The 71,238-nt window shown below is 41.2% G+C and overlaps 3 protein-coding genes and 1 long non-coding RNA gene across 7 annotated transcripts in view; 1 reads left to right on the top strand and 3 right to left on the bottom strand.

The window, feature by feature from the left end:
• fmr1 (fragile X messenger ribonucleoprotein 1) overlaps positions 1 to 16,591 on the bottom strand; it is a 20,370-nt gene extending 3,779 nt beyond the window's left edge. Inside the window, exons 1-15 of one of the 2 annotated variants that reach the window (XM_080901502.1) lie at positions 16,194 to 16,591; positions 13,250 to 13,302; positions 13,067 to 13,160; positions 12,657 to 12,728; positions 11,933 to 12,081; positions 10,614 to 10,707; positions 10,326 to 10,442; positions 9,986 to 10,156; positions 9,755 to 9,833; positions 9,512 to 9,639; positions 9,305 to 9,391; positions 8,737 to 8,968; positions 7,305 to 7,541; positions 6,673 to 6,752; positions 1 to 3,977 (exon numbers count right to left, since the gene is read on the bottom strand). The exon at positions 1 to 3,977 is cut by the window's left edge and continues 3,779 nt beyond it. In XM_080901502.1, the coding sequence (XP_080757628.1) occupies positions 3,783 to 3,977; positions 6,673 to 6,752; positions 7,305 to 7,541; positions 8,737 to 8,968; positions 9,305 to 9,391; positions 9,512 to 9,639; positions 9,755 to 9,833; positions 9,986 to 10,156; positions 10,326 to 10,442; positions 10,614 to 10,707; positions 11,933 to 12,081; positions 12,657 to 12,728; positions 13,067 to 13,160; positions 13,250 to 13,302; positions 16,194 to 16,244 (1,839 nt within the window). In that variant the 5' untranslated portion in view covers positions 16,245 to 16,591 and the 3' untranslated portion in view covers positions 1 to 3,782. The remainder of the gene's footprint in view (positions 3,978 to 6,672; positions 6,753 to 7,304; positions 7,542 to 8,736; positions 8,969 to 9,304; positions 9,392 to 9,511; positions 9,640 to 9,754; positions 9,834 to 9,985; positions 10,157 to 10,325; positions 10,443 to 10,613; positions 10,708 to 11,932; positions 12,082 to 12,656; positions 12,729 to 13,066; positions 13,161 to 13,249; positions 13,303 to 16,193) is intronic. The other variant, XM_080901503.1, reaches the window with a different exon arrangement.
• Positions 16,592 to 21,824: 5,233 nt separating this feature from the next.
• rab33a (RAB33A, member RAS oncogene family) lies at positions 21,825 to 32,055 on the bottom strand. Its single transcript, XM_080900492.1, has 4 exons — positions 31,616 to 32,055; positions 27,632 to 27,772; positions 25,269 to 25,349; positions 21,825 to 25,183 (listed from the first exon to the last, which is right to left on the bottom strand). The coding sequence occupies exons 1-4, from the start codon at positions 31,994 to 31,996 to the stop codon at positions 24,959 to 24,961; spliced, it is 828 nt and encodes a 275-aa protein (XP_080756618.1). The 5' UTR covers positions 31,997 to 32,055; the 3' UTR covers positions 21,825 to 24,958.
• A 5,482-nt stretch (positions 32,056 to 37,537) lies between these two features.
• On the bottom strand, positions 37,538 to 67,067 carry LOC308408169 (matrix-remodeling-associated protein 5). Of its 3 annotated transcripts, none has more exons than XM_080900306.1 (17): positions 66,590 to 67,067; positions 59,831 to 59,956; positions 59,603 to 59,739; positions 51,808 to 51,937; positions 50,923 to 51,161; positions 49,315 to 49,466; positions 46,041 to 49,097; positions 45,679 to 45,917; positions 44,643 to 44,931; positions 44,289 to 44,483; positions 43,647 to 44,165; positions 43,327 to 43,498; positions 42,730 to 42,996; positions 42,476 to 42,602; positions 42,082 to 42,162; positions 39,622 to 40,768; positions 37,538 to 38,869 (listed from the first exon to the last, which is right to left on the bottom strand). In XM_080900306.1, exons 2-17 carry the CDS (start codon positions 59,915 to 59,917, stop codon positions 38,316 to 38,318), a joined length of 7,392 nt encoding a protein of 2,463 aa, XP_080756432.1. In that variant the 5' UTR covers positions 59,918 to 59,956; positions 66,590 to 67,067; the 3' UTR covers positions 37,538 to 38,315. The 3 variants fall into 3 exon arrangements, with proteins under 3 accessions (XP_080756432.1, XP_080756433.1, XP_080756431.1); XM_080900307.1 differs by having other exon boundaries at positions 44,661 to 44,931; XM_080900305.1 differs by having other exon boundaries at positions 44,289 to 44,486; positions 66,590 to 67,066.
• Positions 67,068 to 70,126: 3,059 nt separating this feature from the next.
• Positions 70,127 to 70,640, top strand: LOC308409156. Its single transcript, XR_013973956.1, has 3 exons — positions 70,127 to 70,262; positions 70,340 to 70,488; positions 70,570 to 70,640. It is a non-coding gene; the product is annotated as an uncharacterized lncRNA (long non-coding RNA).
• The last annotated feature ends 598 nt before the right edge of the window (positions 70,641 to 71,238 follow it).

Raw genomic sequence — 71,238 nt, 5'->3', positions numbered from 1 at the left:
CTGGGTCGTCTTTACTGAAAACCCTTTAAAAGGTGTGAGTACAGAGAACATGCCTCTCTTTGGCATGAAAGTAGCCGCTCAGAGTTGATCTCTGCATGTTCCCACAGAAGTAACCGAATCCATTTCAGAAACAAGTCGAACCAGGTCCCGAGCTACAGGCTTACGTTTGTCAACTGCACAAGGTTACAACACCTTCAGTGTGTCCAGACCAGGTGGTTAAACAAGGCAGTTTCCTGAAGTGCCAAAAATCACCCATCTCATAAACGGCCCTTAGACTTTTAGAGGAAGCTCGAGATGCTCAGCATTGTCAGTGACGACCAAAGAGGATTTGCGCTACAGGAGCTGCCGTCTTTATTCATCTGGTCTGTTAGTAACATCTCATCATCCCTGATTTACAAGTCTACGCTGTGATGCTAGCCACAATTAAAGGCACATGTTACACAAAATATAGTTAAGGTTTCCCTGAGCATTCACAGCATTCACATGGATTTGCTCGCCATGACTTTTAACCTCTGGTCATCCCCCAGGTTATTGGTGACAAATGTAGGGTTAGGAACAGGATTCAAAATGTAACCGAGAACGGGTTACCAGTGAGCTGGTGATTACCAAGAGGAGAGAGCTCTTGTTTCTGACAGTCTGGAATTTAATTGAACATACTGTAAATTTATTTTCTGCAGTGCTTATTGATGGTGCTCTTAATAAAAGCAGTCTGTTGGGCAATACCATTACTGCTTTTCTCACCAATAAATCCAGGTCAGTACACCTTAATTCACAGTAAAGTTTCAATCGAAACAAGGCAAAAATGAGTTTAACAAAATCAGAAAAAGAAAGCCTAAATGAATGTAACTGGTTTGCTGGTCCTCCGACCGGCATTCGGAGGTGCTGGTCACCAGGTTTGGTTAGCTTTGGCTAACTGTTTAGAGCCCCTGCTAATCTAAATACGCAATGGCTCAAACGTCATTGTTTAGTAGAGATTGGCACCAATTTTCTTACTGAAATTTTCTCAGACCTTGGACAATTTGATTGCCAATACTTGTGGAACAATTTTTTAAAGGAACAAAAAAAGATTAGGGTATCGTGATCACCCATGATGACGTGGTTTCTTTTAACGCTGTGTGATCTAACTTTATATCCAGTGGATTCTTCCTGGGAAAGTCCTATGCTACTGTAACAACCAGTGGAATAATGTAACCTGGATAACCCACAGCGAACCTGCTACTCCAGATTCAGTGCTAGAAACTAGTGGCGAGATGTTCCAGTGAAATGTGCCTACAAATGCACAGAGAAACCTTAAGAACAGCTTTTTGTTGCTTGTCTTTTACACTGACCGTCACTTTATTCGAACTAATGAGTATTATTTTCATCATAATCACCCACAGGTCCACAGGTACTCTCTACACTAGCCTGTATACAGCACAGCAGTCGCTTTGACTTTAGGACAACTTGACGATGTCAATGACCAACAGCCTCGCTGCAGCCTACATTTGACTCTCGCTATTTAGATGTTTACGGTGAACCTAAGGATCCTTCTATTCAACATATTTACGAAGTCAGTGATCAACTGGGGTGTCAACCGAACAGCAGGTTGGAACACCTCAAGAGCTTGAAGCGATGTCCTGCTTAGTCTTGCTCCTTTGTTGTCTGAAAGCCTGCACTGGTAACACAAAGTTACTGAGCTGTTTGAAGACGAACCGTCTGCTGCTCCGGTTGTTTACGTCAGCGCCTCGAAGAGCTCTGACTCAAAGCAGAAAAGTATCGAGCAAGGTCAGAAAACTGGTCTCACCCTAGAATAAAATACCTCAGCAGGCTACACCGCTGTGCCTCCTCAAAACAATGGAAACCAATGTAAACAGGGTCACACAACCACTCACTCTACAAAACATCCATCTGCAGTATGTTTTAAATGAGGGGTGTAGCGCTGGGTTTGAACAGGCAGGATGAAAAGTTCTAATCTGTTCAGGCCAAATTCAGAGAAATGGAGGAGCATAAATCAAAGGCACAGAGATAAAGACTTTTCACACACTTCAGTGGGTGTGGATGGAAAAGGCTCTGTGATGGACCTCTGCCTCTCAAAGTCAGCTGGGATCAGCCCTAGTCCCCAAGACCCTGAATCAGAAAATCGATGGATCGAAAAATCGATGGATGGAAAATCAATGGATGGAGCATGACTGCTATCACACTGCTCTACTGTTCAAAAACAAGAAGAAAAAAAAACTAAAAGAAAACATATGTGAACTGAACGGGTCAGGAATAAGATCACCAAAAAGAATAAAACTTAGGCCAAATTTTTATTTTGTCAAGGAAAAACTCAACAGTCTGTCATGTCCTCTACAGTTACACTTCAAATAAGTTTGTCATGGCAAAGTTAAATACAAAGAGTTTCATAAATTAAGAAAAACAAAGTGGTGCGACAGGAGTTAGCTGCTCTAAACGCATCCTGCTTGTCTGAAAGCAAAAGAAATGACTTTAACGGGCATCAAGCCAGGTTTACGTGGACCTAACCAAAATACGCCTAGCTTCAGTCTGCACCCTTCACTGAAGAGGATGAAGAGTCTGGTATAGGATGGTGATTCCTGCTGACAGCTCTTTACAGATGAGATGAATGAGTTCAGGGAGCGTAGTCCCTCACTGTGGACTAACACCACTGCACACATGTGGAGTGTTTATGGTAGACTAATTGTAAACACGCAGGAATAATGCATTTCTGGTCATTGTACAGGAGTGTAACCTTCCTTTGGAAAGGAGAACAGTTCATAACAATATGTACCCTGACACAAACTCATGGGAGTCGCTGTGTTTAAGCAGTTTATGTGCATCAGTGTGCCTCAGATTTATGTCTCTCCATTTGTACATTTCGATAAGTTTTACTGAATCTGAATATCAAGGCAACGGGAAACAAAACACAGGTGACTTCAGAGCTCATGCCTCCCCGTTTGCATTTCATTCTGAAACATGGATGCTTTTAAATGTTGAAAAAAAAAGAAAAAGAAGAAAGAAACAATAACTACGTTAGAAAGAAAGAAAGAAAGAAAGAAAGTCCATAAAGTGCCCTCTACAAACATCATCTTCCAGTCTGAATCCCCATAGGATTGCATGTCATTTAGGTGACACCGAAACGTTTCTGCCCCTTATTGAAAAGATGTGTTTAAATTGATAGTTAACCTCAAAAGTCTCTGTGGAATAATAGAGCTGATTTCCCACAGAGACTCGCTTCTCTGGACAAAACAGTTCCATTATAAAGGATGTGTTGGAGATTTCACAAAACCAAAAATAAAATTTAGACCTGCTGAAAAAACTGAAGCCACCTCCTAAAAGTGTGCTTTTCAGGGAGCGAGGGCACATATTCCATCCTGCTTTCTCCAGTGGCTGCAAATCTTTGATTCCCAACGGCCAATGATTTCTTTTGCCTCATTTTTTTCTCTCACATTAGCAAGTCCAAATGGAGCATCAGTAAACAAACTATGTTGGTTTAGTGGGGCACGAGTATGTTTGGTGTTAATGGTTGTTTGTGAGATGAGCTTTAGTCTAATTCCTCCTCTTCTTTCATCCAGAGAATGCGCAGGAGATACAACACCAGTCAAGAACAGACCAGACCAGCAGATACAAGATCACCTCCAGCCTAAGACTTCACTACTGTAAACACTTCCATGCTGATGGAAATATGTGTATTCTTGTGTTAGACAGAGACAGAAAAGAAAAAGCAGAGACTGAGACTCTACGATGTTCTGTGATGAGTTGCCTGTGTGTGTGTGTCTAAGTGAGAAGGTCCTCCAGTGGGGTATCTACGACACTCCGTTCACCAGCGCGGGAGCGTCCTGTTTCTCCTTCTTCATCCCTCTGTCTCTAGTAGGTCTCTGATGATGATGGCGGGGCTGTCCCTCGCCGCTGCCACTGAGACTGCCCTGGGACAAGGACGGACCGCCTCGGCCACCTGAGGAGTGCTGCACGCTACGCTCGTTGTTCCCGTCCACACGAATCTGCGGGTAGAAAAATAAAGAAATCCATAAGAGTCTGGCCCCACACTACACAGCTAACTTTCCCTTTACCCTCGGTGCAGCCTGCTGCGTGCTTTTCATATGGCACCAAATAGCAACAGCAGTCACCTCAAGGTGCTTTATATTGTAACAGTATTATGAGAGAGAACCCCAACAATCCTATGAGCAAGCAGTAGAAACAGTGGGAAAGAAAAACTCCCTTTTAACAGGAAAAACCCATCAGCAGGACCAGACTTAGGGAGGGGCAGCACCTGCACCTGCCTCAGTCCTCCCTGCACCAGGTTATTTATCCGTTTGGTTTCAGCCTGGTTATTTTAGGTTTTTGTATGGCAATTCTGTTTTTTGTTTTATTTGGTTAATAAACTGTAGAAATGCATCGTTCACAAAAAGGTTATTATAAAATAAAAGTAATAGAAATTATATTTTGCCTGTCCTGTAAAATATTTTGCATCTCAGTAAATCCACTACTAGAAGCAGAGGAGGAGCATTCAGGAGGGTCAGACTAAAGAAAACGAGTTCTTCTCTGAGACAAAGCTGAGAAACGAACAGTGGTTTATACTCTGTTACTGTGTATGAGTCAATGCTAGCTGACCAGCTGTCAACACGAACTGTGTGATAGAGGGCGGACTTCCACCTGTCTCTGCATACACTGATCATTCACACAGATGTCAGTGCTTATCTGAAGCATTTGGTACAGTCCGTTCACAGCTGTACTGAAAATCTGACTTTAATTAGCAGGAACAATGCTATACGCCACAATTTCAGTACCTCTTTCAGCTGACGTGAAAAACAATGATCACCTTGTTATGATGCACAAATCTGCTAAAAGAGCTTTGGTCCTTGTGTTCATGCAGCTGTTATTTAACATGCACCACCCACCTAAAAACTGCTGCAGAACGGGCAAACCCTTATATAGCAGTAGCACCTGAAGGGCTGTAGTGTCCCAAACAGCACAGTATGGTGATGTCCACCATAGTGCAAAAACACTTGATGTAAACAACACAGCCTTCAAGTGTTTCATATCACAATTCATTATAGAACAAGTTTCCTCCAAAAAAAGACCACAAGTGTCCACTGCCAATGTTCCTTAGATCACCTCAGAGGTCCTGTGGGGCAAAAGGGACCACCAACGGCCACCTTAAAATCCCCAGTTAAGCTAACCCACATGTATTTGGACTTTGGGAAGAAGCTGGTGTTTCCGGAGAGAACCCACACAGACATGAGCAAGACATGCAAACACAGAAAGGCCCCAGGTGGATCAAATCCAGGAGATTCTTGCTGTAAGGCAGTGGTACTAACCATCACCCCACCGTGCTGTGCACCTTTACATATGTCAAACCTGCTGCAATCACGAATCAAGCAGAAAGTTAAGTTAGGACTAAATATAGCCCCATCTTAGAAAGTGTCCTACAGTGATGTTCAGTGAGAACAGGCAGGACTTTGAGTGTGTGACAACACAGAGAGTGTCTTGTTGACAGTTGAGGTTTGGAGTGTTAAACAGAGGGAACATTTGATATGCAGAAAATAGCACTGTTGACTGTGACAGTGGTGTAAGGGTAAACAATATTTGCAGAAGAAATGATTCAAAAATTAGTAGCAGTCTCATAATATTTGCCAGTATGCTGAAGTAGCTGGATTGTTTTTGCAAAGCACTGAGAATTCATTAAATAAGCATGGCTTAAAATAGAAACGTAAATAGTTACAGTCAGCCTCAAATATTATTCAGCTGTATTATCTTATCATCGTAAGTGATCTACATCATCTCACTGTAAACAATCATCACCTCCTTTAAATGTCTTGCTTGAAACAGAATTTCCAAACTTTGTAGCTGCAAAATAAAATTAGTGGTCAAAAACTGCAGTTCCTGTAATGGCCACTTGAGGGTGGCTCTAAAAGGGAGCCATGAAGAGTAGAAGGGTGTTTGCACACCTGCGGCGTGTTGTCAGTTCTAACTCTGTTCGTTTCCCCACATTTTGTGTGGTTTGTTTGTGCAGGTATGAACACAACATGAATCAGCTAACAGGAGTACGTTACAAGTTTGAGCTACAAAACATCCCATAACTATGTACGCTGATCTCGGGAAGGCACTATAGATGCGCAAAGGTCTGTTCAGCAGCTAGCTGTGAAATGAACGTAAACGCTCTGCGTTCTCCAGTAGTCCAGAGCAAAGCACCTTCTTCCTGTATTTACATTTTTTTATGCACCCGCTCCAGACACATCTGACCAATGAGACGACTGAATGGTCACATGGTTTGTAGTGACGCATTTTATTTCACTTTTTTCTGTGTGAAAACAAACCAAACATCTGATTTGAACCGGAGTAAACAAACTATAGGTGTAAAACTATAAAGACAGATGTAGTTTTTTTCCTTTTAATGACCACCAGGGGTGACAGATGTGCCTACAAAAAACCCTGGTCCTACAGATGACTGAAAAATATCCTTGAACACTTTCCTGATGCTTTAATGGATTTAGTCACTCATTTCAGGTCATACTGAATTTAGAATACTTGAATTTTTTCTGCATTTTGGCCATTTTTTTAATGCCAGAAAGAAGGATCAATCAGGGCATGCTCACTGAAAAGCATGTTTACAGAATTTTGAGGAGCGTTTCAAAGATATTAGACTTTAAACAATGACATGAAAATAACTTGGCAGCAGCTGTTTGTGACTGTTACCTGCAGAGTGTCTTCTTGGCCTCTTGTCTTTGAGTCTCTGATGTGACGAGTTCTCGGCTCGTTCCACTGCATGTCTTCACCTAAACCAACATTAAAAACAACAAGTTAGCAATCAAAGTTAGCCACAGTCATGTAAACAATCTTCGCATGGCTCAGTAGACTCAGTCTTAGGTGACCTACCTTTTGCCAGGTAAAAATAGGGTGAAATTTGTGTACATCCTAATTAGATTAAAGTTGGGAGAAATAGTTTCTTTCAATATAAATATGGATCGTTTTGAAAAGAAAACTCATAATGAGAATTTATTTGCACAGGAGGTCTGCAGAGATCTCATGATGTGATTTATTTCCGTTCTTTAGGCCATAATTTGATGAAAAGCATCTCAAAATGTTATTTCTTTTGAGTCATTACACACCAACTTTTTTCTCTTTAATCGTTTTCATATTTTCATTTTTTCAAATGAAAATAAATTCCATTCATTATTATCTGATTAATAGAAACATTTAGCAAGCTTTTGCATTGATCATTTTTTAGACAAAGTGTAAATGCTCCAAAAATGGGCTGAGAAAAATCATGGAATGAGATAAGAGTCCTGTGAAAAGATCAAAGACCGCCAATGATAATTAACACTCACCTTTATATCCTCCCCCTCCTCTTCCTCTCCCTCCTCGTCCCCTCAGCCCACCGCCGCCTCCTCTCTTCCTCCCATCTGTCCGTCTGGGCAGGGTCCCACCTCCTGTCATTAGCTCCTCCGTGGGGGCCAGCGACCAATCGCTGAGCTCGTCTCTGTGGTCTGACTCTGTCTCTGAAGCGTTGGATGCCTCAGAGTTGGTGCCTGGGGGACCGAGGACAAAGTCCAACCTCATTTCGGCTGCCTCGGAAAGACAACACAGACTCAACCTTTGATTAATTGCCGTTTCATAATCAGATCATCGCCTGGGGAAACGTTTTTACTGAAATATCAGATGTCCAAACACTTTACTTCAATATGAAATGAAATCACAAGAACATAAATCTATGGCCGAGAATCTGCTCGTTTGCTTTGTCATTGTGCCTTTTACATCTAAACCAAACAATCACAGGAGACTTTCTCCTATACGTACTTCTGTTAAAAAAAAAAATCTGGTAAAAGGTGAAAAACTGATTACAATTTTTTATTTTAAAAAAGTAGAAGCTCTGACACTTTTATAAAAGTAAGTAGCTCTTTGGAGGATACTGTTACCAGCTGATGGGTGACTTTACCTCCATACCTAAACAGAAGAATTAGTGTAGTCAGCGGCTCAAGTGGGATTTGTCTGGTGAGGAAACCTAAGGTTGGTTGTAGTGGTGCAGCGTAGGGAGAAGAATCACTTAGAAATAAGTAACAATAGTCTTTGTTCAGAGCTCCAGTACATTTTCTTTGTGTGCAGGCTGCTCAGAGTCGATTTAAACAACTGAATTCATCAAGATATAAGCTGATGCTTGATTTAAATGTCCTGTCTATCAAATGGCAATGAGAAGTCCTCACCTTTAAATATAACCTCTGTTCATCTTCCTCTCCTGTCTTTCTCATCTTTCTCTGAGTGAAGTTAACTGTAATTCTTTTATCTACCTGTGAAATACAGCAGCTGGACCTGTAGCTAGCAACACACTGTGTGACAAACTGCATATAAACAGTTTATGCATTAGCTGATTGAAACGTTGCATCTGAAATCAGCTGCCACTTAAAAAAACATTACTCCTTTTAATGCAGACTATGTTTTATTGTTCCCTCCATTTAGGTTCAGATTGGTTGAATGTTTAAAGGTGCTCAGCAACATAAAGTAATTACTTCCCTCAAATGTGTTAGACCTAAAGTAATGAGCCAGTTTTCCAAATTCAAGGAGCAGAAAGTACAGATATTTATGCTAACATGTAGGGAGTAAAAAGTTGTGATAAAAATAAATACCCAAGTACAGATACCTGAAAATACTAAGTGCAGTAACAACGTAACAAATTTTACATGAAACATCTGCAGCTGACTGACTTGAGAGTACATCAGCTCTTGTAGTTTACCCGCAGTAATATAGATGCAGTAACTATCAAACCTGAGGCAAAAGCAGCTCCTCCTCCTCTCCGCCCTCGTCCACCTCTTCCCCCTCCTCCATAGGGCTTTCCTCCTCCCCCTCCTCGGCCCATCCCGAGCCCCATTCCATTATCGAACACGTAGGTTTTGTCTTTAGGGTTTCGGGGCCCTGTCCCCCCCCCTCCGCCTCCACCGCCTATCTGTCTCAGCTGCTCATCGATCTGTAGACGCTCCAGTCGCAACTGGTCCACCTCCTGTGGACATGAACGAAAACGTCACAGAAGGTCAACAATGAAAAGAAAGAAAGTATACTTTATTGATCCCTGTGGGGAAATTCCTCTCTGCATTTAACCCATTCACTCAGTGAAGCAGTGGGCAGCCATTGGGCACCCGGGGAGCAGCGTGTAGGGACGGTACCTTGCTCAGGGGTACCCCAGGGTAGCCGTTCAGTGGATTCGAACCACCGACTTTCCGGTCATGGGGCCACCACCCTACCTACTGGGGCCACCACTCTATCCCTGCCTGACCACATCCTTTAGCTCCGTTTTGATGTTTGGTTGGTAGAAGATGACATCACTGAGGACACAAACCTTAAGGTAGTTGAGGTGATAGTCTAGTAGTACTGTTGCATTGGAGATGCTTTCCTTGGTTCCCACAAACACAAATGGCACCATTCCCTGTGACAGAGGAGGACCAGGAGAGTTTGAATCCTCTTAGTGATTGAGCTCTAACACTGCTGTATTTACTGTGATGATTTTTAATGCAGCAACACGACGCAACTTTCTCTCCCTACTGACCTCATCAGCAGCTGCTGCCGCTGCCGCTGATGGTTTTTTGTCGTTCTCAGGCTCAATACGAACCCGAACCACACCGGACTTGTCAACCACCTCCTGAATCAGCTTGCCGTTCTTGCCAATCACCTTCCCTGCATGAGAAAAAACATCAGTCTCACTCTGGCTGAACTTGAAACTGGATTAAATCAAGTAAAATAAAGGTACCCGATGATTCATTTCTTTGTCTCGGTTGAGCGACTTTCTCACCTACTAAGTTCCGGGGAACTTTGATGATATCTTCAGAAAACTCCAGGAAACTTCTGGCTATACGGACAGCATCCTGGTCCTTCCATGAAATACAAAACAGGCATACTTACTTTTGTTTGTGTTTTTTTACCCCATGCTGGTCTGTTAAATTTGTACCCACTTAACATTAATGAGGGCAAGCTCTACATATCTATGTCTCAGCTCATTTGTGTACAAGTAAAGCCCTCCTACCTCTCCGTATATGTGGAAGGTGCAGGTCTCTTCGTCCAGGTCTATGTTAGTGACTCCAGGAACTTTACGCGCCTGCTGAATGTTGGCCCCGTGAGTCCCAATGGCGAGACCCATTAAATCGTCCCGAACAGCAAACTGTTCATGAAACCGAGATGCCAGCTGTCTGGAGCTCTGAAGAAATGCACATCAAAAAAATTCATTAATTAACATTTAATAAATTCCACAAAAGAGCAAAGAGGGTGTGTAAGTTTACTGAAAAGAAACCCTTTAAAAACTCTCCATCCCAGGCTGCAAAATGATCCAAACAGTCACATACAGGCTGGAGCTGTGCGTAACCTACCTCCAGCTGTCGGCTGGCCTCTTCGTTCCTCAGCATTAGAGACAGCTTGGTGCGGAGGCTCCTGAAGTGCATGTCGCTCATCATATTGGCCCGCTTTGTTGTGACCTCATTCACCGACTGTAACAATCAAACATTACGCTCATTAATATCATACACGAGTGAGGTTCTGATGTTTTAAGTCACCTATGGATGCACTTCACTTCAAGGTGATGCTATGCAAGGGTCAATAGAGGATATGATTGTGTGAAAATGTAGCACATTAAGAAGAAAAACAACAGTTTGACCAACCAAAATGACCAGCTGCTTTTTCTCTGAGTCGTAGGTGACACTGAACCCTCCCACAGCCTTTTTGAAGTCTTTGTGTGCTGATTCCTTGGAGCACCTGGGAACACAAGAACACGTATACTTTATCATAGTGAAACCAGCAAACAAGTTGCTTAATAAATGAATTTGTCCTCAGTGATAACAGCTTATGGATACATGTACACATACAAACTCTTCTGGGAGTACAGGCTCATATACAAGCTGGAGTAAGTCAAGTTTTGACCGTACAGTTGTGGTCAAGAATGTAACAGTAATCTTAAGCTTTTAATTATTTCTTTGAACGATTAATATTCTAGAATGAAAAGATTGTGCAGCATACAACTTTAATGGCAAATGTGAAATTATTTTGGATTTTCTCTCATGCACACAGGGTCAAAAATATGTATATAGGATTAAATATACAGATGCACCCAGACGAATAGTCGGTTAATTGTCTCAATTCAAGTTGCAACTAAATGTTCGTTTGTCTTATCCATCCCAGAACTAGTTTTGATGTGTTTGGGGTCATTATCCTGTAGGAACACCCAACTATGTCTTTTGAAGTTGAAGAATTTCAGGTATTCCAGCTCTGTAAAACCGCCCTACAGCATGATGACACCACCATGTCTGACAGCTGGTACAGGTCTTAGCCCTGAAAGCCTGATCTTTACTTCTCCAAATATACCTTGTCATTATGACCAAATAGCTCAGTCTTTGTCTCTTCTGACAATAAAACTTTAAAACAAAAGTTTAAAGAAGGCATCTGACTTGTCTACCTGCACAGGTGCAAATTTCCATCATGCTTGAAGGCGTCAATTATAGAGTAGGGGCTTCTTTCTTGGTGATGTAAAACTAGTTTCTCTGCTGATGTTCCAGCAGTCTCAATCTCAGGGCACAGCTGAGCCTTGGCTGTTTCTGAACAATGTAACCAAATTCCTCTCATCTGAGGGTGACGGTTGGGGTCTTCTCCTAGACCTCGTCAAAGTGGTAACATTAAATTGATGCTTCTGGAATTTTTAGTTATTTAGAAATGGCTCTGGAATGGACTTCCTAAACTTTACCAACAAATCAACCAATTTAAATGAACTTGACCAATTCTGCCAAGATGAGCAGTCCAGCTATAATTATGCTAGGAGCTTGGTGATGGCTACCAAAAGCTTCTGGTTGAGGCGCACCTTGCTAAGGGACATTTAAGCACAAGTTAGTGGGTAGTGTATGCATGCTTTTGGCCCCATGTGGATTACAGAAAATCCAAATAATTTCAAACTTGTGCACCAGTCTTTATTCATGCAAGTCAAACTCACATTTGCCGTAGATCTTCGGGTACATCCAGTCGGATCTTAATGAAGGTGTTTTTGGTGGCTGGTTTATTCGGGTTGACCGGCCGTAACCTCTCCAGCGTCACTATCTCATTTAATGTGGCTTCACATGCGGCGTACTCTATTACATAAAACTGGAAACAAAGACAGATCAAGTATGAGCGATCCAATAGAAAAACATCACTTTTTTTCAAAAGTTTAAATAAGTCCCATACAGGCTGGAGCTGTGCGTAAATATTATTAAAAATTTATTTTGAAGAAAGTACATCTGATGGTGGTAAGACAACAGGAGGACAAACAGAGGAAGAGCTTACGTGCACAAAAAATCCAGAGGAAAATGGAAATACAAGGATATAAAGAACATCTGGGGCATATAGTCTGAATTCAATCAGTCATTGAGTTAATGTGTTGTTCAGGATTGTAAAACTCAACCACACACTGACATCTGTCACCAGAGAAATGATGTTACACTGAAGTTAAATATCTGCAGTGAGCTTGATAAAAAGGATTTTTATGAGTACATAACATTTCATGAGTGTAAAATGTTGTTAGTAAACATGGCTGTATTTAGTATTACTAAAGGAAGTTGTGATATTAAAGCATTTAGGATGGAGCAAGTGTCTGGGCTGCGTTTTAGGCAAATTTATCAGAGCCATGTTGTTTCAGTGCTGCTTGGTGAGCCTTACAGATGAACTGGAGCATCTCTTACCTCCCCTTTGACCATGCGAACCTTGGCTAGCCACCATCCACATGGCTCTTTGTCATTCGCCCTAGAATACACCTGGCAGACACACACACACAGTTCATTTCAGAAATAATTCCCACCTTTAAACAAAGCTGATAAGAGTAAACTGGCACAGAAACAACTGGACACACTGATACAGGAAATCATTGTGAATAATATTATTAATAAAAATAACAAGTCAGACTAATTTACCAATGATAGAACAGAAAATCTAAGACTATCTAAGGAGCATCACCCTCTTTTTTTAAAATCTTATTTTACACTGAAAATTCAACTCTACTCACTCCGCTCCATGCTATTCCAAACTGCTCCCCAGCTATACCAACTTTGCTTTCCAAACCCACCATGTCTGATGGCAACAATCACTTTCTCACCTCGACCTCATCGCTCTCACTGATCTCCTTGCAGAACCCTGTTGGAGGAGGAAAGCGCACATCCTGGAATGGGATCTGCCGCTCCGGCTGCCAGCTGGGACAGAGGAACAAACACAAAAAGTTCATTTTATTGTTTGGCAAAGAAATGACATATTACACAATGTTATATTTTACTTTACTCACTTGTTTTCAAATGCTACCATGACAGATCCTTCGTGAACATCCTTTACAAAGCCCTGCAAGAGTCACAGAAGTAAATTCAGTTTTGAAATATCTTTAAAATAGTCAGTGTGCAAGTCAAACTGGCATCGACCATGTAAACAGGAACCAGTTCTACTGCTTAAGCCGGACCTTATCCTAATGCTCCTAGCAATGAAACAACCTAAATAATTTCCTTTTCTGGAGTTTGAGCTTTGGGCTCGAGCCAGGTTTGGCTCAGTCTCTCTCTCTCTCGCTGCTTCTACACACAGCTGATGTGTGTGTCATGTGTGTCAAACACTGCAAGTAGGCCATGCGATGCCTAGAAGGAAAAGAGAGCGCTAGAGAGCCTTGCCAATGGGTTGCATTAACCTGGCAAGCTAGCAGTCAGTGGTGGATGAAATGAAGCAAGAAGGAGAGATTCTCAAAACTCCCAAGGTTAAAAAAAAACAAATAAACCAATTTTGACAGGACCTCACTGACCTGTGAGCATGTTTAGGATTGTGACTGACTGAACTGTCTCGCTCAGAAACGAAGTTCAGACTTTAGCAAGAACATTAATCTTGTTAAAACTGGAAAAATACCAAAACACAAAATATGAGGGCAACACAGAGGGTGCATTAGGAGATAATGTAGTTTAGTCTACTGGCAGTAAACTGCAATTGTTGTACTGCTGTTGAGATTACAATAAAAAAGAGGAATGACTTCTATGCTGCATAAGGTGCAATTTAAAAACCGCAAAATTAAGTTTCTCACTCAAGTGATTTATGGCAGAACCATTTTCTACAATTATTTCTTTAGTATTATTCTTACTTGGCAGATGAATGCACTCATTATTTCTCTTGGCTGTTCATTTCAGCCAAGAGCATATTTTAAGTTTTGCTATAATACCAGAGACAAGGGTGTCATTTTTCAGTTCAACTATCACCAAAAACATTATAAAAATTATTTGCCAACTACACATTTAGTTAATCAACATCCTCACAACAACTAACTAAAATGATTACGTTCAAAACTCTTGATTCATTAACCAAAATTTGAATGCTTATTAACATTGAAATCATGCAAGTGATCTGCAGTAAGATGCAACTCCCTGTGTTGGAGTTATGCTGCCATCTAGCAAAGGTAACTGCTCCGTAAATAAGTCTCCTTTAAAGTGGACCTATTACACTATTCCTTTTACTCGATTACAGTCTACTACACTAGCTTTGCATGATTCACAATTGAAAATAATCCACATTTATCTCTTGCTGGTGCAGCTCAATTCATCTTTAAACCATTTTAGCTCTACTCCTATTAGGCCAACTGTCTGCCAGTCAACCCCTGGCAAACAGAAGGTGTGAACAGCAGGTGGGTGGGGTTTCAGTCAGAACTGTGTACCTAAGATGACAATATTAGGGATATTTGCTCTCAGTGACATCATACTGGGCCAAGAGAAGAACAAACTGCCTAAGTTTTAAGCACTATGAATAAGCCTCTGTGAACACACTGGGCATTTTCTGATGAACAGAAAGACATTTGCCAAAGTCACCCTCTTGTTGTGTATCTGCTTATACTTGTAAGCAGTCACACCTACATCATCTTATTAGATTGATCTACATAAGGTAAAATACATTAAATATAATGGTGGTATACATGTAGGTTATGATAGATATACGGCTAATGAACGTATTCTTAAGAGTTACCTGGTGGGACTGGATTTTTTCAAACCAGACTACTATCTAACAAAAATTAGCCTAACTTTTCTCATAGCTGTTTGACAGTAAAACTTATCATTCAAGCTATGGCACCAGTCAAATGTTCGGACACACCCACCCATTCATATGGTTCTGTACTTGCTAACAATATGATTGCAACTATTAAAAGAAAGGCTTCTGTTTAGTGCCACACCTAGCTAAAAGCCAAAGTACAGCTGACAGTGCCAACTTCAACTTTCCTACATTCAAAGGAAAAGCCTCTTGATTTGGGAAAGCATACAAGTTTTGAGCACAGCATGAAAGTCTATGGTTTACATGGCAACTGCTGAGCTTAATGAGAGTATGTGACCTGAATCAAGATTAATTCCAATTACTATTTACCCTGATTATACAGCATACTCACAGCATTCATGTACCTCGCATTAATGTGGCCACAACAAAACTATTAGCTTTAAAAAGACATCTGTCAGAACTTTACTTGAGATATATGTCATCCTATATTTACACTACAACAAACCTGACAGCTAAAATAAATAAATAATAAATGTATCATTTTATTTAGATTCTTCACCATTCATTGTATTCTTGTGTCCTTGAATTAAACAATATTCAAATGTAAGTAATTATTGCTAATTAGCGTGTTATCCCATTGTACTGCTTATGTTATCTCCCCCACCCCACCCCAGTGATACACGCAGGTCACGGGATCGGATTTATGATCTACTTGTTGCCTGACTGACCCCAAAATCTCTGCAGTCTTGACAAAACAAGAAAACACCTGGCAGCTACGGGCACAATAAAGGTTAGCCAAACCATCGCCCCTGTGTGCTGCTCTGAATTAACTTATTTGACAAAAGCAAAAAACAAAAAACAGCCAACCCATGATTGATTCTGATGTTTGTGAGTCTGCAACCAACCCTTGCACATCACTTTAGGGGTACCATCGTACAGCAGTCACATCAGCGTTACCGATACCGCTAAAACAGCTACCCTGGTTAAGCGTCATTATCACCAATAGTTCACCAATTTATCCACTACCGCTGATGTTAGAGCCCCACCGCAGCGTTAGCTTTGTTTACAGGTTTCAGGTCCCGGTAGACGTTGAGCAGAAGCACCGAGGCCCACATATAACACTGAGCTAGCCCCGTGACACAATTTCATGTTAGTTAGGCTTACTTGGTACATAGTGTGTGAACGGTGGTCACTAAACTCGACAAAAGTCAATAACTTACCTTATAAAAAGCCCCACTTGTCCCTCTTACTTCCACGACTAGTTCCTCCATGACGTAAGTTACTACAGCTCGCTAGCTAGCTAACTACCGATAGCGATGTTAGTAGCTAGCTAGCTAGCTGGCTAGCCTGACGCTAGCCAAGGCAGAGTCGCTAGCTAGCCTAAATACCCTGCCTACTGGATGCAAGAAGAGGCCACGGTAGCTGTGTGTGACCGTAATATTGTTTTCCGTTTTGCACCGTCTATGAATTTTGTTTCTTGCAAATTTGCAAATCCGACTGCATGAAGAAGACGAAACAATTAGCTAGCCAGGTTAGCTTTTAGTAGCTAGTTATGTTAATGTTGTGTGATTAGTGGTGTAGCAGCTACTGCTGTTGTATCTCCCCATGTGACGTCTCCGCTTTCTTCCTCTACTGAAAACTGAGGCTGCTTACTGTCATCCGAGCCTGTTGCTGCTCTCCACGGGTAATAAATAGGAATGCACTTTGATATAACAGGAAATATATCAAAATAAAAATGACCGCTGTGTTTATCCTATGGTGTACCATATTTGAGCTCTAAGAAAAAATGAAAAAATATATTATCCCAACAGCACGGCCCGCCAGTCCCTCCGGGAAAACAGCAAATTTATCCCTCTCCATATTTATCAAGCCACATTTCAACTATTCCACCTTGCTCTTTTTCCTCACTTGGTTTTACAATGTGCATTCACAAACATAATACTGACTATCTTTAACTAACTACTGGAATCTGTTGCAAAGAAGATAAGATAAGAGATAGGATAAGACTTTATTGATCCCACAACGGGGAAATTTTTGCGTCACCTCAGCTCAGGTACAGATATCAGAAGGAAATACAAAAATACAATAAGTACAATCAATGAAAAAAAGTAAGATAATACACCATATACAATGGTAGCATACACAGTATGTGATTATGGATATGGCTGGAAATATGGAAGACATAAACTATATAGCTTGATATAGCTATTGTACCACTACTATTCCTGTTTATAGACATGTACACACACACACGTACACACTAAATATACATATGTATACATATACATACATATATACCTGCACATGTCTATACATATGGAAGGTCCATTATGCATGAAGTGGTGACAGTGGATGTTCACAGTGTCCAGTGACTTATGACATTGTGATTGAGGAGTTATAGAGTCTAACTGCTGTTGGGATGAATGATCTGCGAAAGCGCTCCTTCCTGTAGCGAGGGTGTTTCAGTCTCTGACTAAAGGAGCTGCTCAGCCCACTCACATACTCATGCAGTGGGTGATGTGGGTTGTTCATGATGGATGTCACCTTTACTAACATCCTTCCCTCACCAACCACCTCCACAGACTCCAGGGGACATCCCAGCACGGAGCTAGACCTCCGCACCAGTTTGTCAATCCTGCTCCTGTCCCTGTCCATGCATCCACTCCCCCAGCAGGCCACTGCATAGAAAAGGGCAGATGCTACCACAGTGTCATAGAATGTCCTTAACAGAGTCCTGCAGACTCCGAAGGACCTCAGTCTCCTCAGCAGGTGGAGTCGGCTCTGGCCCTTCTTATACAGGACGTCTGTATTTGTAGTCCAGTCCAGTTTATTGTTGAGGTGAACACCCAGGTACTCATAAGAGTCCACTATCTCAATGTCTTTCCCTTGGATGTTCACCGGTGTTGCAGGGGGTGACTTCCTCCTGAAGTCTATGATCATCTCCTTTGTCTTGCCGCCGTTGATTTGGAGTACGTTGGTCCCACACCAGCCAGCAAAGTCACTGATGACCCCCCTGTATTCCTGATCATTCCCGTCTGATATGCATCCAATGATGGCTGTATCATCTGAGAACTTCTGTATATGGCAATCGTCCGAATTATAACAGAAGTCTGAAGTGTAAAGGCTGAACAGGAAAGGTGAGAGAACCGTGCCCTGTGGTGCCCCCGTGCTGCAGATTACCACCTCGGACACACAGTCATGGAGCCTCACATACTGTGGTCTGTTGGTAAGGTAGTTGATGGTCCATGCAGTCAGCTGTTTGCCTACTCCGGCTCCCTCCAGCTTCCCTCTCAGTAGTGCAGGTTGGATGGTGTTGAAAGCACTGGAGAAGTCAAAAAACATGATCCTCACAGTGCTCCCCGCCGGCTCTAAGTGAGAGAGGGATCGGTGTACCAGGTAGATGACAGCGTCATCCACCCCAATTCCAGAACGGTAGGCAAAGAACTTTGGCTCCTCATGTGTTGTTTATTTGATGTTTATTGTACACTGTACTATTTTTATTCTTTATCACACTGTTGTAACAATAATTTCCCCCATGAGGTCAATAAAGTATCTATATATCTATCTAATATAATAAGAAATTAAAATGAGAGATTTCAAAACCTAGGACAGCAACCAAGGCGTTCTCATTAAATGTTCCATTAATATCCAATGAATCTAATCTAATGTAATATACAATATATATTTAGACTCAGACTTACTCATTACTGCTGGTTGTTTCTGAGGACTGTCTCTTGAAAGCTGACATGCCAAACCACATCATCCACTCCAAAATAGTTTTGCCTGGAAACCGAAAACATAACTATAATAACTATGTTATAAAGTCAGGGCACATGCCTTTTTATGCTTAAATACGTTTGTTACATTTAACTGCAAGGCATGGCATGAATAAATGTACAGATTTAGCCTCTTAAATATTTTAATGTTCCTTCAAACAGAGGCCTGCAGATTCAGTATTAAGGATCAGTGAAAACCTCATGTTTTTCCTCTATAAACCTCTCATTCTCTCAACACTCAGCAGCACTCATCTGCTACATCTATTTATGGACATGTGACCTTCTTGAGAATTATACTTTGTAGGCAAAAACAAGGAACTGCAACAGGCCACATGTTAAGAGAGGGAGAGAAAAAGAAGGGAAAGATGCAGACAGACTACACACAGAGGTAAATGAAGAAGTGCTGACAGTGACATATGAGTGGACCATAGAGTGACTTACAGGGATAATCTATAGCGAGATTAAGACAGAAATAGAATGAGAGTGCAGCAGAAACAGGGTCACACATGAAGGGTGAAATAGGATACAGGACAGAGAGCAAGAGAACGGATAAACAGATGTGAAATTCTGAGTTCTGCGTGTGAGGGAAACACTGAAAACTGAAGACACCATGCTGTTGGCACGGGCACATAAGTTAAAATCTACAAAGTAATAGGACGACAGCTTCCTTGCAAAGGAAACAGACTGGCAGCACTTTGCAATCAGTCGGAGTCAGTTTGGACTGATGAGTGTAAACTGTCTGCGATGCAGCTCAGCTAACGTAGTTGTATTCTGGTTATATCTGTGTGCAAAAGCATGGTTGCCAAGCACTCCTGTCATTTTGCATTTAAATATCTGTTTTGCAGCAACTACCTCACTTTTTGCAGATTAATTTTTGAAATTAGGTCTCAAAAATGAAGGTCTGACTGGACTCTGAATGTAAGTAATTAATGTGAATTAATGCCTAATGTGAATTTTTGCTGAGAGTTCATCAACATATTAGCAAAAATAGACTGATAAGAGACTGACTGTATCTTATTGCCTTTTCATCATGGTCTTGATGCATCAAAGTCACCAAAGGTTGCAGCTGACTGCGAGTGTTTGCATATCTGATCACTGTTTTTAAAGCAACCAATTCAAGGGCAGTGATACGAAAAAGGTTCAGAGTCAAGCGATGCTTCTTCAGCAGTTTTATCGTAAGTTTCTTGGTGAGATTGTAACAATACAGTGTTACATATGAAACATATGAACAGAAGAGGAGAATCACACACAGTCCAAAAAGCAGAGTTAACTGACAGGCAAAAACAAAAGTCACCACAGATTTACAGGATCTAACAAAATTACAATACCATAAAATCAGCCAACATGACTCTTCAGGCAGGCTTTTTCAAAAAGAGCGATTCATTATTCTCGGTTTTAGTCTGACGTTTTTGTAGTATTGATTAAATGGGGTGCATTGCATTCGAATCCCTGTCAGCAACATCCATCTGAAGAGTCATCAAACAAGGAACGCTGACTTCTATTAACTTACACTGAGCTCCAGTGGGTGTAAAGAAATTGAATTAGCCCTGTCCAGGGTGTACCTCTCCTCTTGCCCTGTTGCAACTGGGATAGGCTTTAGCCTCCACACTATGTAGAATGACAGAAGAACAGATGGAAGAAACATGGATTTGAGTCCCCAGGTCTGATTTGACCTTGTGTCAGTCAAAGATGCTGTAGATCAGCAGTTCCCATCCCCCGGGTCACGGACCGGAGTTGTTTGTTACCCGGCAGCAGGAGTTGAGGCTCAGGTGTGAAATTTATGGTTTTCAGGGTTTTTATCGTTTATTATTGTTAACTCAGTTTCCCTGGGCCTTTTTGCGTGTGTTTTTGGTACCGGTGTTGTGCCAAAAAGTGATTGTCTGTTAAAAACTGATTTCTGGTATTTGCCAAAAACTGATTGCTTGTATTTAAACTGCTATAAATAACTTGTTGGTCTATAATATGTGAAACATATGTCAAATGTATCCCTCATAAATGATATCACATCATCTTGAGCAACAAACAACATTCCTGTAGCAAGGTAGAAGCCGCAATCAGTTTTTGGCAGTGGCCTTTATGTATGCTTTATTTATGCAGTTAAAAAAATTATTGTTGACTTTAAAATATTCTCTTTTAAGCGTAATCTGGCCAAGAGGACAGCTGAAATTGCAACAAAGGCAAAAATAGTTCTGTAAAGATATTTTAAGTGGACAAAAGGGAGCTGATTGATTATAATGTAAGTACAATAACACAGTTACAAAGATACTTGAGAAACAGGTAATTTTTAAATTTTATATACAACCCATTTGTAATACCCATTCACCAAAGTCTATTTAGCAACATACATAACGATATTACACATAAAAAACACACGGAAACATTGGAAATCAGTTTTTGGCAGGCAATCACTTTTTGGCACAACACCGGCACTGGTTTTATTTTGTTGTATTTATCCGTGACACCTTAAAGACCAGTCCGTGAAAATATTGTCGGACACAAACCGTCCATGGCCCAAAAAAGGTTGGGGACCACTGCTGTAGATAGTAGATAGTACCAAAGACAAATGCTGTTTTAGATAATAAAGCGAAATAACAATTTGTATTATTGTATAAAACCAGAGAAATCCTAAATATTAAAAAATCATTAAAATATTCTTTAAATTAGTGAGAGTTTAGCTAATAATGAGCTGGCTAGCTAGCAAATAAGCTAGCGCTTTGATTTAAGCTACCACAGGCTAAGTTGTGTTAGCACTGCAAGTAGGTAATGTATAAAACCAATATCCTGATACTCTGTAGGACTGCAGCTAACTTTACTTTAGTTCTTAAGCGAAGAAAGACCACATTCATTTGACCATGATGCTAAAGCTAATACAGCTTCTTAAGGATTTAAAAGATAACAAAAACATGTTTTCTAAAAAAAAAAGAAAAAAAAAGAACCTAATTCACTTAAAACAGTAAATCAAATAATGAACTGTGATGATAAACTAACTTGTTTAATTTTGGCTTGTTCAAGCTGTCCATCGATGTTTGTGTGTTCTTATGGATATATATGAATGATATATGCTTCAAAGTGAATTCGATATTTATTATTTTCCACATACAGACGTTTTGCAGATAAACAATAATACCAGACTAAATATCAAAATGCAAAGGCAACCCTTCAAGAGCAAACATGGGTTATTACAAATGACACAAATCAACTGCAAAAAAGTACAAATATATTAGAAAACACACTGGAGATATAGAGAAAAGGGAACGCAAGCATATATTTGCAACTCTTCGACCTGGAAAAATGCACATTTTGCAGTTTTAAATGGTTAAATCTGCACGTTTGTTAAGCGATGTTACATTTTCTAGTAAATGACATAAACTGCTGAATAATTTCATAAACAGTGATATATATGTTTGGTTGATGACAGTGAAAACAACCTAACTATAGCTTCATTTCCTTTTCTATTCATTTGAAACCATGTTAGTAAATCTGCTAACAGAAATGCAGACACATTTTTCTTTTTTCCACAATGTGTTTTTCTGCTCATTAGTCTAGTTCAGTCAATCCAATTGACAGTCAAACCCACTGATGGACAAAGCTGTCGATGTTAATGTATTAAAATTTAAAGGGTGAACAATTCCTTTTACATTTTATGTCCTGGGATACCGCTCCATCAATCCTGAACGTAGTGGTTTCCCCAGCTGTGGCTGAGGCGCACCTGTGGATGCCATTTATGGAGATTAAAAACAAATAAACAAACAAACAAAAGAAGTCACAGATTAGCCCATATAAGGAGAATGAACAGAGCTCTTCCTGATGTTTTACAGTAATGTCATTTGATTCACTTGTGACAGCTGTTCGATCCTGCTGTTAGAACTGTGCAAAAGTCTTGAGCCGGCCCTCATTTTTTTATATTTTGGTAGGAATATGGGTGTAGCAATTTCTTGAAAGGTGCACACATACACGGAAATACATTAACTAAGATGATCCCACACTGCTTCAGGAATGTTGAAGTCTGGGCTCTGGGGAGGCCAATCCACGACTGTGTGTTTTTCTAATCATTTCTAATTTTATGGCATTGACAGTGTGTTTGGATCATTGTCATGCTCAAACATGAAAAGGTCAGTTGCCAAGCAGCGTTTTCCAGATGGTCTTGCACGGTGGGCCCATTTCTCCTGGCCTCCGCTGTGCCTGCTGACAGAAATGTTACATTTGGATTCATTGGTCAATAAGACCTGTCTCTACTGATTTTTATTACAGCTTTTGTGTAATTTGGCACATTTTAGTCCCTGTTTCCTTTCTTTAGGAAGCTTCTTGACAGCTGCCTTTCCACTGAAACCATTTCTGATGAGGCTTTGGCAAACAGTCAGTGGATCAACTGAAAATCCTGTGTTGGGTCTTTGGTCGATTTTGCCTATTTCTTAAGCAAATGACTTTCAGATATCTGCTGTAGAGCTTTTAAGGCCTGCCACTTCTCCTGTCCTCTATTCATCCATTTGCCTCATATTTTTTAAGGGCAGACTGCACACCATGCTGAAATAGCACTTTATTTTATTGCTATGAAATGACTAGGACTATTTTATAACTATTTGTGGCTGAAGACTTTTGCACCGTTCGTAAAATCTGTATGAAAGATCACCAAAACATGGCACACCTCAGGCAGAAGCTCTCTGGATTTGCACAGTGTTCAGATTCAGTCTGTGAATAATTTAATCAGGACATCAGACTGGCAGCTTGGAGGGAACGCCGCTCTTAAATGCTCACTGATCTGATTTTTCTACATATGGCATCCAGATACATTAATAGAATCACACAAGAGTAGGCTACAGTGGTAAAATATGCTAAGTGTGCTACTATATCAAACTGACATACATCACAGTTGGGATGTTGGATGGTTTCTTGTGACACAGAGGCTTCATTGCTTAAACACTGATTTATGTACAGTGTGTTCCTTCACCCACAGCCTACATGGGAGCTTCCTCGGTGCAAAGCAAGCTGCCTCTCTGTGTGCAGGAAATATTAAATATGGCTTTCTACAGTGTCTCACGCTGCCAGTTTCACCAGTGACTCGAATAATCCAGGCTTAAGGGTTCAGCAGCACAAAGGCCTCTCCATCACCTACACAGGGTTCACAGTTTTCTCTCCTGCATTTTCAGAGACTGGAGGCAGTGAAGCTTCATCTAAGGCAGCTAGAAGGCCTCTAGCTTGAAAAATACCTATTAGAGCATTGATGCTGCATAACAGGAGAGAGCCGGGCAGCTATTTTAAAGACTTGATGTTTTTGAATTTACATCCAGTGGCAAAGCTGGCTTAGGCCACTGGGACAACATGGAGAAGATACATTTACATGAGGAGTGGATGAGAAACAAGAGTCTTGCCTCCCCTTTGTAGGAGAGTGCCTTTCACCTGCATAAGGGTAAAAGGATCTCACAGCTTCTAAATCAATAGCTGACATGCTCTCTGGCAACCTATAAATGGCCCATTTGCAGGAAACCTTCTCGTCAGGTCTTCCTCTGTAGATCCTGCAATCTGTCATCTTCTCCATTCATTTAAATCTCACAATGATTTTAAGTCCTTCATTTGAGGGCTTTTGATATCAGGCAACATAAATGTAAGGAGGGGGGAGACGATAAAAGTCTAATATTTCTCAACAAAAGAAGAATCTGTTGAATGCTTTTTCAAATCCTTGAAACATCTTTGCTGTTTTTGCCTCGGGTCATTAAAACTAATTTAGAGCCAGCTGTTTAGCTTTTAAGGCGGTAGAATTGGTGCAATCACAACAAGGGTGAAATGTGACAAATATGAAGCTCTGACAGCAAAAAACCGCCAGTAAAATAAGCTGCTGCGGTTAATAATGACCTTGGAAAACACCGAGCTAGGGCTGGTTTCAGATTACTCAGATTGTGTATATATGTGCAAATAAGTGGAAGAATTTCTAAACTATACTGTAGTTGAAAAGGCAGCTTCATCTTATTTCTGAATTGTTAACAGATGCATCACTCCCAGGATGTTGGTGATTTTTCAGTCCTTTGCACAAGCTTTAAGCCCCTCTACCGTCCACCTCGTAGTGTCAGCTTTAACACCCCCATCCTTCTCCTAAACTACAAATTTAAACGACTCTTGTCTTTCGCCCTATCATCCCTTTTCCTCTTCCTTCTTCAAATGTAGAGAAACTCTTCTCTCCTCCCTTCCATTATTCCTCCCGCTCCTCCTTTTCCTCAACAAGGACAAGTACTCTTTGTCTCAGTCTCTTGTGTGAGTCGCACTCGCCCATCCTCTCTCTCCACGTCTCTGTAGAGCAGAGACTTCTGAGCCTTCAGACGGCAGGCCAAGGACATAAAGATCGAGTTGACGTTCTGACTTTCTCTCGGGTCCTTTGCCGACGTCTCGAATAGCAGCATGTTGTGGGCGTCGGCGAACTTCAGCGCCATGTTGGAGGGCACCTGGGAAAGCACAAGTGATCGGTTGTTAAGTGGATGATGAATAAACCCTGAAGTCACGCTGCGATCCTCGGCGGTGCACACAAACCTGTATTTGGTCCACAAGGTCGCACTTGTTCCCCACCAGGACTCGAGGTACTGATGCCGACACCCGATGACCATTGCACTCCTGGAAAGTGAAAAGCATATCGCTTTATAAACTTTGGCTGTGTGTCTGTAAAACCATGTAGAGTACAACATAGACATTTGGTCTCTTGGCTGTGAAAACAAAAGAAGGACTTTTTCACATTTAAAATACATCCATGTCATCGCACTGGTGCCAGGATGTGCGAGAAGTCCCCGTTCCCACCATTCAGTGTAAATAAATGACACTATAGAATAATATATAAATAATCACGTGTAATTAAAAAACCTTATATATTAAATTATATTGAATAAGATATTAAATTATATATAATTTACAAATTATTTTACTGCTGCTAAAAATTACCCACAGTATATCTACTGATAATACTTAGAATATCAGGACTTCACAGTGAGCTGTACTGAAGGGATAACAACAAGCTGGAAAGCATCTGTTATGCAAAACCACTGATATAAATATCGTGTATAAAAAAAAAAACCACAATTTTTTTTCTAGCAAATGCTGACAGAACTACACTAAATTAAAAAGGGAGTGTTGGCTATAAATTATTTACATTTTAGACATTCCAACAAATTGCTGTGGCAGGAAAACAGGTTACTGCACATTAACCATGACTCACTTTCACTGAGAGGAGACCCTGGAAGCTGTGCCAGTGAGACACAGAGCTAAACAGAGCTTGTATTAACACTTAGAAATGTCTTTGTCTTTACAACATCCCACAAAATTACTCTACTTGTGTGAATTTTACACTTGCAGTGCCGCCATGCCACTGCCACATTAGTCTTTAAAGGGCTGCAAATGCTAGTCAAAATGAGCTTAAACAGGAGCTTAGGTTCATTTTACTGTCCTTGTTCGGGGGTAGTAGGGGCCACATTGTCAGTAGTGCAAATAATGAACATTATTATAGCAGTGTCAGTTTGCTGTTACACATTGAAAGGATTTTGGCCAGTGTGTATAACAACAGCAGTTGTAACATTGTCACACATGTAAACATAGAGCTGTATTGTCACTGTTACTACTGTTTCAGATCTCCCCAGACTATAAGGCAAAAAGAAAGTGCAGCTTTATGGTTTCACACAGCAAAATCTCCAGTGTTAAATTAACACTGGAGAGTGTCTATATGAGTCCACACCTCTGAGTATTAAATACAACACTGTTGAGTGTTAAATTAACACTTTTGACAGTGTTATATGTTTAAAAGTAACTTAGTCAGGTTTGAAGATTAACAATGGCTAACACTGAGCAGTGCTGATTTTCTAACACTGGAATATTTCTAACATTTTGAGTTATTTTCCAGTGTTAGAAAATCAGCACTGCTCAGTGTTAGCCATTGTTAATCTTCAAAACTGACTAGGTTACTTTTAAACATATAACACTGTCAAAAGTGTTAATTTAACACTCAACAGTGTTGTATTTAACACTCAGAGGTGTGGACCCATATATACCCTCTCCAGTGTTAATTTAACACTGGAGATTTTGCTGTGTAGATTTTTACATTAAAATTACTAATAATAAAGAGAAAAGATACAAACATATATAAGCTGTAAGGTGCAATTTAAGGTGCAGTGTAATCAGTGGTAGTGCACATTGAGTAAGCACTGTTTATAATGGGTAATTAAGGGAAACCTGAAAAAAGAAGAGAAGGGAGAAACACCCTTCCACCATGTTGAGTGTTGACATTGTATATAGTTTGTCCACTAGAGGGCGCTCTGCAACTTATTGTCAAGAGGGAAAAATATTGGCCGACATATGGAATACTGGCTTTTGAAATCATCAAATATTGGTCTTAAAAATGCGATATTGGTTGGATGACCATCTCTAGTGACGTTATCACTGATTCTTGTGTTTACTTTCAGATGACTGTAGTTGCATTTCAGTTTTACAACTTATGTCTTGGTTCAAGTCTTGATTGTTATTAATAGTTGAGACTTAGACTCAGAGAAAGAGAACTGCTGTGTAGAAAATCTGACTGCACATGATTTGACTTTCCCATTTGTTTTTTTCCTTCTTCCCTTTTCAGATTTGGTGAATGGCTGGTAAAAGTACGCATTTTTGGATTCATCTGCCTCCTGTGTCGTCAAACTCCAGAGTCCAAACAGCACCAGACTCTGACAGCACCAAACCACATCTGGTGATGGAAACAGCACAGTGTCAAACGGTGACTAATAAACAGTCTTGGGGGTAGGAGGGAACACTGAACAATGCTCAGAGTCCTTATGGTACCAAAGGGGGATCATTACATAGCGGCTGTAAGTCAGCCTCCTCTGTTGTTCACTGACAAGTGATTTTTACAATGTAATGCCAACCTCTATCCAAGTCTGTAGGTTGCGGAAGGAAGCCATCTTGGTAACATCATATACAAAGACCACAGCATGAACATTGCGGTAGTAGTGCTCCACCATGGATTTACGAAAGCGCTCCTGGCCTGCTGTGTCCCATACCTGCACCTGTAGAGACAGACGACTTAGGTTTATATACAAATTACAGAGACAACCGATCATTACACATAGAGACAGCACTGACAGAAGTGGAAAATATAAATGGTATTCTCTTAGAATATCCAGCAGATCATGAAATATAAGACAATTTTAATATCAGAAGTAACAGCAACAGCTTTTTTGTTGCATACAATTACTTGAGATAAAATTGTACAAATGAAATAACAATGAATATGAATTAGGCTGCAATGAGTTGTCTAAGCTTGCAACTTTGCAAATCAGAACATTGCCACGTGAGCAGGAAACAGTGCAAATATATTCCTAGCTACAGGGTCTCAGGAGAGCATGGTTCTACAGTACAGTGCGTTTTTCTGCTTGATCATTAACAGCAGGTTCAGCCAATATCTACAGTATGTATCCTAAAATAATGTAATGTGGGTTAGAAGCAAGTGTCAATCTCTGGGCCTTGAAAAACAAAACTCGAAAAGCCCAGAATCTGCATTTCATCAAAACAAACACTTCCTGCTGGCTCCACAGGTGTGTCAAGACTAGATTTAAATGTCCAGCTTTACAGCAGACATAAGCATAATTACATAATTAAGTACAAAATATGGTTTTATTCTCTTTAGCGCAATTACTTTTCCATAATAAGTGTATATATGTTAAAATGCAAGACTTCACCCACTATTACCTAGACCTATAGACGTCTACAGAAAACAGCTTTCTGTAAACACTATCTTGAAGACTTTATGGGCTCAGTGACTTGTTTGAGTCATATTGAATAAAAAATTAAGTCTGTTTTGTAAATCCTGTTCATACTATCCTTCAAAGTGGAGTATTACCTGAGGTATGCAGGAATAAATGAGCACGCATTTTCGTAGTAAGACCCACCTTGGTTTTGTTTGAAAATGCTCAAGGCTTTAAAATGAGACTGCAAACAATGAGACAGCAAACAACAACATGAAGTCACAGTAGCTATGTCTAACTTTTGTACTACGTTTGTACTTAAAGACACTCCAATGAGTCAGCTCTTTATTTTTCCAGTTTGTTTATTTCTTTATTTCTTCTATTCATTTTAAACTTTTACCAAAATTAGCATCCTTTACCTTTCTAACCATGTGAGCTAGCTAGACTAGCTAGAATGCTATGTTAGTGCTAGCATTAGCTGAAAACTATTCTAGTTCCAGCTAGAACTAGAATATCATAAACAAAATGATTATGATAGATTTCAAAAATATAAAATATCTGCTGCCAATATACCAAATTTGAGGCTTCAAAAGAGAATTGATCAAATCATTAAGTGTTCTTTAACATATTATGTTTTCAAACAAAATTAGGGTATTCAAGCTAGTTAGCCAAGTTCATCAAATGTTTAGAATGTTGTTCACTACCCCCAGTCAACAGGGGAGCAAAAGAGAAGTATTTAGCCCCAGCACTGTACCATACCACTGCTTAATGAAGTAATTTTTAATAATTACTGATTTCAGATTTAGCCTTACTAAGGCCATTAGGATGAATCGGAGGTCAGAATTTATTTTCACTAATGCACAAAAACGGTTTTGTTTTTTTTCTGTCTGATCAGTAGCACTTTGTATATCAGCAGGGAGTTCTCCCAACACTTAGCACAGGCCTGCAGTGTAAAAAGGGCCAGAGAATTATCTGCTATTACCATTTGAAAGGACTAGCGCAGCTATTTATCATTAGAGGCAGAACACTGCATCAGAGCCAACCATAACATCAAAGCTCAGCGTTTCGAACGCGTGGCCCTCATGATTTGATAAGTTGAGAAAATTGCATCCTATTTAAACTGATTACAAATGGACATTATGAAAGTGAATATAAGAGATACGGCATTATGTATGCACTCAGAGGGAACGTCAGTTTAAAAAGAAACGCTGAATATGTAAATAGCATTGTTTTCATCAATTTGAAATAAGCGTCAAAAGCTACGAAACATATTTTTTCAGGTTATCTCATGCCCTCGTGAGAATCAATGACATTATTTTGACACATCAGTCTGCTTTTCTTTTTATAGTCCTACGCAGGTTTATGCCGTTTGAAGTTGTAAATTTGTATTTTACTTATATTTACCAGCCAGAGGAATAGAAAGCATGGGAGCTGCACAGTTTAATCCCTCTGTACTTAATCCTCTGAATTTTAATGATATATTAGTCTCTTATATCAAAGGTACAAGTGAAATTTTGACTTGTATGACAACATTTTTTCCCCACTTCTACAGAATGGCCTAGTTTTTACTTCAGCAATGGAAGAGTTCACTTTTACATAAAAAGGCAGGATTTTACATTGACATCTTGGCTCTGGTGCTGAAGGCAAACTTGTGGGGGGCTCACTGAAGGGCAAATTCTCTTTACAGCATCTTCTTTAAGATAAATGTTGGCAGCTTCCTGTCTTTGAATTATCCAATCAGAAACTGCTGCCATCTTGACAAGGTCTCTGTTGAAATAGAGCTCGTCAATATCAGTGGGATTACCAGTTGAACAGAAAAATGAATGTAAAAACAAAACAATAGATGGGCCTGTTTTGATCACTCTTTAAGTATTTTAAAGACATATAGATCCATCTTTAGGGGGAGTCATAGCTGTCTCCTCTTACAGCTGCTTATGCAAATGGAGTTAATTACCAATGAGGATTAATCTTAATTTAATGTCCCATTTCCATGTACTCCACCAGCAGTAACCAGCTCAGAGAGCAGCAACAAGAAAGCAGATATTTTCACAGTCTCACAACAATGACTGTACAGTGTGGCAGGTGTGTCTGGGGAGCATTTGGATGATTCAGATACAATGACCTAATACTACGTAATGCGACTGTGCAACTGTGTTTGTGAGTCAGCACTGGGGGAACCTGGAGTATGCACACAGAATAATCCACTGAGAGAAAGCAGGGAGGGGAGCACACAAAGGTAAGCTTCACTGACATCACAGCGTCTGGTCTGAGTGACCAGCCAAGGTGTGAGTCAGGAATCACAGTTAAAGAAACGACGAACCAGATGAGTAAGCAAATTATTAACCTTTCATATTTATGCTAAAATCTTGAACCTGTTTTTACACTGTGGTCTGATGTTGGTTTTGTTACGTCTGCCAGTACGCATTGCTCCAGAAATGATCTTCAAAGTCATTACATTTTAATTTCACAATCAGGGCACATGACAGTGTGGCCTACATTTACGATGCTGCTGTCTTTACTTTGTGACTACAATAACAGCCCAGCTAAGGGGCTTGCCTCACACGTGCAAACACGGGAATGTGGTTATTTTTGTTGATTGAACAGCTTAATTGTTGCAATCACCTTGTAGACCTGCTTTATATTATACATGTAAATGAATGGCTTGCACGTGCTGAAGGTGGACAAGCGCATATTTATAGATTCTGCAGCACCACAGTCAGATTTTGATGTTTTGTTTTTCATTTAGAGTTTTAATATTCTCTTAAGAAATGTTGCATTCATAGTCAGATTTGTAAAAATATATTCATTTCTGTTTATGTTTCAAACTCGAAATCCACAAAAAGCCTACTGAGCCATACAATAGAATTCATTAGAGGCTACCTTTATCTTCCTGTGGCCTGTTACTGACTACAGAGCATGTGGCGGCAAAGAAAAAAGGGAGTTGTAGTTCTTTAGAATGTACTAAAAATATGTTTTTTTAAATGTTACATTTCTCCAGAGATATTCTAAAATGTTGCCCATCCTTTGAGAGTGTGAGGATAAAATGAAAGAAACGGCCCCCTTTGTGTCCACTGGCAGCTGATCAGCTCAGCCGAGAGGAGGAGGAAGGGTGTAGGAGTGAGGGAACACCACTGATCAGCATCCAGCTCCTCTGCTGCCTGTTACCTTGATAGTCTCCCCTTCGATCTCCACCACCTTCTCCCTGAAATCCACGCCGATGGTGGCCTCGGTCTTATCGGGGAAGCTGCCCCCCGTGAAGCGGAAGGTGAGGCAGGTCTTCCCCACGTTGGAGTCCCCGATGACGATGATCTTAAAGATCCGCGTCTGGATGCTCAGCTCCAGGGAGGAGGTGCTCAGATCCACGGAGGACGTGATGCTCGGGGCGGCATCGTTGCTGCTGCTGCTGGCTCGGCTCCGGCTGGCTCTGTGTAAATCCATGGATGATGTTAGGATCGTCACATTGTCATCCGCTCGGTGTTTTCTACCACAACCACCTCCTCCGCCGCCCGGAGCTCGGGTCTCCTCCTCCGGGCTATCGTTGGTCATTATACCGGAGGAGGCGATGCGGAAATCGGGGTGCGTGTGTCGAGAAGAGGATTGATAGACGGGAGAAGGGAGGGGAAAGGAGAAAAGAAGGAGGAGACGAGGGAGGCAACAATACCAACGATGCTCCTTTCAGCAGCTGACTGTGGCCTTAAAGGGAGAAGAATACAATAAAAAAAAAAATCAATTGACTAATAATAATAATAATAATAATAATAATAATAATAATAATTTATGAATAATAAAAATAATTGACAATTCAATGAAATGCAGTTTAAAAAGTTGTAAATGAGCACTTGCCTCATGGTGCTTTATATTGCAATGTAAGACCCTACAGTAATACAGAGAAAACCCCAACAATCAGATGACCCCCTGTGAACAAGCGCTTTGGTGACAGTGGGAGGGAAAACTCCTTTAAAAGGAAGAAACCTCAGAACCAGGCTTGGGGAGCGGCAGCCCTGAGTGGTAATGACTAATGCACCATATTATAGAAACATAGGATATTTACATTTAAATTTACTGAACTGCATCATTATAACCACAAAACATTGTAACATTGATGCCACAAAGGCCATTAAATATAATCAGCTGATAGCCTAAATTCAGCCAGCTCATGTTACCAGACCCAAAGAGCAATCTCACCTCCAGACTTCTAATTTTATCTCTTCTTTCTGAAATCTGTCGAGTACCTAAAAAATACCCAAACTGTTATAAAGACATGTGAAAAAAGACTCATGCCAAGCAGGGCACCTACACATCACTAGAAACACTATTTAGTCATAGTCAAACCTAATTATTGTGATATTATTTATTTATAACGTAATCATATTGTAATACTAGGATTGGAAGTTAATATAAATTACACCAGGGCCACAGGGCTTTGTCATGGTCAACAGTTCATCTCTTTACGTTCACCTTGTGTTTACAGTTCATGAGCAGAACTCTCTATTAGCTTGTTTTTCATCCACTGTCATTAGTCATAATTACTTCCTTCTAGATTCAAGATAGTATAAAGATTACAGTTTAAAATGTGATGCACTTAAAGTACTGAAGTAAACAGAAGGTTTTTCTATAATTCAAGCATTTCCTTTCAGGGTGTAACAGAGAAAGAAAGTGAAAGATTTTCTCACACTGTCTGTCGTCACATGAGCTGATCGGCTTGTCACACTGTCACATTCCATAAACCAAGAAGTTCATAATGCAAAGGATTGCAGTGTTCCCAGATTCCTCGCTCGATTTAAGTGAACAAAAAGAAAGAGCAATACAGAGAACAACCGTTTTAAGATAACATAAAGTTTTCTGTCTGCGAGTGAAACAGCTTAATGCTAATGAAGGCTGTCACAACATGAGATTGTCATGAGGCGATTCTCTAAGGCACTCCAATTCATGTTAACACAGCCACAGATGGTGACAGTCAGTACACTCCATGAGGAGTTAGCCACAGAAGGTAACTGCTGACAGGACTGGCTGTTCACAGAGTGCTAAATTGAAGAATATGAACTGAAAGTTGGCAGGAAGGGAAAATCAGGGTTGGAAAAGATGCAAAAGAAACAAAGATGACCGCAGCACAGGATTGTCGAGTCAAGGTGTTTCAAGAACTTTGGAGAGCTTCACAGGGAGTGGACAGAGGCTGGTGTCAGTGCATCAAGAGCCACCGTGCACAGATTTCTTCAGCAAATTCCTAAAACAAAGCCCTCTTGAAACAGCGACATCAGTAACATCTTACAGGGAATAAGCTGAACTGTTGTTCAGTGGTCCAGGGTCCTCTTTTCACATGAAAAGTAACTTTGCATTTCATTTAGAAATTTAGAAGGTGTTTGAAACCTGTCGTCACGTGTCTGCAGTCTCTGATAATTTGAGGTGCCACACCAGCCGCTGTCATCCACTGTGTTTTATCGAGTCCAAAGTCAATGCAACGATCATCCTGGAGATTTTACAGCATTTCATGGACCAAAGTTGTAGACCAACCAGTCATGCCACAGTACACAGCACAAGTTTTCCTCAGCTCCCAGTCTCCTGGATTATTATTATTATTATTTTAAAGTTTAGTTATTTTTGTTGCAGTTGAGATAAAAAAAAAGTCTGATGCATAACAGCTGATGCTTTGAAACGAAGAAACAGAAGGAAGAGACAGAGTCTGTTTCACTCACCGTCTGAAACGATGCTGTACAAGAAGCTGCAGCACGTTTGAGCTGCTGTGTTTCCATCTTGACTCAACGCAGCAGAAGTGACAGCTGAGAAACACGCAGCCTTGTTCACGTGTATGCACACTCACTGTTTGCTGATATCAGACTGAAATGCAGACAGAATCACCAAACACTTGTTTTTCTTGCACAGACAAACAGGCGTGCCACTCTCTGTTTGAACAAATCCGTTAAGACACAGACGCAGTCTCTTCCTCACAGACGTGCACATTTTCTCTCTCTCAAAGAGACAAACATAATCCTTTTCTTACACGCACACGCACACACGCAAAAAAAAAAAAGTCACTCCCAGTGTCAAACAATCCCAACGTTTCTGTCTGACAAAGCTCCCCTTCATCCTCAGAAAAAGGCCTGTTTGTCTGAAAGCGATGCTCAGTGGGACATTCACATTCTAGTGAGCCCAGTGAAATATAGCACACATTTGGATACACGTATACAAACAAAATAATACCCCAGTGTTACAAAAATAACATGTAGTTATCCATAGATGACTTTTTATGATTACTCAGTCTAAGTTGTTTTCCTCTCTCACTAAAACTTCAGGAGGAAAAAAAAGAAGGAAAATAACAGTTAATACATGTGAAATTCTGTCCTCTGCAGCTTTGAAATTTCAGCCTCAGTTTCCACATCTATGGCATCAAATTAAGTTCAAACTTGAAGCTTTGTTACACATACCATTATTGTCCTATATGTGTCTTTAGGTGGCACAACCAGCCTTTAGCCGGACTCCAGTCCTCCATGTCCTCAAGTTTTGTCGTGTCACTCATGAGCAGCGCAGTTAGTGAGGGTGAGTGTGAATGCAGTGCTTACTCTGAGCTGTGACAGTTACATGTGATTTTATAATTCTCTGTCAGATCAATGACACCATAACACTAATCCCATTTTAACCCTACGCTGCATCCTTTGACTTAACCTGATGCACCTCGAGAAATGTAACTACACGTCTGGTCGACGGTTACCACGATGACTTGAATGTTGTGGAAGGTTGCAGTGTAGAAATTAAAGGAGTTTCTGGTTACAATGTCAGTTAGGACATAGATTTCTTTCCACAGAAGTCTAAATCAAGCTTTATTTTCAGAAGCGGAGGCCACTGGTTTGTTCGTCCACAGGTAAAGAGATCATTGGAGAGTGTGGGATTATAATATTATTCTATGCCATGTTAGACCCCTAATTAAAGATTGTAAATTATTATGTAGTTTTAGTTTGCATTATTCTCCTGAATTAGAAGAAGGTGATAACTATTACATTTGTTAAACTGATTTGCATTACATTAGACTGCTGATTTATTGTGAATGAATGATATTGTTTTATGATGCATTATACTGCTGAGTTATAAGAAATACTGTTCGTAGAAAGTCATCGCCTTATTTGTCTGACTAGAAGAGAGCAGAACATACCGGAGAGGTTTTCTGCCCCATCTCAGCAGGAGCAGATAAACAGGGAGCCAAGGTCGTAGCCTAGGCGCCGTGTGAGAGAAAGAATGTGAATGTTTAGGCTTTTATGATTAGGTGGGGGCCACTAGAGGCTATAAGAGTTTGATCAATGCTCCACCATTTTGAGATCTCATGCTGTCTGCGTACGGTGTCCATCTCCCACGCGTTTACATTGAAATCATCGTTTGACTCAACCCGGCCGGACCAGTGTTGTTATTTTGGTTTTCCTCTTGTATCCATCCCCAATATTTGAATCCATAACAAAAGTGACCCAGCAGGTCAGTAAGTGAGGGGAGTGTTCCAGAACGGGCCTTCAGACAAACTGGTGAAGACACTGGTAAACAGGAGACACAGACGTTAACAGAGAGAGTGATAACTTTCATAGGACTAACATAAAGGAACCTGAGGAGGCAGACAACCTGGAGGAGACTGGGTGCTTGAGCTTGCCTTTAAGTAAAAGCTGATGAGGTGGAGGTTGTTATCATGGCATCCTCTCCTGGTCTGAATACACTATTATGCCAAATACATTTGCTTTGCCACAAGGAGCTCTATAAACTCTGTGTAGGCTCCTCTTCTGTGACAGTTTATTCTAATTTCTTTTACTGTAAATTTTATTCGTGTGCTGTTCAACAATGCCAGAGCTGACAGACAAAAGAAAAGAGAAGACATTATAAAAAAGAGGGGAAAAGGGAGAAAAAATAAGAATAAAAGTTAAAGCAAACATTCATCATGACCGGTCATCAAGCGCTGCATCTTTAACAAGGTGAAAGTGAGTGTGTGTTTGTCATGAAACATACTTGGTGAGAAGCCACACCAGCCCCATTGTCAAGAGTAAGAGGTCATATGGATGCATGTGTTGCACCCTGCTTTTAAGATTAGGCTTTCCTTTTTGATAAAGCACACAGAGCTGGATCAGGTGGTCCTGAATCCTCCCTTAGTTACACTGCAGCAGGTGCAGGCTGCTGTGTGCTTGCTGTGATGCACTGATTGTTTCTTCTTCAGTCACCTTTTTTCACTCATTATATGTTTATACACCTCCCTGCATTTAATCAATGGTTATTATTAGTCTCTGGCTCTTTTTGTGCTGGTTTCCTCCTCTCACCCCCAAACTGGTCATGGCAGATGACCGTCCCTCCCTGAGCCTGGTTCTGCTGGAGTTTCCTTTCTTCCCACCATCGCCCACACTTGCTGATTGTTCTGATTGTTCCGATTGTTGGGGTTTTCTCTGTGTTCTTTGTATTATTGTTGTATCTTTACTTTATAATATAAAGCACCTTTCAGCAGCTGTTGTTGTGATTTGGTGCTTCATAAATAAAATTGAATTGAATTGAATTTAAATTGAATGTGCTGTATGAAGTGCAAGGGATGAACATGACTGATGGTCAGAATGAGGCGGGGAAGGTCTGGGCTCAAACCCAAGGATGACATAAACATCTACTCTGCTCATCCTGGACTCAGAGAGTTTCACAGACTCCAAAAATAACAACCAACCAGTGCTGGACTATGGCATGTGTGGAGGTTGCCCACTAACTGCAAGTAGTAATGGTGGTCAGATGGTCATAAAGAGGATCAGCGTGCAACACCTGCAACCTCTGTGTGACCACTTTTGACTGCAAGGTAATTGCACAGGTTTTCTGGTGGGATGAAACCTGTCTCCAAACAACTAAGTCCCACTTGAACTGACTATAATCAATCTCACACAGATTGGCGACTCCCACAACGCATGTCTTTGATAGAGGAGTAAATTGCTTGCAAACTGGCAATATTGTTATATAGAAGAAGGGCTCTGTCATTCTGCATTTAAATCACCATCTGCAGCAAGTTCAACGCACAATGCAAACCCACAAAAAACAAACAGAGAAGAAAAGAACAATAAAAACAACAAAAAACAATAAAAACCTGGATATTTTATTACTAACTTATAAATTATGTACTTACATATTTTGTTAATAGTTCACAACCAGCTATGAACTACTCCTTCCCACCATTATGAACATGAATAAATGATATTGATACATACACTAAATTATTTGCTCAAACACACTGTAGTAATAAGAGGTAATTGAATCCTCATAGAAAAGAGACATTGAAAGCTTATCATGTATGGTACTTAGCAAACAAGCAGTTTAAGATCGCTCCACAGCTACGACTTACAGATGTCTGCAGTAAGCTCTACTCTTCTGTACCATGAACTGTTGAATCTTTATAAAAACACTTTAATCTGCCAAAAACAAAAAACTGCAATACTGTATGCAGATGGTGGGTACAGAAAGTAAAGCATGAAGGTGTGTCAGCTGACAGAACTTGCTGTTAAGTGGCAACAATTTTTTTAGGGAAGTAAAATGTAATAAACTATAATGTTATAAGGGTAACGTGAGATCACATCTATGGGAGTAATGCCGAGAAGATGTGCTTGCAACAGGACAAAAGACCTGTAGGGTCAGTAGGTATACTGAACAAAACGTCTGCAAAAAACAAACAAACAATCAGAAAACGTGATTTACGCTTCACAAATAATAAATGTTCATTTTCAAACTGCAGTGCGTGAAATCTCAAGCGAAGCCATTAGTCAACCAGCTTTAAATCTGCCTCGTCACTGACGATATATTCAAATCCTAATGGAAAAAAATCCTATCCAGACCACTGCTGTGAGATATTCTGAGTACAAATGATTGTTAAAGTAATTCAAACAACTTGTAAGTACGTCGATTTGAAATCTGTTCCGAGGGCATTTTTTGCGTTGCATTTGTAAATACCAGAGTTCATGAGCACAGGGTTCTGTATGACCAGACTGCCCTCCTCTGTCATATGAATTCCTCCCTGTACTGTGTACCGGCTGTGGGGAGCCAGTGTGGTGCGCCCAGGTAATGTCCATGAAATGTCTGGCTTGGGAATACCAGTTGCGACACACTTTAACATGACGGGCGATCCCCTGTACGCTCTGGTGATGGAAGTCATTGTACTTGTGATTTGTGGAGGGAACACCATCACAGTGACTGGGTAGGATAGTGCTGACGACCCGAAAGAGTTGGAAGCTTTACAAATGTATGTTCCTTTGTCAAAGGTAGCCATCTGCCTGAGCTGGAGCGTACCATTGGGAAAGAAAGATATTCGGCCAATAGTTTGAGGTTTGTCCAAAACAACACCATTGGGCAGGATCCATGTGATTGATGCCTGCGGCCAGCCATCCACAGTGCAAGGCAAGTTCAGATTGAGGCCATAAGTGATCTTCATCCCACCTGGAAAAAGTCAAATTGTAACAGTAAGATAATCTCTTGCTAAAATGATAGACACAATAAATACAATGATATGGTAGAACTGAGATAACACAAACATGCGTTGACTCTTTGGCAGAACCTCTGAACACAAAAATTATACTTGGGTGCAGACCAAAACAACTAAAACCTTTAAGACCTGCGGTCCCCAACCTTTTTTGCGCCACGGACCGGTTTAATGTCAGACAATATTTTCATGGACCGGACTTTAAGATGCCGTGGATAAATAAAACAAAATAAATGATACGACCAAGACAAAAACTGTGGGATTTTGTAAATATAATAACTCTGCCCCTTAATACTCTCTGGTTGCTATGGTAACACGTAAATATTTCTTTCAAAATAAGACACAACTACAACACGGGAAAAGACCCAGGGAAACCGAGTTAACGATAAAAACCCTGAAAACCATAAATTGCACACCCGAGACTCTCGTGGCCCGGTACCAAACGACTCACGGCGCGGTACCGGTCCATGGCCCGGGGGTTGGGGACCGCTGGGGTCCCAGGTTCACCCAAGGGTTAAGAGGAAGTGCTCTTGGTCAAACAGACACATTTTGCAGTCGCTATTAAAAAGTGGGAAAATAATTAAAACTGGTCTTGGTCCAAAGACAGCGGGCATTACACAAATATATTTCTTTCTTTTTCACATATGAATGACACATAACAAAAGACATTTCTGTTACATTAATTTTGGATAAAAAAACACAAACATACCTGTAGATCCTCTGATCACTGGCTTCCTCCCAGCTTCCAGGGCATAACGTTTCTCTGCTTGTCCTGCAACATTTTTTGCTAGGCACCGATACACTCCTTTATCAGCTGGAACTGGTCGAGAGATCCGCAGAGTTCCATTGCCTAAATAATGGGTGAACCGCTGGAGTCTAGCACCAGGCATCAACAATGTGCCATTGGGTAGTATCCATGAAAACTCTGGGTTTGGCTTGCCACGGGCAGAGCACTCAAGAATCAGTTCCCCTCCATCTGGCTTTATTGGTAAGATCTCAATATTGGGAACAGAAAAAGTGGGTTTCTCTGCTAATGATGCTACATCAAATTCAACCAAAAGTGAGGCTTCACCCATGTTGTTTTTTGCTAGACACATATACCTCCCTTCATCTGTTTTCCTTATCCCCCTCAGCTCCAAGGTACCATTTTGATGGACTTGAAAGCGACCTCCGAGGTAGGGTGCTGGGAGTGAGAGGCCATAAGGAGTAACCCACCAGACTCTTGGTTCGGGTTTTCCTTCCACTCTACAATGCAGATGTGCTGTTTGGTACGATACACCCAAAACCTTGGTGGTACTCCTCCCTTTCACACCATTGATAAAGGGTTCCTGGGGCTCAGCTTCAACTTTTATGTTCTTTACATCATCACCAGCTGAATTTCGTGCCAAACATGTGTATATTCCTTCACTAGACAGTGTCACTTTCTTTACGAGTAACATTCCACCATCCATAATCTGAAATTTGTCGGATGATGCTGGTATGACATCCTTTTGTGGTGAGATCCATGTGATTCTAGGTGTAGGTTCACCAGTTGCCTCACAACTCAGTTTGGCTGATTCTCCCAGTTTTATCGTCACTAGTGATTGTGACTTGAATCTAATTTTCGGAGCATTTGGTCCCACTTTGACGCTCACTTTTCTTTCATCTTTTCCCAGTTTGTTCTTGGCATAACAAGTGTAGTCACCCTCATCTTTTTTGCCCATCTGCTGGAGAAGTAAAGTTCCATTGCCAAACATAACATGTCGGCGGTTACGAAGGCCGCTATCATCTGACTGAAGGGCGTTGTTGATTATTGTTCCATCTGGAAGACTCCAGAAAACTTCTGGATCGGGTAGGCCAGTTGCCACACAGTCCACCTAGAATGAAGGTAGGGGAGAGGCAAGTATACCGATGAATCCAAACAGCTGATCTATACAACTGGGTATGAAGAATTATGTATTATGGAAGAATCATGGTTAAAAGAAACATGAAGTCTGCTGTTTGAGTCATCAACCCATCCTGACCCTGCTCAATAACAGCTTGATAATCTTTCCATTGGTTTTATAAGTAGAACTAAATCATATAAAGGAAAAACTAGCACATAGTAAAGTGAACTGTTAGGTCACATTGTGCCTCAAAAAACCAAAAATACCTCATGACATCGATTGATTGGTTGCTCTGCTATACAAAGATGTTTTAAGACCAACATGAAAGTTGGTCTTAATATACTTATTAGTATAGATTCTGCTATGAGAGAAATAATACATATAAATAATTATTCATAATTATGAATATAATCATGAATAATTATTAATAATTAAATATAAAATAGGGCTGCCCACACAGGAAGCAACTAGCAATAATAGGGTGAGCCCATAGAAAGTCAATGATGTTCACAAAGTTCACTAGCAACTTGAAGTTGTCAGTCCTGAGTTAAACATTTCTCAACCTTAAGGTGAGGATACTGGTGATTGGCATATTACAATGTGGAAAATATTTCAGGTATTATCTAGGTGTTTGCTAGTGACTAACAATTAGCTACAAAGCAATTTGCAATGCATCCTGTGTGAATGTCTCCTTAGACTTTTCCACCATAGAATTAATGTAACATTAGCTGATATTCATCTATATGTTGCTAACAATGATTTAGATGTAGATTTGCGGCGACTCTTCACACTTATGGGAGAAGAGGACTCAAAGCATAACAGAGCACCAGATGCCTTAACTTTAGGAATCAAGTGTTCAGGGTTCTTTCCAGGGCAAACGTCCTGAAATTACTGTTTTGTTTTGGGGGGGTTTTTTGGGGGGGGGGGGGGGGGGGGGGGGGGGTTGTTTGTCTTTTTGCCTGTCCCGTTTGGCTCTTTTGCCATCAGAATTATTGTCTAAAGGCGAAGAAAGATACCCAATGGATTTACTTTTTGTTTGTTTTTGTTTTTTGCCCTTTATCCCCGTCCCTCTTCCCCACTGTTTTTCTTTCCCTCTTTCTTTCTCCCCTTTCTTTCCCCCAGTCAAATCTGTCCCGTATTTAGCAAGTGAAAATGAAATAAAATAAACAATAAAAAAAGTGAATCAAATAGACCATTACGGCAAGGCTGGGATGGTCCATTTGGTAAAGTAAATTACTGTTTTTCTTGAGACAATGGACTCAATGACTTGGCATATACTAGAGTTATCACACACAGATACATACCTGGAAGTTTTCCCCAAAAGTGACCCTGGTCTGTGCCATCCTCACATGTTCGATTTTCGGAGGGGTCATTAACACCTCAACCTAATAAAACAAATGCATAAAGTATGTTATTGTAAATAACAGCAAACCTTGGTTCATATTTCTTATCAGTCAGCTACATATTGGTGAAAGTTATGAAAATCCACTTTTAGTATTTATCACTGACACAACAGCTGCTTTAGCTTTACTCAGCCCACATTAAAAAAAACAAAACAGTGAGGACAGACCTCACCTTTAATGGAAGGCACAGTGTTTTCGAACATTAATAGTTATCAACAAGGAAGCGATACTAATGAGCTTCCAAGGAGTTGGCAACAAAATGAACTGGCCCCATATTGCTCTGACTTGTTATTACCTGGAAAAGCTCCATGTCCTCTCCATTGGGTCGCTGGAAGACACACAGATAACTTCCACCATCCAGCTCAGTTAACTGAAGAATCCTTAGGGTCCCATTACGGAAAACTTTAATTGGTCTCTCTGGACTGGAGGCAGATGGGGGAGAGAAAAGGCACTGAGATTAAAGCAGTCTGGTTTAAAGGCAACCCAAACATTTTGAGTAATCTCTTTGTTAGTGTTGTACTGGTTCACAAAATGGGACATTTCAGTTACCTGTATCGATGATCCAGGATCGTTTTGGATGGTAGTTGCCAGATGGTCCCTCTCGTGGAGTCAGTAGACTCCGGACAATGGAGGTAAACAGCAGAACCATACATAGCTGAGACGGTGTGTTGACGGGATGGGGTAGCATGCCGGTGTGTTGGAGGAATGGGAAGAGGAGGAGGAGGTTGGCGAGAGAAGGTAGATGAATCTGCTCTCACATCCAGCTGGATCGTTCTTTTGGCAATTCCCACAGTGTTACTGGCCAAACACTCATACCTGTGAGAGACTGATCACAGCTTAGTGACATCTTTTAAACAACTCAGCTGTCACAGAAGAACATAAGAACAACCATATTGGAATTTACTCATAAATCTGTGCTGCTTGGAACGCACGATTTTTAAAACCTGCTAATGGTTGATCAATAATGTTATTTTAAACAATCCTGTATGGAACATAAATAAGAAAACTGCATGCCAATCCCTATGTCACGGGAATTTAAAACAATTTATATGACTTGTGAAAATAGGTAGAGCCAAGATAGCTGCATTCATACATACAATTATTTAATTATTTTGAAACTGTCTAAAAGAAATGGCCATCTCTTACCTCCCACCATCAGATGGCAGAACATTCTTGATGAACAGTGTCCCATTTGGGAAGACAAACAGCCTGCGTCCCAGAAACTGTGAGGGTTTGACTTGGACACCTGCTGAGAGCGTCCACTTGAGAGCAGGTGGTGGTTCACCCTTCACAGAGCAGTGAAGATAGACACTTCTGCCTGGTTGGATAGAGATTTATTGGTTTAGAAGGGTTGTGATTCTATGAACGTTTCAGCCATGTCTTTAAAAACACTTTCAATGTAGATGACAATATTTTTTTGTTGTGTGAATTCAAATTACTGGAAAGTCTCTGCTTCTGTATCATACCTGGAGCAATGATCACATTATCCAGTGCTTCTTCGCTTATGCTTGGAGGCAGAGCTGCTACGTGCAGATGATAAGTAATTGTATCTGCACCTGCTGCATTGCTTGCGATACATTTATAGTTCCCTTTGCTGGAGAAATTAGCAGAATGAATGTGAAGGGTCCCATTCTGAAGCAGAGACATTGGAGAGAGGATAGTGGAAAGAGTCCCGGCATCACGAACAAATGTTTTGTCTGGGAGAATCCAGGAAATCTGGGCTGGTGGTTTGCCAGAGGCCAGGCAGTCCAGAAACACATTTTTTCCTAAGTAGACTGATATCTCTGTGGACTTGGGTGGTTGAATCTTGGGTGCTTCCGTTTGGACAGCTAAGGTGATGACCATCCGATCTGATCCAAACCTGTTCTGGGCTGTGCAAAGGTACTGTCCTCGATCCTGAAGCTGGATGTTTTTAATAACAAAAGTTCCATTTTTGAAGACTTCAAAGCGGGTACCGTGCTTGGTGTTAGCTGGGATAGTGGCACCTGAGGAGAGACCAAACCATAAAGACTTCAAAGAATTTCTGCTAGTAGAAAAAAAATAAATGGCAGACCTATTTAATACCAGACCAGAGCTGAAAGTCGAGCATATGGTAAATTGTGCCTTACCTGTTGAGACTTTCGTCCAAGCAACATTGGGTTCAGGATTCCCGGTTGCTTTGCACGGCAGGAGGACATCACTCTCTGCCAGCACTGACACGCTTGCTGTGGTAACTGTGGTAATGCGAGGTTTAGCCCCACCACCACCTTCAAACATCCATCGGAAAGGAGGTGCAGTTGTAGGACGGCGGGAGCTAATTCGTCCTGCTATTAAATTAATCAAAGCATCAGTATTATCAGAATTAATTTCTAAACAACATATAATATAATATAATATAATATAATATAATATAATATAATATAATATAATATAATATAATATAATATAATATAATATAATATAGCTCTTTCAAATGACCATACCTCCAACAGGCCACCAACCTTCATGCAAAGCCCCAGCAGTGGTGTGATGGTAGGGAAGAGGAGTCGGCATGAAACCAGAAAATGATGATGATGATGAAGGCTTAGCGGAGTTTGCAGGCTGAAGGTTGCTTGTGTAAGAAGCAGTAGGCACTGCTGGTTTGGGGGTGTAAGGTCTATGTTGGGATGGAAGGTTGGGTTTAGGCAGTAAGGGGGGTGGAGTATTGTAGTAACTAGGGAGGGGTTTGGGTGTAACCATTCTCCCCAGCTGAGCAATGCGATCAAGCTGTGCCTGGAAAAAACCAAGCATGATCCTTTGTTTTAATGTCAACATTTTTCAAATAAACATAATTTCTATTACAAGAAAGAAGCCAAACTGAGCTCAGATACTGAAAAAGTTTTTCATGAAACTTTATCATCCCACATGTGTGCTATTGGACTCAATACACATTCAACTTCTAAATGAAATTTCCATTTAGCTTTGTTTTCAGTTTAAAAAAGTCAAATCTCGGATTTCAGTAGTTAATGCTTTATTTAAGAGCTAGTGCTAACTGTCTGTGTCTGTGGTGAATTTATTCACACAGATTTTATTTCCAACGGCCTGTTTGCTGCAGAAGACATTAGATTAAGCAATAGGAAGCATGAACCATACTCCCAGCCTACAAGCCTACCCTGGGCTTAAAGAAGCAAAAAGCTCTTCAGCTTTGGAGTTTGGATGATCAAAGAAAAACTTCCTTAGACTGGTCAACAAAGGTAATCTCTGTAGGGAACGAACATTTTTCTTGATGGTAGATTATTTTATCTTGTGTAATACAACATAATGATGTGAAAAAAGACAATAGACCTGCAATACCTCACAACTTTGCAACAGATAGAGCATGGTACCATTTTTTGGTCTTCTAAGACAGTTATGCTATTTTTGTGAGGTTGTCCAATATGAGCATGTCTCTGCCAGACATTTTCTTATGAGTATTTACGTACAAAATTAGACAAAACAAACCATGTGAACTCTATACCAGCCCCAAGCCCCCCATTATACCTGTCTGTATCTGTTCCTCAGCCTGGTTAGAAACAGTTGGTCTTTTGTTTGGGTCATGCCATCCACATGATGATTCTGACGATGATGCTGGGATAGGTGGGTGTTTGAGTAAGTCAGTCTGATATTCCCTGCTCCTGAAACAGTGGGTGTGGGTTTGACTGTTTCAGCTGTAATTTCTGGTCTGTTGGTGACAAATGCGCCATGAGCCCATGGGTGCGGGAGAGCTGCAGGGTGTGACCCTAGGATGAGAACCATGAATTGCAATAAGGCTTAAAATTACAGAAAATAACAGAAAACTAATATTGTTGTGTGTTCAACCCACACTTTTTAGAAAGGAAATTATAGCATGCTACTTTATTTACCTTGATTTTGATGAGGTAAAGATCTTTGTCCTGGCCAGGAAGGGTACAGGGGATAATGATGATGACGATGATGGTGTAAAGACCAGCTAGAGGTTGGAGGGACTCTGGGAGGCTGGAAATGCCTGCCTGGATTCACATTAGTGTGCCTTCCTGTGTTTCTGTCTTGGTTTCCATATGTAACCCTCTGGGTGGTAGTTTGTCCTCTTCCCTGGTTGGTTTGATGAAGCCAGGGGTGAAGGGGCTCCATTATGGGGAAATTGCTCATTTGAGGCTTTACAGTTGGTTTGTGTATCCATTTGTCTTCTCTTTGTGTGCCCTCATCTCTGGTTCCACCTTTTGCTGAATGTGATGTAAAGATGTTGGAGGATGAAGACTTTGCGTACATTAGTGTTTTCTTCTCTGGTGAAGGTCGAGTGTAAAATCTCGGTTGTGTTGTTGACCTCAAGATATCTCGTGTATTGTAGCTCTCTGTAACCAACTTTTCTGTGTCTTTCTTTCTCCCTTCTGTTTCTATTTGATATTTCTCTTGCTCCTCCAATGCTTTTAGAAGCAGATTTTTATTGTTGATGCCATTTCCTTGAGTTTGTTTTGTCATCTCTACTTTATTTATCTCGGGTTTCTTTAAGTGTACAACATCCTTCGTCTTTTCTTCAACAGGCTGTAAAGCTGAATTATTTATTTTAGGAGTGACGATTGTCTTTGGATTAGGTAAATGGTTTCTACCTGGCAAATGACCTACGTGGGGATTAGTCTCCTTAACTGATGGAAAGGGGGTAATGCTAATTGCAAGCTGCTGAGCTGTAATAAGGATTTCACTATTTAAATCTTCCTTAGCATCCAAACTGTCACCAGTTTTGTAATTATATTCATCATAGTACTCATCTTCCTCTGTCTGATACTCAGCAGATAAGGTTTCATAGCTTTCCACTGTGGTTGGAACAGTTGTTGCAGTTGTAGTAGTTGTAGTAGTGGTAGTTGTAATGGGCGTTGTTGTCATTGGAGTGGTGGTTGTTGTTGGGGGAAGAGTTGTTTGGGGTTTGTTTGATGAATGGTAGAGGGGGTTAAGATGTGGGTGGATTCTTCTCACTGGGGGTTTTCTACGTCTGTAAGGGCGCCTTCTTCTGTTTGAACCAGCAGAAACAAAGTCAACGTTTCTTCCTCCCTCTCCTAAGTGCTTATTTTCTGACTGTTCGACTGGGTGACGAACTCCAGAAGGAACTGTAGTCCTGGGAGAAGCAGTCTGAAGAATCGGACTTTCTAATGTTTCAGAGTGTTTTTTCACATCCTCCTTCTGGCCTGTGTTTGAATGTACCTCAGGATTAAGTTTCGCATTGATAGGAAAATCTGTCTGAGGTGTAGTGGTGTGATGTAAGTTGTAAGCAGCAGTATTAACCATAGTGGCAACTGCAGTTGTAGGCTTGGCTGTACTTGGCTGGATGATTACCGTGCTTGGCTCCTCAAGTGTCTGCTCAGTGGGCAGAGCAGCACCTGGTTTCGCATTAGCTTTTGCCAGTATCTCTGCCCAACGATTTGGATCCAACTCCTTAATGGATTTATTAGGTTTTCTCTTTGAATCTTTCATTCGTATCCTTTTCGAAAAACCGTTAGGATTCCTTTGCCTCGATCCTACCTTCTCAGGGAGTTGTGTAGAAAAAGGACGCACAATTTCTTGAAAATCTCCCCCTGAGCCTTCTCGTTCTTCCAAAGCAACTGTCAAGATAGGATGCTCTTTCTCAGTTTGTACTTTAGTCTTTTCAGAAGCCTTTTCTCCCCTGACTTCCACTATGTGAGTCAGCATGTCAGCTCCATACAGATTGGAGGCCAAGCAGCTATATTCCCCTGCATCTTCTAGCGTCAGTCTTCTTACAACCAACGTCCCATTCTCCATCACTTCTGCTCTTCTTGTCTGTTGTGTGGGGAGAAGAACTTGATTTCTGGGTAGATACCATATAGTGTGACTGGGATGAGCCGAGGTCACCTCACAAGGAAGAGAGAAAGTGTTCCCTCTCTCAACTGTAATTTTCTCACCATTGAAAGCTGTTGGACTCAGTGAGCGCTCTTTGATGGTTAGTCTCAAGGGCATCAAGTCCACACCGGCTTTAGTTCTGACAATACAGTGGTAGACACCGGAGTCAGACAGTGTGGCATTCAAAATCACAAGCTGCCCATTTTCAGAAATGTGTATTTTATCAGTTACATCCTCCACAACGGACAAATCTGGAAGCATCCACTCCATTTTCACCTGTGGATCAGATGCAATGACACTGCACTCTAAGTTAACCTTTGATCCTTCAAGAGCAGTCTGAACGCGTCCTGCTGTCCCTCTGCGAATTAGTGCCCAGGAAGACGCAAAGTCACTGTCATCTTCAGCCCTGTGGATGTTGATGTCCTTTGTAATTAAAGTAGTGAAATCCATCACCAGTTTCTTGGTCGTTGTCTGCTTTCTATTAAGCCTCAAAGTGACTCTGGGTTGAAGCAGCCATGAGGGTTCTGCTACCAAATACCCTTTTAGTTCTGTGAAATATGGAGAGTTCTCATTCACAGCTTGTGTGTACTGATAGGTTACTCCACTTGCATTTCCCCTCTGATGACCTCTCTCCAAAATTGCAGGGCTTTCGTAGTAATACGCAACCAGTTGCCACAGATTTTGCAATTTCTCTCGATCAATCTCGCATTCAATAGCAGTCACCAGTGATACATTGACAGATAAGTCCCTAGGTGAACGTGGATTTGCCGCCCACGTCATAGGTGAACTGTCTCCAGGATGGCGAACATCACATGCCACATGAGCACTGTTTCCATGGCTATCTGAGAGAACAATGGTCAAATGACCTAAAGGTTTTTCAAAGTCCCGAGTGTATGGAGTGTCAGGCTCTGCTTCTGATTCAGCCCACACTGGATTGTCCCACTTTTTGAGAGGGGAACGAAGAGCCGGTCGTTCACATGTAAGCTTGTCTGGAGTTAACCCGAGAAAAAGGGTCCCATTCAGGTGCTGAGGTGAGGAACACTGTGGGCATATGTCTTTGGATCCACGTTCCTTCTTACACTTTATTACTCCTGGAAGGATGTGAGGGGAAAAAGTTTGGAGGGAAAAGTAAGGCATTGAGGTAAAATAAGGGAAAATATAAGAGATGATAGGAAAACAAGGTGAAATAGTGAAATTACAATGAATTAGAGAAAGTGCATGTACCATAAAAAATATTTAATGATAATATGTTTCCAGGCTTTCAAAGTGCTCATGTGATGAAATAGGGCTAGGGTTATGCTTTCATACCTTCATGTGTGGAGCTCCATTCCATCAACCAGTGGAGCTGACAGTTGCAGGTCCAAGGATTACCATGTAACGAGAGGAGCTCAAGTCTGGGAGCTGTCTGCAGAGCTCCGGCAGGTAACTGCTCCAACAGATTGTCTGATAGATGTAAGTGTCTGAGACAAAAACATTTACACGGTGTCTTTGTTAAAGGGTCTTCAGAGTGATGGGGACTGGAAAGATTGTTGAGTACATTGCACATATTGAAAGGAAACACATGTATTACATTACCTGTGTATCCAATCCTATCCTAGATCCACAATGCAAGAATTTTAGGAACTATCGAAACTCTTTAAACACTGTTTTCGGGGTCCTGTTTAGCTTCTGTTTGAAGGTTGCTACACTAAGAGAAATTTCTGAGCAACACATATGTGATTGGTCTGAGAGTAAGCATACATTAACTGAAACAATCATTTTGGGGGCTATTATCAGTTGCACTGGGAGCTAAAGGCCTCTAAAAAGTGTCTTCTTATATTCAACACATAAAAACACAGAAAATGTCACTTGTAATCAGACATTATGTTGCTTAAACTAAAACAGTACATCTCTCTGCCTACTTCAGGATTACGCAATCCAAAACACACGACAAAAACACAGCTCCAGTTTGTTAAGGCATGAGTCTGGGTTTGCTCTCACAACCATCAGCTGGCTAATATGGGACATTAGCATTTCTATTGGCGGCACCATGCAAACCAAAAAAGAAATAAATAAAAAAATAGGATGGCAGTCTCCTTACAATCAGGTGAAATCTGCTGTTGCCTGGTGATTTCATTGGATTTTTTGATATTTAGCAGCCAGTTTTCAGTAGCTGTGGTGACCAACATGTCTGACCGACCACTTTTAATGGAAGGTGACTGCACGGGTCATCTGTTAGAAGCGACCTAACTCAAGATTTCTGAACACCTAAATCCTTTTACAGTTAAATGAAAGCAGCTATGTCACTACTTCTGGAAGAATTTCAGTTTTAGATCAATATGGTTCCAGTTCCAGCCTTTGAATTCAAGTTGATGTAAATTTCTGCAAATGCAGATGGTCATTTGTTTTTATTTATTTATTTTAAAATTATATTTACATCTAATCACTATATTATCAGAAACAGACTGCATGGAATTACAAACTCAAGTCCATTACAGTACAAACTGATAGCAGACCGACTCCATTAATTTTCATTTCATTGCCATCTTGAGGCATCATGATGACAGCAGCTGACTTAAACTGGTTACAGACCCGGTCTTCATGGCAACCATTTAATAGGCAACAAGATAGCAAATTCATTACGCATGGTTGTAATAATTTCCTTTGTGCTGTGGTGCCTTGTAGCATAAGTATGCAGTGCTCAAAGGAGAACCGCACAGAGTTTACGTTTGTTTGTCAGGTTCTTTGAGCCATTCTAGTTTCTAAATGAATGCCAGGGCACAAGGTTTCCTAGTAGAGAGCTACACTGTGAACCATATTTTGAACGGCTTGGCTTACTTGCGTATATTTACTTCCAATCAAAATAATGTAAATAGATAATTAGGTACAAACTCAATAACCTCAAGTTAGTTTCAGATAAATTTCTCGATGTCTTACTTGAGTCCTGAGGTCCAAAAGTGTCCTAGTACTGACACTGTTATGAAGGTATGCGGGTGGACCTCTTTGAGAAGGTTCCCCTCCAGCTGCAGGAGTTTTAGGGAGGTCAGGCCAGAAAAGGAGTATGGCTCTATAAAGTCTATAAGGTTGTGGTCCAAATGGAGACGAATCAAACCGACAAGACCCTCGAACAAACCAGGATTTATTGACGTTAGCTTGTTGTAACTCAGCTTCAAGATCTGTAAAATAGTGAATGACAGAACTATGAAAAGACAGAAAGACATTTTCAAAGATAGCTGCAGTCTTTAGTTGGCCTGTGATGTTGCTACGGCACAAGAGTAATCAGGCAGTTGCAGTTGAGCCTCATTCCACCTGTCTAATGTGCAGTAATAAAGTCCAGAGTCTCTCATTTTTAATTCTGATGTAATTGCATGGATCACTGGTGTGTTTAAAAAGCTAATTTAGGCGTTGATCAGATCCATCTGGACCCAACAGGACTCATTGCAACTTTAGTCAAGCAATCAAAGAACAGCTAATTACTGGCTTATATGTGGTTTACACAGGAGAAGATTGAACTCTGTGCATACACTGTATGCCATTAGTGTTCATTTCTTTTACACTTATCATTTCTTCATTGTAATCTGTGTTTCCATAAAAAACATTTAATGTCACTGGTAGAAAGAGAAAAACCATCTGATCTACAGAGTGTGATGCAGAAGTAAACTTGGCTGTTGAATGAAATTTCCACTTATGACCTAATCAAGTTTGAGTCCAGTGAGTTTTGACTTTTTATTTTGATAAAAGCAGCAGTTCCTTCTGTTTATACCAACTGTAATAAACAGGGTCAAGATATGAATGTGATGTATACAAAGAGACAAACTGTACCTGTAGTGATCTCAGGCTGTAAAAAGCTCCAGGATGAACCATGTTAATGTCGTTGCCATGTAACATGAGCATTTCTAGCTGCCGCAGTGACCTGAATTCAGACCCCTCCACCTCCGTCAGGCTGTTATATCTGTTAGAGAAAACAAACAGGACCAGGTACTGTTATGGCATAAGGCGAAGAAGGCAACAATATTCAGCAATCTATGTGTGTAAATGTGACCTTTCAGATAAAAGGAAAATGCTTGAAGGACTGACAAGTGGAAAGAATGAAGGGTGACAGAGAGTGTTCAGACAGACTTTGACCCACAATGGGTTTTTCCTCCTTAAAGCTTTCCTATTTTTAAATCAGAGGAAACGCATGTGCAGATTCAAGTGATTTATCTTCTTTACAAAGAAGATCTAAAACAGCACCAATGTGGAACAGGAAGTAGCCTAACATGTTCAGAAAGTAGGCGCAGTTTTCTAAGATATTATTTCTATTATTTCTAACAGTTCCAGAGTAAAAAAAAAAAAAAGACAAAATGATCATGATATGTCAGCATTTCCAGTAACTGGTTATGAACTTTTCATATAGCTTTGCCATGCAAAACCACTCTGCAAACCTCCTCAAAACCTCTTCTGGCATCAACATCAACACAAAAACTGAGCTGGTGCTTCATGGCTCCTTTAAGTGTAGCGTGTATGTGGCCATGCACTTTTGTCCATACATTCATTCATGTCAACATTTATCAGAAACAGCTACATCCTCAGCCCCACATCGACTATACGAGTCTCAAGTATGTTAGACTACTTGGTGTTTAGAAGTCAGCCTCCATCTCCTTACAGCTTTAAATCCCCATGTGCTACAGCAGTCCCCTGTGCTGTAGGCGGTCCATACCATCCTCCAGGCCATTTACTGAACAGTTCCTTTGAAAGACAGTGGAAACCCGCAGTTTTCTTTTGAATTCAAACTGCATGTCTCTAAACCTACACTAAAGGAAACAGGCCCAAGAGTCTAAATAAAACACCCAAACATGTCTGGTGTGAACATTTAGAGTTAAAATCCCTCCACCCTATTTTCAGGGTGGTCCCGTCATTGGAAGTTTTAAATCTGTTTGTTCCCTAAAGGCTCATGGTCCCCTTCCAAATGTATTGTCTGTGCAGTGTCCTGCCGAAATTCCCTTTGTTCCTAATACTATAGACGCCGCCGCCACACACAAAGTCATCAGGAGTCAATATGGAATCGTAAGCCTTCGCTCTCGCATCGTAGCCCTGAGTGTTTCTTGGCTTCACTTTGGAGAGCTGTAGCTGTAGGAACACTCATGTCCGATTTAGTCTGAGTGAACGTTAAACAAACGCTGCCATGCAAGCGTCCGAGTACATCTTATAATGTCTGACTGAGCCCGTGTAAGAAAAGCACAAGTCATTTGTCCTCTGAACTTTTACAATCAACAAGTGAAAGACATGTGGCCTATATGCTCTACCCAGGCAGCTCCTAAAATGGTCTCTTAAACTAAATGGAGTTTATTTTCCAATGGGACAGTTTGCATCTTTGTCCGATGGTGACAACAGTTCAGACAAATGACTGTAGACATTATTGTCAAGAGTTCAGGTGTAAGCATGGCTGCTGGTCGTACTAAGCTTCCTAGTGAAACATCAAACACGTAGTGGTTAAAGCCTTGATTAAACTACGAGTCCCCTAGGGTCCACTTTACTCTATGGAACATATATTTCATCATCAGACAGTAAACACCTGTGATGTAATCCAACGTGCACCGCCGTAGAAATGTAAGTACACATCAGTGCAGTCCAGAGCTGTTGAGATCAAGTCCACCTGGGCACAGGGACCTCGGGAGGAAAGGACTGTTGCAGAAACAACACACTCTTCACTAGCAGAGACAGTGCCAACGCTTTCAGGCAGAACGCACAACAATTTTTGGTCCGTTCGCTCCAGCTAGCGGTCAGCGCAGTGCATGCCGTTCCCTATGTGAAAGGGTCTTAAATCAGGCCTTCACATATGCATCAAGTATGCATATCCCACCCAGTGGCAGACTTCAAAGAAGTATAAGAGGAATGACTGAATGAATTAATCCACAGAGGAGAATAATTGAGGCATGACTAATAAAATAATCACCATTTAAAGAAGATAAACAGGATTTTTGGGAACTTCAGAAATGCTGGGTTCATTTCAGATGGACATACAGCAGATGAAAAAAGCCTTTTTAATTTTAGTTGTTGACTAGCAGCTTATAAAACTAAGCTAACATGAGCCTCAGAAGGTCCGATACTCTGTAGAAAACTGTTTTTATTCTTTCCAGCGTTTTTTTTCTTTTTAATGGCTTGATGGCTACATACATGATGTAACCTTTGCTTTAAATTATAGGCAAACACAGGTGTTACCAATCACATTAACAAGGTTAAGTCCATTTCTAAGCCTTAATTAATGTGATTTATAATACCTGTGTTTACCTACGATTCTCTGTCAAAACAGAAAACATGGAAACCTACAAACTGCCTTGGTGTACATACAGCTCTTACACCCAGGAGTAGGGATGGGTACCGGTATCCGGTGCCATCATGGCACCGGTTCTGACATAAACGGTAGTAACCACACCGAAAAACAGCGCACATTTCGGTGCTTTATTTCGGTGCTTTTTTTTTCCTGAGCTGTGATACACTTTAGATTCTAGCCAATCATTTTACATTTCCGAGGATAGTAGGCGGGTCCAGGTACGTACGTTCTTTTAGAGCAGAGCTACAGATTAAAAATGACCAAGGCAAATCAAAAGTCTGGCTGTACTTCACAGCAAAAGATGCAAACTCAGCAGCAACAAGTGCTTTAAGCTGATACTGTGATACTGTCAAAGGAGGTAACACCTCAAATCCGATGAAACACCTGGCGACGCATAGACCGTGCACATCTACTGTGGGTGTGGTGCCTGTTATCGGACCCGGAGTTAGCAACATCCCCCAAAAACCCGAAGACGAGAGTCCTGGCCCCTAGCCCTGCCAGTGTAGCAGAAATGATGACAGATGATGATGGCAGCAGCAGCCGTTGCTTAATGTTGTTCGTGTGTAATTTACGCTGAGTAGGCTAACCACGTTATTACATTAATGCATGTAAGGTGAACTAGCAAACACCGTCGTAGTTACATGCGGCTGTCTTCTTGTTTGATGGCAGATGCTCCCTTCACCCTGGCCAAAAAGGCTAAAATGACCAAAGAAAAAGTGGAAAACAGCTAAACATGAGAGGTTTTTGGACAAAGTTTGTGTTTTTTTCCATTGTTTAAGCACTGCTTCCAGCCAAGAGTGATACCATATATGCCCCATAGCTGCAGAAAAGGCTAACATTGTTATCTTTTTACAAAAAAAGAGCTGAACATGAGAGGTTTTTGGACCAATTTTGTGTTCTCCATTCTTTAAGCACCGGTTTGAGCACCGTTTCAAAAGTACCGGTTTGGTACTGGTATCGGATAAAACCTAAATGATACCCATCCCTACCCAGGAGTGATTCACAGGAGCTGAAGTTTGCTCTCTGCTTGTTTAATTTCAGAGCAGATAAAGTACAGATGGTTCCAGCATCTCTGCTGTGCTACAGTTGAATCAGGTAAGATTTTCCTGGACACTTTTGATTGCACTTTGTACAACATTATATTATGTGCAATATTGTTGCAGATGTGAAAATGTTTTTGCTGAAGGGTGTAACTTCATGTTAATTTTTTATTTGTCTTGCTCTAATTCATTCAGTAACTGTCCCTGCAGTGTAAAACCTGCATTATGCTTTGATTCAGCTGCAGCGGCGTGATAGCTTTTCACACAGAACAGGAGCCCATATGGAAACTGTTTGCCTCCTGTGAACTGCAGGTTGGCACTGCATGGTGCTTAGTGGACCACATACCCCCTGAAGTACTTATATTAGGATGCATATAATGAGTTAAAGTATCATAAATAGAATAATCTATGAAAAAGTAAGTAAACTACACTCGTGAAATGCAGTGAAAGGTTTTTCCCAAAACAGAGCCTCACACCCAAACCCCTCCTGTGGACAGTAGTGTTGTTTGCCAAGCAGTTTGATAGATGGATATGTATTGTTTGGAGCCAAGATAATTAGACAAGGCTGTGTGTTACATACAAAACAGTGGCTGGTGATTTTTTTCCCTACTGTGCTGGAGGGCAGTGAAAGCTCTATCCATAATTCCCACATGGAAGCTATTAGGAGATTTACTCTAGTACCACATGCTGGTGCTAAACCCTTATCTTCTGGGCTTAAGGCAAATGTTGTCATATTAAATGCACCAGGGCCACTTGCTGCCTGGGGTTTCTTTAGTTGATATGGCAGGTTGATAAGATGCATGGCAAGCAATAATCCTTCTTCTTGATTGTAATCTCTCTTTAAATTCAAATTCAAATTCAAATTCAAATTTTATTTGTCACACACACACAACCATACACAGTATGACATGGGGGTGAAATGCTTGTAGCTGTACAATGCCCGACCATTAAATGACAGAAGAAAAGTTTTACAATATTTACAATTTACTACAAAAATTTACAAATTAACTTAGGAATTTACAGTAAAGAATGTGAAAATAGCAGAAGAGATTATAAAGATAAGGATTATAAATTATAGGAATTATAGGATTATAGGAAATGTGTGGTGGTGCGTGTGGTGACGTGTGTGAGAGTCCAGTCTTATAGTGACGTGTTTGGGAGAGTCCAGTCCTACACCTGGTTCAGGCCCCGAATAGCCTGGGGGAAGAAGCTCCTCTTCATTCTCTCTGTTTTGGCCTTAAGGGAGCGGAAGCGCTTCCCAGACCTCAACAGTGAGAAGAGTCCATTGTTGGGATGGGAGAGGTCCATCATAATCTTCCTAGCTTTGGACTTGCACCGCTTGGTGTAGATGGACAGCAGGTCAGGGAGCTCTGATTGAATGATGCGTTCTGCCGAGCGCACCACCCTTTGCAGATCTCGTCTGTCCTGCTTGGTGCTGTTCCCAAACCAGGTGCCATCAGGATGCTCTCGATGGTGCAGGAGTAGAAGTTCTTGAGCACCTTCAGTGGCAGATGGAAGTCTCTAAGTCTTCTGAGGAAGAAGAGACGCTGACGGGCTTTCTTAACCAGGGTGTTGATGTGGCAGGACCATGACAGGTCCTGAGTGATGTGGACACCCAGGTATCGGAAACTGTCCACTCTCTCCACTGGCGTGCCACTGATGATGAGGGGTTTGTAATTCCTCGCCTGCTTTGTAGTGAAGTCTACGATCAGCTCCTTAGTCTTGCTGACGTTTAGGAGGAGGTTATTCTCCTGGCACCAGGTCTCCAGGTTCCTAATCTCCTCCAGGTAGGCCGTCTCGATGTTGTCGGAGATCAGGCCCACAACAGCAGTGTCGTCAGCAAACTTGACAATGGAGGTGGTGTCGGATGTGGCTACACAGTCATAAGTGTACAGTGAGTACAGCAGGGGGCTTAAAACACAGCCCTGAGGCACTCCAGTGCTGAGTGAGATGGAGGGGGAGACTTGTTTTCCTACCCTCACTGATTGGGGTCTGTCTGTGAGGAAGTTGAGGATCCACTGACACAGTGATGAGCTGAGTCCTAGATCCGTCAACTTGGTGAAAAGCTTAGAGGGAATTATTGTGTTGAATGCTGAACTGTAGTCCACGAACAGCATCCTAACATAATTCCCTCTGCCAGTGTCCAGGTGACTCGGGGATGTGTGGAGCAGGTGAGATATGGCATCGTCTGTGGAACGATTAGTCCGGTAAGCAAACTGAAATGAGTCGATGGTGGGAGGAAGTGAAGAAGTGATGTGATCTCTCATCAGTCTTTCAAAACACTTCATCACAATTGAAGTCAGTGCTACTGGACGGTAGTCATTGTGGCAAGCGGGCTGTTGTTTCTTTGGAACAGGGACAATAATGGACCGTTTGAAGCACGTGGGAACCACAGCTTGGGCCAGGGAGAGGTTGAAGATCTCCGTGAACACCGGTGCTAGTTGATCAGCGCAGGCTCTAAGGACCCGGCCAGGGATTGCATCTGGTCCTGCTGCCTTCCTGGTGTTCACCCTCCTGAAGGTGTTCCTCACGGCATGCTCTGTGATGACGAATGCATTTTCTTCACTGGTGCACTCCGAGCGCGCGCAGCCATTTGTTGTTTTAATTGCTGCGGCGTCGAAGCGAGCATAAAACGTGTTCAGCTCATCAGCCAGTGAAGCATCTGCATTCATCATTGAAGAAGCTGGTCGTTTATAGTCCGTTATAGTCCGCAGTCCTTTCCACAGGCTCCTAGAGTCGCACTGTCGTAGCTGTGACTCTAGTTTTTCCCCGTAGCTCCGCTTTGCCTTTCGGACCATATTACCGGAGACAAGCCCTTCATTGTAGGCAGCGGTGCGTGATCTCAGAGCGTCGCGGATGTTTTTATCCACCCACGGCTTCTGGTTGGGAAACGTTCGGATGATAGTTCTTTCTGCTGTGTCGTCCGCTAGTTTCCCGATAAATCCCACAACCGCTTCCGTAAACATGTTGATGTCATCAGAGCTGCGCCGAAACATGTCCCAGTCTGCGTCATCCAGTGCGTCCTGCAGCGCGGCCACCGATTGGTCCGTCCAGCGAGCGACCTCCCTCCTGATTGGTGGATGCTGCTTTATCCTTTGTTTGTAAGCAGGTATGAGGAAGATGGCGGAATGGTCCGATTTTCCAAATGCCGGCAGGGGCTGAGCCTTGTAACAGTTCTTGAACGGGGTGTAGCAGTGGTCTAATGTCCTCGTGCCCCGGGTGGGGCAGTTGATGTGCTGGTGAAGGTTGTGAAATGTCCGTTTGAGATTCACTCTGTTAAAATCTCCCATAACAATGAGTGCGGCATCTTGGTGAAGTGTTTGCTGATGTGTGAGAGCCTCATGTAGCTCACATAAGGCAGTGTCCGAGTCCGCGTGAGGCGGAATGTAAACAGCGCAGGCAATGACCGCAGTGAAAGGGCGACACTTAACGATCAATAGCTCCAGATTGGGCGAGCAAGAGCGTGTGAGTGGGGAGATGTTTGTGCTGTCGCACCATCTGTTGTTCACCATCAAACATACTCCACCACCTCTTTTCTTCCCCGACTCCATTGTCCTGTCCATGCGGTAAACCGAAAAGAACCCCGTCGGCTGCACGGCGTGGTCTGGTATCGCTGGGTTCAGCCAAGTCTCGGTAAAGCAGAGGAGGTTGCAGTCCCGAATGTCTCTCTGGAACTTGATTCTGGCTCTGAGGTCATCAAGCTTGTTCTCGATGGATTGAACATTGGCTAGCAGGATACTGGGCATGGGTGCGCGGTGTGCGCGAGCCCGTAGCCTGTTCCTGATGCCGGCTCTTTTACCTCGAGGCCGTCGCTTAGGGTCGCGTCCTTTGTTCTCTCTCAGGATCTCCTTTGGCCAGGTTGGGTCCGGAGTTAAACATGGTGAAATGTTCGTGTATTGCAAACCAATAGAAACCAAAGTGTCTCTACTGTAGCGGATTTGTGTGTTTTGCATGATGCCCATGCAAGATTATCGCAGATATAGCAAAAAGTGACGAAAAACTGCAAAAAGTGGAGAAGTTAGGGCAGAGCATCCAGCACGGCAGCCGACCTCACCGGCGCCATTACACAAGAGAGGTTAAGATTTAAGATTAATGTCATTAAAACAATTGTAAATATTTATCATGACTTGGTTTGCGAGGCAGCTCGATCATTAGTTACAGAAAGAAAACAAGACCATGGCATTCCACACGGCTTCATGTGTTTAGTTTTCTTCCCCTTGGACTGACATTTGGTAATTGTGTCTTAGTGTGTGTGGGATCTTACCCCAGGTTCAGCCGCTCTGTGTCCTTAGGAAGAGTTTTTGGTATACTGGTGAGGTGTCTGAACGTACAGTGGACCTCTCTGACACCTGGACAGCTGCAGCTCCGGGGGCAGGATGGGACGGTGTGGACAGGAATGATCTAGAGGAAGTTTAAAGGAAGAAATCTATGGAGTGATATCAGGCAAATGTAGAAATTCAGAAGACAAATGGGCCTCTATACATTTTTTTACCATTTGCCACAGCAGTGATGAAAGGAGCAGGGAAAACCACGCTGTAGCCAGGCTGCGGGCGACCTTGGCGCACCACCACAGTGCCATGACTGGATGGCTGTTTGACTGATCACGTCATGAACACACCTGTTGGTGCAGATTTGTGTTAACAAAAAGATCTCTCGCAGTGCCGTGTACCTTACGAACATGATCACATAACACACTCTTTTCTTTATATTGATCCGTGTGCGGAGTAGATGATATTGTAGCGGAAACCATCAGACTACCACACTCTTGCTTAGCGCATGCTGGAATGGACTGCTGATAGAATAAGCTGTCAAACTATTAGGAAAGATGTAATGATAAAAACTTTTTTATTTCGTAGGTGTGTTCAGCTGCAGAGCAAAAATCCTTAAATAATGAAGGATGCAATACAGCAGATTCTTTGGCCAACTACAGTCATGGGAAACAGACAGATTTCACAGGAACCCCCCCCCCCCACACACACACACACACACACACACCAAGTACAGTGCTCCTGCTTGCACAGGAGTTCAGAAGGAAAGTAGCAGCCAGCTGCTCTAATCAAACGCACTTCATTAACTGATCCCCTATAAAAGCTGAAGTTTTGGCATTTTGCTGGTTTGGACCATTCAGGTTTGTCTTAATGCAAAGCCCGAATCTGGAGAGGATGTCCCAGCAAAGTCACCTGAAGGTCTGAGAAGTGCTCAGAGAAACTACAACAACTTCACCTCAGACTCTGCAGGCCTCTGCTAGCATGTTAAATGTTAAAGTTAATGACAGTGCCGTTTGAAGTTTTTAGTGCCTTCTAAGTTTTTGAATCCTTTCTCACCCTTTCTCGTTTTACATTTAGATTTCATTTGAGATTTAAGGAGCTATGATGAAAGTAAAAATGTAAATGACCATAATGTCTCTCAAATTAAATCGCATCAGTAACCGTTTCCACAAGCCCAAGGTGATGGAAGAGACAGAGGAAAGAACACCGGTAGCATTCAAAGCATGAGAAGCAGTGAGAAAGGAAATGAGAGTCGTGAGAAAAAGTCGACAGTAGTTCTTGTCGTGCCAAACTATTCAGCCTCAAGGTGGACGAAACATCCTGGAGAGGTTAGTGCACTTGGTTTAATCCTGTCGGTCACCACAGTAGCCTGTAAATCCTCTCATAACCAACATAGTCGTGTAAAAACAATGGCTGCACTTGGTTTTAATATTTTAATAAGTCACCTCAAATAAATAGAACAGGATAGAATGAAATACAATAAACAGTGGAATGGAAAATAACTACTTAACACTGGAAACTTGTCAGCCGTAGCTCGCTGCAGTGCCAGGGCGCTTGGCAGCCATTAGCCTAGTTTAAACATGCTCCTTTGAGAACAATACATGCCAATTACATACAACCAAGCACAATAAAAACACACACACACTGAATCCCATGTGCACGTGATATTGCTACATAGTTAGCCAAGATACAAATAAAGGAAGAGAACAGATAGAACCAAACATCACGAGCATATTTTAAGTCATTTGAGGCCATTTAAGGGTTTCTAGTTTCCTTGTGTGTCTCTGTGCTCTCGTCCCTCGAAGGCAGGCTGATTCATCTAACAGCTGGTTGTGTGTGCGTGTGTGTTTGACAGGAGGTCCTACAACGTGAAATTAGATTTTTTATTATCATTGCAACACAAATCTACGATCGTGCACTTCTCATTTTTCTTGCTACTACAGAGGTCAGGTCATCATCACCTGGATTTAGTCATGACAGTTTTAATCAAAATAAAGAATCTGTTCACACACAAGCGGGAAAAAGACCTAAATGGACCGTTCTGTGTCAAAAACAATATTTTTCCCCTTTTGTAGTTAAAATAAAACATTCTGCATGATTTTGACATTCCAGGAATAGTTTAAATTTCATAATAACAAGACTAAACGACCCAGCAAAGTATATCACTCGTAGTGGGAAGAAGCTGTAGAGACCTACGTCTACATGTTGTAGCTGTGATGGGGCAGTCTCGCCTGATCATGGGGGCTACTCCTGTTTATGTCTGCGTAGCTGCTGGTCTCTCGGTTTAGCCCACGTGTCTAAGAATGCACAAGTCGGAGTGAAATGGAGTGTTAAACACCAAACACTCCATTTCAGCCATTGTGAGCTTCTGATCTATGCTTCTTGACCTTTCATGTTTTTGCTTTTTTCCACACGTCTTCCTCTTTGCGGTGACTTCTGCTTTCCGTCCAAAGCGACTTATTGACCAATTTAACCTACACAAACTTTTTCAAAGACCACACACGAGTACATCTCATGGACCTCTGCATTGGCTAAGTTTTCTAAATCATTCCCTCTGTGTCGCCAAAGACCTGCAAAAAAGCAGATACAACCGTGGGAACGTGAATTGGACATCTACAGGAAGGATGTCAAACTCGTTTTACATGGTGGGTCACATACGGTCCGCTTTGATCTTAAGCTGCCCGACCCGTGAAACCCCCTGTTCTGTCAGCATAAAGACTTCTAACCACACATTTAATCCTTAAGCTATGTCCCTATAAGAACATGAAGGCCATTTTCAACAGTACTTCTAGAGTTTTTCTACATGATAAAGAAATCCTGCTGTTGGTTTAAATTGTAAGAAATAAATGTGCAAAACTAAAGGAAACAAAAAAGATAGAAGACCCATTGTGACAGACAGACACTTCTATATTAGATTATTAACAAAACAGTTACTTAATTACTTTTTTATGACAAATTATTCTATGCCCTCCCTCTCATTTTTCAAATCTGTCCAGTGGGCCAGATTGGAGTCTTTGCTGAGCCAATTCTGGCCCCCAGACCTTATGTTTGACACCCCTGGTCTACAACCTTGCCATGAGGCTTATGAGCCCTGAAATATCCTGCTCAGTCTGAGTATGATAGCAGCAGTTTGGGTTACAGGGAAAAATGTGTCCTCCACGAAGAGTTCAGGGGCTAAGGAAAATAATCTCTGGAGCTTTGGGGTCAAGTATGATATCACAGTATTCACAATAAATGTCCACGTAGCTTCAAACATCCATTCTGTGCTTTCAATGACATGTTAAAAGCAGTTTTGTTACAGTTTATTGGGTGTTACACATACCTGAGCAGCAACTTCACGTCATAAAACTTAAAAACTAGGAGCCAGTTTCATCGACAGCTCCTGCATAGATTTTATAGTCCAGTAAAGGTGTCCGTTTGGTCTCAGTCTCCAATGTGAATGGATATGCTGATCACAGAGGAAAAGAAGAAAGGGTAAAGAAGTGTTTTACCCTTTTTTTAACACCTTTAACATTTCTCTGCCAGAAAACGCTGGAAACAAAAAGTAAAAGCTGGAAATTAAAGTGTAAAGTGAGAGAGGGCAAGAGGTCGATGAAAGGAAAAAAATACAAAAGAGAAGAAGATTAAAAAACAGAGGCATGAGAAAACACACGAGGAGATGAGAAAAGGGTTTCCCTGAACTATGCAACCATAAAGCACCTGTTTCAGGCTTCCTCCCGACAGAGATTAAATGCATATACCTCCTGAAAGGGGCAGAGCACAAAACTCTGTTTCTTATCAATTTCACGTGTTTCCTGGAAAAAGGTTTTTTTCTTTATATCACTGCCAAAATACATCAATCTTTCCTTTATGTCTTTGTATATGGTCATGCTGTCTTATAGCCATTCAGTTCTTTTCATCTCCACTGCACTTTTAAACACCTTGAGTGAATGAAGCAAAGAAAACTATACTGTAACCTGTAAAGTTGGTTTTCTATTTAGGTCAATAGAAAACCAACTTTGCTAACACTTTACACTTCGGCACATGGATTATCCTTGTGTGGAGTGTGCAAAGAAACTCTATATAATACGCCACTTGGCTTCTTTTATGAGATGTTACTTTTCCCGAATCACAAAGTAGATCCTTGAAGGACAATTCTACCACATATTTTTATGCCAATCTAACTGAACCTTGTGCTACATTAATGCAATAATAAATAATATTAGTAGATGGGAATACAACTTTTATTTCAATCTAAATTTTATTCTAATAAAAGAATCACGTACAGGCTGTGATCAGCTGACCTGCTGCTCTTTGTGGGTGTACACGTCTGAATTCAACCAGATGTTAGCAGATGTTTTATGAGTCGTCCTGGCTGATTTCCATCCTCTACACTGACAGTTTGTTTATGCTGTCTTTATACTTTACACTATACAACCAACTTAACTTCAAGTTCATCTCTGCCCTTTATGTAACCTAACTCTGACCATGAACACCACAGCCACTCTGCACTCTCACACACACTTTAAACCCAGCACAGCACAGCAAACTAACCTATTTATCCTGCAGTAAGCTATAGAGTATTTTCATGAAACCTTTAAAAAAACACAGTTACTCTGACACAGTTTGTTTTGTTTTGTAAATACTAAAACAAAACAAATGACTGTTTCTATTTTGTTAGACTTTAGATATTAACTGAACAGAATTCACATTCTTGTGTACAAACATCTTCTTCCCAGTAAGTACAGGATAGAGGTCCAGACAATATTCATAAAGAGCAGATGGTGAGCTAAGAAAGGGGACAATAGAATATTTCCTTATGGAGCAGAAAGGATGGTAAGCCAGCGGTCATTCAACATCAAAATATTTGCTAGCGACTTCTCCTGTGTACTGGTGGAATGTATCGAATCAAGGTATCAGCAACTCTCGACATCAACACTAAGCTTTAGTCAGTATTCAAAGTCAACACATTCCAAGGTAGTTACTATATATCCAAGATGTGCAATTGCAAAAGTACTTTGAGGTGCTTTTCTTATGGCGTGATAGGCTAGAGTTTTAGTTGAACAGATGTGGCGACAACAGTAACAGAGTCGGGTAGGCTCATTGCTTTTCAGTGCAAGTAAGCTACTGAATGTAGTTTACAGTTTCCTACTACAAGCAAGTCTTTAGAGCTTGTCATACTATATCTCCCAGCCTTAATTGTGTTGTTAGGGTAAAAGTACTGTTAGCCAATGATCCGCCACTGAAGACTGATCAAAAGTCAGATCCCTCTCACTTTGATTATTCTTTTAAGAATGCCGGAGTAGGGAAAAATACATCATGTGACGGAAGCTGCGGTGGAACAGTGGGACCATTTTTGCACCTACAAGTCTCCATGACTTGGACATTTGATCTTAATACAACATATGTTAAAACCTCACTGTTTTTGTTTTGTTTTGTTGTTGTTTTTTGTTTTTTTTGTTTGTTTTTGTTTGTTTGCTTCTTGCTTTTGGTTGCTGCATCTTTGTATTTGCTGTTATAAAATGCAAAATCTAACAAATACTTGAATTATAAAAAAAAAAAAGAAGAATGTCGGAGTAAAGCCAATACATCTTTATGTCAAAAGCATTATGCTGACAGTCAGCCAAGTCACAGCTGCTTTATTCAAGATAACACATGTCAGGAGAGGACTACAATATGATTCCCACATGTTTTCCATGCACGTCTGTAGGCCTGCGATCATGTGCTGCCCATATATCCTCATTCAGAAATCTCTTTCAACATTATGTACCGAGTGTTGCCATTAGATACTAACCCTGTCTACATAAGGTCATCTAGCAATTATAATGGTTACATTTACTGATTGCGACAGACTGGCGACCTGTCCAGGGTGTACCCCGCCTTTCGCCCTATGACAGCTGGGATAGGCTCCAGCGCCCCCCGCGACCCTGAAAAGGATAAGCGGAAGCGAATGGATGGATGGACATTTACTGATTGATGTTGCGGTTATGATTCTTTATTAACGCCTAATCAGCTCATAAGGGAAGAAATGGTAAATGGACTAGAACGTACGCAGCACTTTTCTGTTCTACCTGAGCGCTCAAAGAACTTCATGCAACTTGCCTCATTCACACAGGCACTGTTTGCTATGCTTTTTCTGTCTAACATTCACACAAGTTCACACCACGATGGATGCTTTGCCTCTTGAGCTACAGCAAAATGATAATTGAATGTGTGTATTGCACAAAAAGGCTCTATGTTGGTTTTGCTACTATGAAGGTTGAGAAGAAAGTTTTGGTTTTGGTTTCCCTCCAAGTACTAGGTGTAAATCTCTTATAGTTTTAGCTTAGCATGTGGATGAAGGGAAGCTTAGCTGACTTTACAGCTAATCTAAATGCTGTTGTTGCGTCTTTGTAGAGTGTAGAAGTCTTATTTCTGAAAGCTGGTCCTCATTAGTCATTAAAACAGAGCCGTTTCTAACAAATACTAAACTGTGTATTCATGTTGACCGTCTGTTTGCCTGAAGTGCTCATTTGTACCAGTATGATTAAAATGCATGTTGCCAAAGGACCCGGTTATAGTAAACAAAGATTTGGTCTCACATAAGTCTGTCTCGCACATAGTAAATCATGTATAAACGTTTGCTCTTTGGACACCTTGGTGGGCTGTGGGCATGCATGTCACATTATTTATGTGAGAGCTAATTCACAGCTTTATTAAGACTTGTGGACAAAAGAATGGCAAATTTAATTCTATACAAGCCAACAAACAGATGAATTACTGTGACACTGGTGGCCAAAGCGGCTCTAAAACGATCATGTTTACTGTCTTTGGACTCTTATTAGACAACGTCCAATTGTTAAACATAGAAATTAAGAGTCAACAGTCACATTTCAAACCTCTTAATTGGAGAAAATTACAGTCAGTGTTCTACGTAGAAAACGGCATCCTGAAACTTCAACTCAAACAACTGCATCTGGGAGCATTTAACAAGTTCTCATTAGGAAAAACCACCAGAGACTCACCTGAAAATTCCTCTAGAAGATGGAAAAGATAAACAGCTTTAGTACAAAATAGACAAAGTCCTTTGTTTTGGCTGCAGGATACAAAGCTTTACAAGAAAACCAGGTGTAGACAAGAAAAAAAGGATCCAGTTGATGTTCTAGTCCTGATGATGTTTGCTGATTTGTAAAGCCACCAATGTCCCGAGGTCTGAGAAGGAGGCAGTAAAAGAGGGGATGGAGCGCTCTGTCTGTGTGTGTGTGTGGATTAGTTTGACCCTCTGCTGGTCTCTGAGGCATCTGGATTTCAGTTTAACTGCTTTTCCATTTTCCCGTGCCTTTCTGTAACTGTGCAGTCAGGAATGCTGCTTCTCCATCCCCTTCTACACCTACGCTCCCTCCTTCACCTCCTTTATTCATCTCCTATTCCACTCTGTCTTTAACCATTCCTCGCTATTCCCTCTTTGAGGCTCGACTTCCACTTCATGCAGACTGTCCTGGTAGAAACAGATCACTTTCTTTTCCTTTTTGCTGTTTTCTGTCACTCCTCCATCTGTCTTAGTTTTTACTCGTCTCTCTATCGCAACATTCTTTCTCTGTTGTCTCTGCCTGTTTTTCTCGTTACACCCTTTCACCTTTCCAACGCTCCCTCTCTAGCTTCCTCCCCCCTCCTGAGGTATATTACAGTGTGTGAATGCATATTAGCCAATTATCATAACCTGTCCACAGATATCGAGCCTGCGGCTACACACGCCGACTCTCTCTTTGCAGAACTTGGCAGGTATTCAGTGTTATTCATTTGATCTGCCTACATAAGATTTACAATGAATTAAACAAGATGGGGACATTTGAGCTGTTCAATTGTGCCTTAAGCCCTGATGCTGTATGAAATACCTGCTGTTCTAACACTGTGGCACCGTACCTGCGCTCTGTTGACACAGCCGTTTTTACAGGCCTGAAGACAGAATTTTCTTTTTACCTCATAGAAACATGAAGTCTGGACTGCGGTACACCTTGGCTAAACAGGAATATTAGATGTGTTATGTAAACTGTAATAGATTTGATCTTATTGTTACTATTTGGAAAGATCTAAGCAACTAACTAAACACGTCAATATGAATAGGCCTTTTGTTGCAGAGCTCTTTTGTTCTCCAGCCCCTCCTATCATTTCACTTTTATGTAGTTTACTTCACCTAGCTTAGGCCAATAATGTGAGGTTTAAAAGTGCAAGCTAAAGCTTGTAAAACACTCAGAGAAATATTTTGCTTTCTGTTCTCTCCACCCCACCTCCCTGCATTCCTCCATTGGAGAATATTATTCTTATTATACTCAAAATTTCTCCTGTCCATGAACTTAGAATCCAAAACTGAAGCCACACAGTACAAATAATTACATTTACGAGGGGGCTGGGTCTTGACTTTATATTTTGTGCAGTTTTTTCATCAGTTTTTTCTTCTTGGAAAAACTGAAAAACATTTCAAGAAGCAAACAAACAGGAACGCTGCTGGAACGATGAGCTTCTGAGGACATTAGTTTTATAATAGCAAAGACTTCTTCATCTCCGATGTACAACTTGTTTGTTTCATAGTATTAAGTTATTGTATGGGTACAGCCCGTTTGGGTACAAAGTTTTTTGGCAAGTTTGCAGCTTCGGGCTGGTAATTGACACCTAAGCCAAATCTAGTTACTAAGCTAGGCCTCCTTGGTTTTCTCTTAGTTTTAGTGCATTCTTATTATGTTTATGGCATTCTGTGCAATTAACTGTACTAACATGTTTCAGTGAGTAAAATTCTATAATTTATTTGCTTCTTTTATTGCATGCATTGCAGCGTGAATTAGCGGGTATTGAGTGCTAATGCTAGCAAGTTTGGTTAGCCAGATGCACTCTGTTGTCTCATCTAATCAAGCTTATTTCTATTGCTAGAAATCCAAGATGGTGACAGCCAGTACATAATTTGGGCAATAAAGTTATTCTCAGAAATTTAATGTTGTCCTTGAAGCGTGTGTTGTTGCCAGGTAATGTTAACATTTAGCTGTGCACACGCAGACATACAACTGTAGGTCTACATATGTGTAGCTCTGCTCAGAGAGAAAAGTACAGGGACTTCCAGTATCAAGAGAACACAGTGAAAAAATGCTACATAAAATGGCCTTGAATGATTCAACCTACCTTAATTAGTTAACACGAGTGGATGGATATCAGCTACAGTAAACGGGTAAAATGTAAAATGTTAAGCTGTAATGTTTCCCCATTTCTTCTATAATTTTTTTAACCTTAGGTATTGTAACATATGTTAAAAAAAAACTAACAGGAAAATACTATATGTTAGCACATATTTATTCTCAGTCCCAGTTTCCATATTATATTATTTTAGCCATATTTGACAAACTATAGAGCATACCAAAATATGAAGTGAACTTTTTGTCTCTATTTGCAGTATTTTTAAATTATTACTATTAAATTAGTTGTTTGGGTTTTTTTCTATGCATCCAAGTGTAAGTACATTCATTTCTACTTTGCCAATCCTCGAGTATCTCTAATCAAGAAATAGCTATAATTTTGCATCACTCTTTAATTTCTTCATTTTTCTATCAACTGCACATGTGCGCACACATGCAAACACATATTTCACTCGTTAGCTTATCATACTAATGATAGTCTCTGGTGCCAGTTCCATTCCGCCAAGTCTCCCCATTATTGTTCTGTCACTTTCTTTAATCAATACATAAAAAAACGTTTTTGACGTTCTATTTTTTCCCTCTTTCTTAATAATTTTTAGATGTGTGTGAGATTTTATTTTTTCCAGCTCATCTTCAGCCATTTAAAATCTTTTTTTTTCTTATTTACCAGTTGCGGGAATGTCCTAGGAGACACTTGTCTGACCATGTCTGAATGTGATGCGTCTCACACCCACACATAAAACGCTATGGAAAAAGACCTTCAGCAAAATGCTGTTTTCCCATCACTGGGAGCATTCTCTGCCTCGGTGTAGGATTTCACTTGTTTTCTTTGTCTATTGAGACTCTCGGCCAAAGACTTCAGATTAAAGCTTTGTTATTCTGTCTTAACTTTTGTATGATGTTCTGGTGATCTTCCTCTCTGTTCCTGGAGCAGTAATCCCGTAAGCTCTCAAGTTCTCTTTCTTTGTGCTTCACCTAAACACCTCTTATATGTCTATAAGCCATTTTCCCTTTCTCTTTGTCTCTTTGCCCTATAATACACTCCTGTAGACTAAGAAAGTGATTACACACATTTGAAAAGAAGTCTCTAGTGTATTTGTAATAGGTTTAGTGGAGGGGAGGCTCTGTTCTACATATTATCAGGTAGATTATTCACTTGTTGACTGTGGTTTAGCTGATGCTGTGATTCAGCTGCTGGGCTCCATACCAGTTTTTAAAAAAAAATTTTTTATTATCATTATTTTAATTTTACAGCTCCAGAGAAGGTGGAATTGTCCAATGACAGTGTCAGTAGGTGCTCTCAGATGCAATCTGGCTCTATAAGCATATATGGTGAGGCAAAGTGATATCAGTGTCATGGTCCGCGGCCCGGCGTCCGAGGTGCTGATGGGATGCCCACTCCCGTGGGCGTGGCTGCTAACTCCACACCTGCATCCCATCCCGGGCGATCACCAGGTGGACTATTTAATCCTGCCCAGCCTGCTGCTCCACGCCAGTCCGTAGTCGTCCTTCAGCGGTAGCGTACACCTGCGGGAAAGCCCTTATGTAAACCTATCCGTGTGAACTAACACTAACTCTGCCTTGTATACTCAGATCACAGCTCGGCGTGTTTGAGCCACCAGCCTGTCCACCTGCCTGTCCGGAATTTGGATCACAATCAGCCCCAGCCGCCTCGACCTTTCTGAAGCTTCTCCCCACGGACCCTCACCCCTCCCTCCGGTTCCCTCGGCCCCGCTATCATCGTAAGACGCGTACTCTACTTCCCCTCGTATGCTGCCGTTTTCCCGCACCCCAATAATCCTTTTTTCCTTTTTCTGTTTCAGCCTCCCACAGTCCCGCTCTCGGCGTTCCTGCGCGATTCACCTCCCGGTCCCTCGGTTTTTCTGGTTCCGTGCGGTTTTTTTCCCTTCTACCCTCCCGGGACACCCTCAGTTATAATAAAGTTTATTTTTTGTTCTCTCGTACCGCTGTGTGTGTGTGTTCTGCTCCTGGGTCCAGCTTGTGCGTGGAACTTCGGTTCATGACAATCAGGTGTACAATAAAGTAGGTGAATGAGAATATTAAATTTTTAAACAAAAATATAAAACATAAACATAGTTTAGTAAGGCTGTAAAGTTGGAGCACACTCTGCGGTCCCCCTTCTTAAAGATTGGCAGATCGGGATGGTGGTTCCCATCCAGAGGTAACGCCCCTGATCTCCACGTAACATTGTAGAGGTGTGTCAACCAAGACAGCCCTACAATATCCAGAGCCTTCAGGAAGTCAGAGCGACCCAGGAGCCCTACCACCAGCGAGTTGTTCAGTGACCTCATTGCTGGAGATAGATGAGTCGTCCCCAGACTCTGCTTCCTCTATGGAAGACGACCCAGTGGGATTAAGGAGATCCCAATGGCGGTGGCCTGATGAAGTTCTCAGTCGAAGTCAGCAGGTAGAGCCATCATCTGGTTTGGGGGTTACCACCACCACAGGCCCCAACCACCTTGTGGTCACAG

The sequence above is a fragment of the Rhamphochromis sp. 'chilingali' genome, assembly GCF_963969265.1.
Source record: "Rhamphochromis sp. 'chilingali' genome assembly, chromosome: 13".
Taxonomy (NCBI): Eukaryota; Metazoa; Chordata; class Actinopteri; order Cichliformes; family Cichlidae; genus Rhamphochromis; species Rhamphochromis sp. 'chilingali'.
This window is presented reverse-complemented; position numbering and strand designations above follow the sequence as displayed.

Bases quoted from the DNA above. Each gene is read 5' to 3' on its own strand.
- LOC308408169 (XM_080900305.1), bottom strand. From the start codon at position 59,917: ATGGCACTGTGGTGGTGCGCCAAGGTCGCCCGCAGCCTGGCTACAGCG. The intron at 44,166-44,288 runs GTAAGGCACAAT...GTCTCTCCTCAG, and splicing joins TTGGACGAAAGTCTCAACAG to GTGCCACTATCCCAGCTAAC. The intron at 42,163-42,475 runs GTAATAACAAGT...TTGTTTTATTAG, and splicing joins AGGACATGGAGCTTTTCCAG to GTTGAGGTGTTAATGACCCC.
- rab33a (XM_080900492.1), bottom strand. From the start codon at position 31,996: ATGACCAACGATAGCCCGGAGGAGGAGACCCGAGCTCCGGGCGGCGGA. The intron at 27,773-31,615 runs GTAACAGGCAGC...CTGTCTCTACAG, and splicing joins TCGAAGGGGAGACTATCAAG to GTGCAGGTATGGGACACAGC. The intron at 25,350-27,631 runs GTTGGCATTACA...TTCACTTTCCAG, and splicing joins ACCTACAGACTTGGATAGAG to GAGTGCAATGGTCATCGGGT.